Source organism: Magnolia sinica, unplaced genomic scaffold, assembly GCF_029962835.1.
Source record: "Magnolia sinica isolate HGM2019 unplaced genomic scaffold, MsV1 ctg21, whole genome shotgun sequence".
Taxonomy (NCBI): domain Eukaryota; kingdom Viridiplantae; phylum Streptophyta; class Magnoliopsida; order Magnoliales; family Magnoliaceae; genus Magnolia; species Magnolia sinica.
Window position 1 is genome coordinate 97,350 of NW_026682778.1, and position 68,062 is coordinate 165,411.

Here is a 68,062-nt window from a genome sequence, read left to right on the forward strand (position 1 = left end):
CTCAAGTTGAGTCGAGCTTGCTCCCAACCTGATCCAACCTTGAACCTGCACCTAACTCAACTCAGCAACCCGACCCAACTGACCCAACCCCCAAAATCAAATATTCAATTAACAATATGTATATATAATATTAGATAGAGCCATAGAGGGTACCTTGTTGTTGGTGCCGAGAGAGAGAGAGAGAGAGAGAGAGAGAGAGAGAGAGTAGGCTATACGGCTGAGACAAGTCAGGTAGACACTTAGTCAATCTCGGGCGAGGGGTTGAGACAAGTTTGGTAGACACTTAGTCAATCTCGGGTGAGTGGCTGAGTGGGGAGAGAGAGAGAGGAAATCGAGCATGACAGGTTAGATAAGGAAGGGAAATGGTAAGAAAGTGACAGACAGGTAGGGTAGGGTTTATATTTTAATTTTTTTAAAATTTTAAATATAAATATATATTCGAGTCAAGCCGAGCTCGAGCTTCGAGCCAAGACAGGTTCGAGTTGAGTCGAGTCAAGCTCTATTAAGTTCGAACTCCGCTAGTTTTCAAAACGAGCTGGGTCATATGAAACTTGGCTCGCTTCGAGTCGAGTCAAGTCGAGCTAGATTTAGCCAAGCCGAGCTAGCTTGGCTCGTGTACAACCCTAGTTCTTTTACATATATTATTAATTGAATTACAGATATTAATGATAAAAATTATAAACTTTACATAGTTCAGAACTTAGGATGGCCATGTCCCTCAAAACTCAAATACAAAGACAGATTCAGTCCGGTACAGTGGGGCCTACCTTCATCTATGTGTTAAATATTCATTATGTCCATCCGTTTTTACAGCTCATTCTAGGTAATGAGCCCAAAAATGATTTAGACCTACATCTTAGGTGAACCACACCACAACAAACAGTGTTCATTAAGTGCCTAATATTAAAAACTCCCATGGTGCACCAGAATCTTTATTTTCCATCCAACTTGTTGATCAGCTCACGCAGACTTGGATGAACCAAAAACGGATTGGCCACTGACCCTGCCACTAACCAATGGCTGGTGGTCAGTGCTCTATGGGCCCCACCATGATGTATTTGTTTCATCCATGTCGTCCACCCATTCTTCTAGATCATTTTATAGAATGAGCCCAAAAATGAGGTTGATCCAAATCTCAAGTGGACTGCACAGTTTTGATTGAATGCCCGCCATTGAAAACTTCTTTGGGACCACAAAAGCTTTGGATCAAACTGACAGACATTTTTTCTCTTCATCTAAGTTTTTATAACCTAATCAACATGTTAGATGTCAAATAACCATTACAGTGGGCCCTAGTATATTTTTAATGGTGGACATTTAATCACTACTGTTTTCCCATGGTGTGGTCCAAATGAAATTTAGATCTACCTAATTTTTGTAATAAAGCCCTAAAATTATCATTAAAAATGGATGGACGGCGAGGATAAAACACATACATCATGGTGAGGTCCACATAGCACCGACCACTAGCCACAGGCTGGTGGCAGCGTCACTGGCCAAGCCGCGTCCCCTTGAATAGCGCACTCTCGATTAATTCTTCTTCTTTTTCTTTTCTTTCATTTTATTAAATTTTTTTAATTTTTTTTTTAAAAAAAATTTGGGTTTTTTAATTTGTTGAATTGATGTGTAAGACGGACGCGGATTGCGTCCTACCCCGCCCATGAGATAATCCGTCCGGGCAGGGCTATGTGGGGCCCACCGTGATGTAAGTGTTTTAACCATGTAAGTGACGTTTTTGTGAAATCTAAATCATACATTTATATTAAATTATCTTCTACCATACATTTGCAAGGTCGCTGAAAGGCAGTCAACTCGATGATGGGATTGAAGAAGATGACGGTTGAGGAAGAGCTTTCGATGTTGTTTCTTCTTCTTCTTCTTATTCTTCCTCTCCCTCTCTCTCTAGGTTATTCATTTCTTATCCCAAACCATTTTAATGAGATGATCATTTGAGATTCTTTTTTCTTTTATCTTTTTTGTTGATTTTTTTTAATTTATTTATTTACATTAAATGATCTATGTTAACCTTAACCTACAATGATCCAGTTTCTTTGTGGATTTTTGTGATGGTTCTAAACTGGACCTGGCCCACATTGAGGTTCCGTTCAGGTCTAAAATGGTGAGAAATAGCTTTAGTGAGACGTAGCCTCTGCTGTACATCAAGTGGGCCAAGGGCCAAGCTGTTTAGATCTTGTGATCAAAATTTCACACTATTTTACTCTAATGGGCCATAGTTGGTAGCAGCCTCTCCTGAAAGTCATCAGGACCATTGATCTAGTTGGTTGCACGTGGATGGATGATAGCCAATGTTGGTGGCTAGCGTCGAAATACTATAGGCATGGCCCATCCATGGTGTAATTTATTGGTCTGGATTAAGTACCATAGACCCCATTTGTACAAACATAATAGGGCCAAGCCCAGTTCAAAAAGGGCCAGGCAGGCTGCCTGGAGGTTTATGTTCTTGAGCTTGTGCTATTTTAAAGTCCCACGTGGACGGTTGCAAAAGCCAACTTATTTCATGTTGTGAATACTTTCATTGGGCTCGGACTAGGCCTGGGCCCACTTATTTTATCTAAATCATGCATTGGATGGATTAATATAGGCCCAACCCAGCCCGAAGCATAAAGCAATGTCCATAGTTCAAATTATATATTGGGTGTGGGAAGGAAGGACCCACTACTGTTAACATGTAGCCAATCTACCCAGTCCATTCATTTGTAATCAAGTTAGGCTCCATCAACCTGTCGTGATCTAACCTGGCATGAACACACATGGGTTTAAGAATGGAATATGGAGCCAAAGGTATGCGTTGGAGTTCTAACTCATTTATCAAGCGACTACAATATAATCCTGGGCCATGATACATTCATATCAACCGTAAGTATTAGAAATCCAGATCTAATATTACACTGATTCGTGATATAGAAGCATGTTCAATAAAAATAAAACAATCACAATAAATAGAATAACCAATCAATAAAGCAATCACATATAGAACAAAAGATATTTAACATAGAAAAATCTTTTGGGAAAAAAAAATTTTAAAATAATGGCACAAAGTCATAGAAATCCGCTATAATCAAAATCTTAGAGTTTACGCCACTCACTTTCTTCGATTACAGATGCACCCAATCTCCCTTGCAATGCAACTTTAGGAAAACCTTAGCCCCTTGAGAAAATCTATTAACAAGCCCTTACAAGTGTTTAAGAACTCCCTCACCTCGCAAACCATTGCCCTTAAAAAGAAAACATCGTAATTTAATCAAGACCTAATTGCAATTCAGACTTAAATATCCCAACTTACACAACTCTACATAATTAAACAAGCTGATCGAACTGAACGGGGCCTTCAGTCGGACCGAGTCAAACCGACTCACACTCCATCGGTTGAACTGAAAATGTCCAAAACATCACAGTGTGCAAACTGTGATTCACCCGTTAATTTAGTTGGATCAAGGAGAAATTCAGTCAAATTGAATGTGGTCTCCTCTGCCTAATCAGATAGGCATAATCCAAGGCATCAGCACAGCAATCTTCATCATGACTTACATTTTGCCAATTCACCCTGAAGATATCACGTGCAACCTCCACCTTGACTGTAGACTGTTCCCTGCATTTTCCACCTGGAACATAACTCCATCTACACCATTATGCAAAGGTGCACAATCTCATCAATAACTAGAGAGATTGATCAAGCTCAAGAAATGCTTGAACTTCTCTGTGATACCAACTTTGTCAACATGTCTATGATATTCTCATATGTGTGAATATTTTGAAATATAATCTCTCTTAAATTCATGATCTCACATATCTTGTGGAACCTTATATCGATGTGTTTGGTTCTCGTGTTATACACCTGATTCATCACTGAATGCATAGTGTCTGACTATCGCAATGCAACTAAATCATCTCCTGCTTCAATTCGAGTTTTCTTGTTAGACCTTTTAACCACAATGCATCGTTTGACGCCTCCGTTACAGTTATGTATTTTTCCTTAATTGAAGATAATGCGATAATAGATTGTAACATAGACTCCAACATATCGGTCTGCCCGCTGATGTGAAAACATATCACATAGTGGACCTCCTGTTGTCTAGTTCACCTGTATAATCCAAATCTATGTAGCCTACAACTCTACTTAAAGCTCCATGTCCCTAAACATAATCCTAGTGTTGACTGTGCCCTTGAGATACTTGAAAATCTACTTAACAATATTCCAATACTCATTCACTGGATTCGTCATATATCTGTTGACCACACTAAACACTTGTGAGATATCCCACCTCATGGAAACCATTGCATACATAAGACTCACCACTACACTCGCATATATCACTCGTGACATGTTTGAAATCTCATCTTCTATACTTGGACACGACCTGGTTGACAAATTAAAGTAACTTGCAAAAAGCGTGCTAATTGGCTTAACATTTTCCAAGTGGAACCTCTCTTGCACATTTTACACATATCTCTTCTAAGATGGTCAAGATTGAAATTGATTGATGTGATTAAGTCAATCAAATTCATCATATGACGTCCAATATGCCTTCATCAGGACTTTGGACTATCAAGATCGAATTTGATCGATGAAATGGAATGGGCATGATCCATCATTTGACGTCTAAATGGTTCCAATTGGAACTTGGACAGTTAACATTAGGGTTGATTGATGTGATTGATGGATTCGATCCATCATATGGCATCCAATTTGCCTTTATTGGGACTTTGGACAATTAAGATCAGTTTTGATTGATGTGATTCAGTGAATCCGATCCATCATCCAACATCTAATTTGCCTCGATCGAGACTTTAGACGCTCAAGATCAAAGTTGATCGATGTGATTGGTAGATCCGATCCATCATACGGCGTGCAATTGCCTCGATCGAGACTTTGGACGGATAAGTTCATATTTAATCGATAAAATTGAATGGATGTGATTCATCATCCTACATCCAAAATGGTTTTGATTGGAACTTGGGTGTTTAACATTTAGGTTAATGGATGTGGTTGAACAGATTTCGATCCATTGTATGGCATCCAATTTGCTTCAATTGGGACATTGGACGATCGAGATTGGATTTGATCGATGAAATGGAATGAATCTGATCCATCGTCCGATGTCCAAATGGTTTCGATTGGAGCCTCGACGGTCAAGATCAGGGTTGGTCGACGTGATTGGTGGATCCAATCTGTCATACAGTGTCCAATTGCATCGATCGAGAGTTTGGACAGACAAGATCAGACTTGATCAATGTGATTGAGCAGATCTGATCCATCATAAGACGTCCAATAACCTCGATCAAGACTATAGATAGTCAAGATTGGATTTAATCAATGTGATGAAATGGACTTGATCCATTGTCCTGCATCCAAATAGTTTCAATTGGAACTTAGATGGTCAAGATCAGGGTTGACCTATGTGGATGAAAGGATCTGAACCGTCACATGACTTCTAATTTGGCTCGATCGAGACCTTAGATGGTTAAGATCGAAACTGATTAATGAAATGGTATAGACCTAATCTATCGTCCCACGTCCAAATGGTTTCGATTGGAACTTGGACGGTCAAGATCATGGATGATTGATGTGGATGAGCAGATCTGATCCGTCATACAACGTCCAATTACCTCAGTTGGGGCTTTGTACGGTCAAGATCACATTTGATTGATCAAATGGAATGGACCTGATCCATGTCTGACGTCCAAGTGTTTCTGATTAAAACTTTGACAGTCAAGATAAGGGTTGATCGATGTGGTTAAGTGAATCTGATCCACCATACAACATCAATTTGCCTCGATCGAGTCTTTGAACGATCAAGATTGAATTTGATCGATGTGATTGAACGGAACTGATCCGTCATACAACATACAATTACCTCGATCGGTACTTTGGATGGTCAGGAACAGATTAGATCGATGAAATGGAATGGACCTAATCCATTGTCTGGCTTCCAAATGGTTCCGATTGGAACTTAGATGGTGAAGATCAGGGTTGATCGATATGATTAAGCGGATCTACTCTGTCTACAACATCTAATTTGCCTCGATCGTGACTTTGGATGGTCAAGATCAGATTTGATCAATGAAATGGCATGGACCTCATCCATCGTATGATGTTCAAATAGTTTCAATTGGAACTTGGATGGTCAAGATCAGGGTTGATACATTTGCTTGAGCAGATTTGATCCATCACACGACATCTAATTTGCCTCGATCGAGACTTTAGACAGTCAATATCGAATTTGATTGATGAAATGGAATGGACCTGGTCCATCATTCGGCGTCTCAATGGTTCCGATTGGAACTTGGACGGTTAAGATCAAGGTTGATCAATGTGTTTGAGTGGATCCCATTTGTCACGCGATGTCAAATTTGCCTCAATCGAGACTTTGGACGGTCAACTTTGGATTGATCAATGAAATGGAATGGACTTGATACATCGTCCAGCATCCAAATGGTTCCGATTGGAACTCCAACGGTTAAGATCAGGGTTGATTGATGTGGTTGAGCGGATTCGATTCATCATACAATGTCTAATTTGCCTTGATCGGGACTTTGGACAATAAAGATCGAATTTGATCGATGAAATAGAATGGGTCTGATCCATCATTCGATGTCCAAATGGTTCCGATTGGAACTTGGATGGTTAAGATCAGGGTTGATTGATGTGGTTGAGCGAATGGACCATTCCATCACATGACATTTTATTTGCCTATCTCAGGACGTTGGATGAAGAAGATTAGATTCGATCAATGGAATGTAATGGATCTATCATCCGGCATCCGAATGGTTCCCATTGAAACTTGGGCAGGCAGGATCATGGTTGATTGATGTGATTAAGCAAATCTGATCCATCTTACGACATCCACTTTGTATCGATCAGGACTTTAGATTATCAAGATTGGATTTGATTAGTGAAATGGCATGGACCTAATCCATCGTCCGGCATCCAAATGGTTCCGATTGAAACTTGGATGGTATAGAACAGGGTTGATCGATGTGGTTGAGTGGATCGGATCCATCATATGGTGTCCAATTTGCCTCAATCGGGACTTTGGACGTTCAATATCAGATTTGATTGATGAAATGGAATAGACTTGATCCATCGTTCGACGTCCAAATGGTTCTTAGATGGTTAAGATCATGGTTGATCGATGTGGTTGAGTGGATCTGATTTGTCATATGGCATATGGCCAGCAATTTTAGGTGCGTGTTTACCCGTGCTTGAGTGTAACCATACGTAACCGTACGTATGTGTATAGATTGATTTTAACCTTTCATATCTAGTCTAGCTGGAATCTAAACATAGTCTAGCTTGAATCTAAATCACAGGGATTACTCTCGTCTATAGATTAAGCCATCAAATTTTCAATTCTCAAGTCAAATAAGCAAATACCATAATATTCTCACCCGTAAATCAACTATTCACCCATTCACCATTAGATGAAGATATTCTTCAAGGTAAGAAATTACTGTCTTCCTCTTTGCCTTTGTATCTGATGTGTTTAATATTTAAGGTGGCAATGGGTTAGGCCCAATCACCCTCATCCAGCCCATTTAATGAAGAGGCCAAGAATTTTGCTGCAAGCCCTACTAGCAACTCATTACCTTGTGGTCCAACCCCACTCCCTCAAAATTCATCAAACCCAAGCCTGACCTGACCCAACCCTTTCAATTGTAGTTGGTTTGGGTCCAACCAACCTGACTTGAGACCCAAGTGAAATGATCACATGGGTTTAAGAATGGAATTTGGGGCCAAAGGTAAACCAAATCCATCCATTTAGTGGAGATATGATTTGAATGAATCTACTAATTTTTTTATTAATTTGTTATGGGTTTTGGGTCAGGTGATGCAGGGATGATCAACATGATGAGGCTGATCACCGTCTTCCTCAAGGATAACCACTTCAAATCCACCAATCTCCTCTGGACTCCTCGGAGAGACTTCTTGAATCCGCGAGGTAAAAAAGAAAAGAAAATAGAAATAATATTCTAAAAAATTCATAAATGAATTGATGAATGAATAAACGAGTTTACACCTCTTTAAATAGGGATAGTAAATCATGGAAGAAGTTTAGGAATTAAACTACTACTAAAACTCCTAGAAATTACAACTTACTCTAAATAATAAACTTATTATTTATAGACAGTCTTGATTGCTATCATTGCGCATGGTTTTCGGCTAAAAATAGTAAGCATCCTTATTCATGGAACCATGATGTTCCCCTAAATATTTTAAGCACTTTGCATGTTGGGCAACTCCTAAAGCCAATGGATGAAGAGTTATATTCAAACTAAAACTTAATATAAATAGTAAAATCAAAATTAAAACAGGAACTCCACTGTCGATCTGATGACATTTCACAAATTTGGCGTGCGCAACCTGGCATGACCGGGTTGGGTGGGTAAAGTACCTCATCCTAACCCAAAATCATATATGGTACGTCCTATAACTCATTTCAGTTTGTGAGATACGTCCGTTTTAAGTTCTGACAATCCAGATCAATTCAGTCTCCGATCGGGCCTTTTCTGGTCCATCTTGGCCATGAAAGCAACCGGCTCTACATCATTAGGTAATTTGTTCTCGCACATTTACTAGCCTACATCCGCAATACATCCGCAACCCGCAGCCATAAGTAGCGAGAACTAAGAGCTTTTAAAAGCAAATTTACAGAGAGAAAAAATGTTTCAATTGGTGTGACCCATCAGGATGATATTTATTATGTGCGGCTCAATTAGAGGCCTGATGAATGGAATGGATATACATATACAAATACAACATGGTGAGCCCACAGAGATTGAGCGTAAAACCGGTGTTGTAAGGTGTATAGGCCCAAAATGCATGAAAAGCTGGCACATGAAGGTGATCATACACAGCACCGACCTGGTAATGTGGAAAAGCCCTGTGGACCCACCATGATGTATGTATTTTATCCACTCGGAGGATCTATTTTGCTAGCTCGTACTAGGGGGCATGAGGCCAAAAATAAGGTAGATCCAAATCTCAAGTCGACCAGACAGTAGGAAACAGTGGTGATTGAATACCCACCGTTAAAAAATTCATAAAGCCCATTGTTACATTTATTTGATATCCAATCGGTTGATTAGGTCATGAAACTTTTGTGGCCATTAAAAAGTTTATAATGGCAGACCTTCAATCACCACTATTTCCTATGATGTGGTCTACCCGATATTTGGATTCTACCTGAAAATTTTCAGATTCATAGCCTAATATGGATGAACGGAGCTGATAAAACACATTAAAATTGGGCTGTTCGCCACGGTAAGAAATCCGAGTCTGGCAATCACTCTACAATATAAACAAGTATACTACTAATAGTAGTACTGAAATGGGACTCGGATTTTGCAGTCAACCTTCCCATACTGATCGGTTCTCTGTGGGCCCCACCAAGATATATGTATTTCATCAACGCTATCCATCCATTTTCCTATTTCATTTTATGACATGATACTACAAAGGCGGCAGATCCAAAATTCAGGACCACATTACAGGAAATAGTGATGAATGAATGTAATCATTGTGTTTCCCATCACAAAAAGTTTTTGATTAAGCTGATATTTATGTTTCCTATCATCTGTGTAACCTAATAAAATGGTTGGATGGCAAATAATCATTACAACCGGTTATAGGATATTTTTAATGGTCGGCAACACCGTTTCCTGTGCTGTGGGCCTGTGGCCATCTAAGGTTTGGATCTCCCGCTGGTGCGATTGTTTGTTTCTTGAATATTTTCTCTCTCTTCCCTCTCTCTCCTCTTTTACTTCTAGCTCTCTATTCTCCTTTGCGTGTGGCTGATTGTATCATGGCAGGATAGACTCACCTTAACTGAGATGTGTTATGATTGAAGGTAAAAAATAAAAAATGAATCACTTAAAGATAGGCTTAAGGTGCATTACGATGTCGCTATTTTTAAGACGATATTTACACCCTATTGGTGATTAAACCAATTTGTAAGAAGGTTACAGCAAATCCGCTTCCAGGATACAATAAGCTGGAGAAATGTGGGTTTCGGCATGCAAAACCAAAAACCGCATCCCAAACACACTTTTATAGTGTACAACCCTGACTTCTGTGATGTTGCAAAACTGTTTGTAATTTACTTCCTGAAAACTATTTACAGTTTAGCGCCTGAAAATTATATCTTTCCAAAAACGAAAAGGGAGAAGAAAAAGAAGATGGAGAGGAGTTTGTTGGAATTGTGTATTTGGATTGACCCAAAGATGGGTTTATATAGAATTACAATAGGTGTTAAAGACCCTTTTTATGAAAAGACATCTTCTTTCATAGTGTTTTTTCAATAATAGTGGTGTCTTTTCAACAATGGCATCCTTCTATTCCAAATTAAAATGATGCTCCCTTTACCAAGAGACATCATCATTCACAAATGAATGGTCACCAATAATCACCAAAGCCACCATCCTTTTCCCAAAAATCTTTTATAATTTTTTTTGTTCTTTCTTATTTTGAAAAAAGCCAACAAGATGTGCCAGAGCTTATTTCAAACGACTCTCACCTTGCCGACTATTATAAGTTTCAGTGTTGTCTGCTCTTCATGGAGATCTCTCATCTTAGAGAGAAGCCACTACAAGTTTCCATGCTTAGTACTCTCCGACGAGGACAAAGGTCCCGAAGCTCATGCTTTCTTTATACTCTTCGACAACAAAATCATTAGGCTTGAGCTGCCGGAAATCCATGGAATGCGCTGCTGTGGATCATCTCATGGTTGGCTAATAACAGCATCCAACAATTCGGAGTCACTTCATCTATTGAATCCCTTCGCACGATTACAAATTCAGCTTCCACCATGACGCAGGGGAGGACGTGAGGTCGAGCACCGTCTTCCTCAAGAGGATAACTATTCCGAATCCACGGAACTTCTCTGGACTCCTCACAGAGACTTCTTGAATCCACAAGGAAAGAAAGCAGAAAATAGAAATAAATTCTAATAAATTCGAAATTGATTAATGAATCATTAAAAACGAGTTCACAACCCTTTAAATAAGGGTATCAAGCAATGGGAAAGAAATCATAATCAAACTACAACTCAAACTGCTAGAATCCGCGACTTACTATAAATAGTAAACTTACTATTTATAGACGGTCGTGATGTCTACTAGTGCGCAAGGTTTTCGGCCAAAAATAGTAAGTGTCCTATTTGGCTTCACCAAACCGTTCCCCTAATTATTCTAAGCTCTTTTCACGTTGGGCGCAACTCCTAAAGCCCGACGGATGAAGAGTTATAATCAAACTAAAACTTACTATTTATAGTAAAAACGGAATTAAAACAGGGAAACGACCATCGATCAAGGGGTTTTTCGCAATTCCGGGCTGCGCAACCCGGCATAGCGGGTTGGTTGGCTAAAGTAGCTCGTTCTACCCCAAAATCATATATTTTACGTCAGATAACTCATTCCGGATTGCGAGATACGCCCGATTTAAGGTCCGATGGTCCGGATCACTTCTGTCGTCGACCGGGCCTTTTCTGATCCATCTTGGCCATGAAACTGTCTGCGACCCGCTCTACATCACACCACCGTCAAAGTTTTCATTTCATCAGTTTACTGATGCTCCAGAAGAGCCAATAAAAACTCTTTTCATCCATAAAGCAATTATATCTTCGGATCCAGCTTCAACTCCAGACTTCATCATCATGGCTGTTTATTTAGAAACAAAGAAATTAGCTTTTTTTAAAGAAGGGAGATGAGAGTTGGAGACATGTAGACACTACTTCTTCTTCTGGTATTTATATCATGGATCTCACATACCATAAAGGTAAGTTTTATGCTCTAAGTCAGGATGGAGGAGTACTGCTTTGTCATCTGGAAGGGATGAATCCAAGAACAACAGAAATAGCTCCTCCTACCATATTAAATGATTGTTCGGACAAGAGCTATATCTTGTGGAGGAGACGAGTCTTTAGAGAATGATGATTCAAGCCAAGTATGGCTCAACATCCAATGGTTAGTGGACTTAGGAATCCTCCCTCTATAAGGCTTCCTGTGTTTGGAAATCTGTGGCAGCGGTGGCTCCTATCATATTTGCTGGTTTCAAATTCTCAGTGGGAGAGGGAATTGGAATGAGATTTTGGGATGATGTTTGGTGTGGTGACTATCCTCTACGTAGTACATCTCAAAATATCCCTATAGTTCAATGTTTCAACGTGGCGGTTGGAGTCACCCCAGTAGAAGAAGCCTAAATGAAGAAGAATTTCAGGAACCTGTTGCTCTGTTATCTCTCTTCTTCAGGGGATTCAAGTGTCTCAAGTTACTCATGACTCCCTCGTCTGGAAATTCTCCAACTCAGGAATCTTTTCTACTAGATCCTGCTACTCAATTCTCACTGGAGAAGAAAGCCACACCCCGAGGATCTGGCTCCATGGAGCTCCTTTGAAAGTAGCTGCTTTTGCGTGACCATTTGCTCATGCATTGCCCTTTCTCTTCCTTTGTCTGGTCTGGTATCCTCAGTTTGGCTTCCGTGTTTTGGGTGATGCCAAGTTCAATCGACTGTCTTTTCTGAGCCTGGGCCTTTAGAAGGATACTACTCCACAATATGTGCCCTGAAGCTGCCCAAGCCCTGGCAGACCAGCCTTGAGTCAGATTGCACACATTTTGGGAAGACTTAAGCTATCTTGAACTTATGAATCACTGGTGTGGAAATTTCTTTTGCTCATGAGCAATAAAATATTAGTAAATGATTAATCTATTCCTCACTGGAGCAGCATGTTAGACACCTATTCAACATCATCAATTCACAATTTTTGAGGTGATTTTTTGAAGTCCAGCTGTCCAAACAAAAGCATTCATGTTGAGGGGAGGCTTAGTCACACGGACCTTGGTCCACCAGCTCCCCTGTCTTTAGATACTAATGAATATCACAACCTAACTGAGAAATACCATCTGGCTCAAGTCCGGATGCACCGGTACGCTCGCTCAAACGGAATACAAACGCTTCCAACAGCGTCGTCAACGGAGAAGAGAGTTATCCTATTTCCTGGTCCAGGAGGTTTCTACAAAAAGAGAGAATCTAGATCACCTTTTCATTATTTCTTTAAAACCAATCACTGATCAACACACATCTGTAATTTGCAAGAAGCTAAAACCTTTCAAACCTCTCACACAACGGACTCTGCCTGATCCCATCGAACCGGTAGAACCGTGGAACCGGACCGGAACCGACTAAACGGTCCGGTTTGGTCTGGTTCTAGAGTGCACCGGTTCCGGTTCCAAAAATTAAAGAACCATTCAGTTCAGTTCGGTTCTGGTTTGGGGTATATAGAACCGAATCGAACAGTGATCCAAACCGTGGATCCGATCCGTGGAACCGAAATTGGAACTGAACCGTGGAAACAAACTTGGAACCGTGAGTTTACAATATATTTTAGTTGTATATTTGACTCATAATTTATGGTTTACAATGCACCCTTTGCTTGTTTTCATAAATGTATTTTTTCACACCATATACAATATATAAACCATTCATTAAGTGGATCATAACACGAATGGACATGGGCTAAATTATAAAATAGAATATGCAATTGGGCCAGATTATAAAAAGCCCAGAACTGTGGAACTGATCCAGAACCGAACCAGTTTTCACTGTCCGGTTCCGGTTCGGTTCTAGGGTGCTAACGGTCTGGTTCTAGTTCTGAAAATCCTGGAACCGTAAGGAACGGTTCGGTTCCGATTTCACCCCAGAACCGGACTGAACGGATCCGTGTGCACCCCTATCAGCTATAATATATATGATGCCTCAGGATGCGGGCCTCAATATCAAAGATCCCACTCTAAGATTTTACTGGGATGATCTCCTACCCATTGGGGGCCACAAGAATTAATCTCAGCAATGAACAACTCCCATCTCCATCTCTTCACAGTCATTTGCTTAAAGTTGAAATATCTATGGACTGGATGACACAAGGACCCAGCCCACCAGCATCAACTGGCTTGCGCATACCTAGTCCCATGCAACTAGATAAACCCATGGTTCCCTTCTTCATCATTCCAAAAAAAAGTTTTTCAGGAAAGACTATTCTTGCCACTATCTTCACCGGTCATCTGGTAATAGATCACAAAACGATTAACAGACTTTCAGAAGAGATTTTATAAGTGTGATCCCTGAATGAGAGAAATTTATCTTTTCACTGAGCTAGTCTTCTGATGAAATTCTCAAGAAGTTTGTTCCAGCAACCTGATGGTGGTCTTTTAACTAAAATTGGCATTTCCAAGAAAGGGGATCATGTTGCCCCAAGCTGGATACATAAAGGCTTCTGCCCATGGATGCATCACTGACGAAAGCATGAAGGGCAATTTGGAGGAGAACAAGTGAGTAGGACTCATAAAAGCGTAAAATCTTCCTTTGTTTTTCAAAATCAAAATTCTGATAACTTGTATGTTTTTTGTTTGTTTTTTTTAGTCATGTTGAAGGCATTTTCCTAGAATTGTGTCCTTGCACATTATCTTGTTTGCCTTACCACATCATTCTTAGACTGTTGGTGTTTTATATATATTTTATATATATATTTTTAAAAGGAGTAAGATATTTGAATTTGTTACTAAACATGGTATATCTTTAGGCTACCGAGCTGCATCTAGAGCTCCAGATGTTGAGGTGTGGAGCCAGCACACCAAATTGCATCCGTTGAAAAATGGAGGCCTTTCACTGCGCTGCTTGACCGGTCGAGTAAATTGCTCGACTGGTTGAGTAGGCCGCTCGACTGGTCGAGCGGTGCTCGACTCAAAGTCCAACGAGCTAATGTTTTGGAATTTTGCATTCGAGTGGGCCACTCGACCAGATGAGGCCCTTGCTCGACTAGTCAAGGCTACGTAGATCTTAGTCCAGATTTGGTGCGAATTGCGTAAATATGAGGTAGTTTTCGCCAAGGTGCGGAAGGGAGTTGCCTAAACTATAAATAAGGGTCTTAGGGTTATTCTAGGGGTATGAAAAAGGGCTTTCTAAAGTTAGGCTAAGGGTTATCTCTATGCATTGGAGCATCGAGAAGGTTAGTATATTGTTTGTAATTTCATTTTCTTCATAGTGGAAGTTTGCACCCGTGGTTTTTTACCCTTGTTGGGATTTTTTCATGTATATTCTATCTTGTTGTTTGTTGGTATGCTTAGATTCTACTTCTAGATTATTTTTCTTCTTGTTTATCGTTTGTAGGTGAGACCAGAGATTGAATCTCCGTTCACTAGCGTTGTTGACGTGTTGTGCAACAACTGGTATCAAAACTTGGTTTAGTTCAAGTGGGAGCGATGACAGAAGAAGGGAAGACTAGAATTGAAAAGTTTGATGGTTCAAGCTTTGCCTTCTTGAAGATGCAGATGGAGGATTATTGTATCGGAAGGACCTCTATATTCCTCTAGGAGGAAAATAGAAGAAACCAGAGAAGATGACAGATGATGAATGGTCTTTATTGGATCGGAAGGCTTTAGGAATGATCCGACTCTCTTCGTCTAAGAGTATCGCCTTCAATATATCCAAGGTGAAGACCATAAAAGAATTAATGCAAGCCCTAGTTACGATGTACGAGAAACCTTCAGCGTCCAACAAGGTTCATCTTATGAAACGGCTATTTAACATGAAGATGTTAGATGGTGCGAGGGTGACTGAACATCTAAACGAGTTCAATACAGTTACGAGCCAATTAGAATCCGTTAGCATCACTTTTGAGGACGAGGTCGGGGCATTATTGATTTTGTCCAGTTTGCCAGACAGTTGGGATGGTTTGGTGATTGTTGTGAGCAATTCTTTAGGGTTAACAAAGCTGAAGTTCGATAATGTGGCCGGTCTAATTCTCAGTGAATAATCTAGAAGAAAGACATAAAGAGTTTTAGGGGATTCGGGGAATGCTCTAAACGTTAAAGGAAGAGAAAAATCGCTAAACAAAGGAGACAATAAACATGGACGTTGTAAGTTGAGGAAGAAGTCCAAGGGACCAAAAGATAAAGACGGGTGTTGGCATTGCTGGAAGAAGGGGCACATGAAACATGATTACAGGGCGCTTAAGAAACAAAAAGGAAGCTCTCAAGGAGGGAATGATTTAGTAAATCTATCTAAGGAGAGTGATACAGAGGTGTTGATTTTGTCTCTTGATGCGAGGAATGAGTTTTGGGTCATAGACTCGAGTGGTTCGTCTTATGCCACTCCATGTAAGGAAGTTCTACGTTATTATGTGTCAGGTGACTTCGGGAGAGTCTACGTAGGTGACGATGAGTCGTACAGTATTGTTAGAAAGGAAGACGTTCATATAAGTCAGAAAGACAGAACAATTTTAAAATTGAAGGATGTCAGACATGTACCGAGTTTGAAATGGAACTTGATCTCAGTAGGACAGTTGGCCGATACCGGATATGTGACGACATTCACTAGTGATTCGTAGAAGTGATATCTCGAGGCAAGAAAGAAGATATTTTATACATGACTTCAGGATCGTATAGTTCACTCGCAGTCACATTAACTGGAGTGAATGGGCAGTTATGACATCAAAGGTTGGGATATATGAGTAAGAAATGGATGAAAGTGTTATTGTAAAAAGGGAAGCTACCAGGGTTAAAGTCTATTGACTTGGAATTTTGCGAGGACTGCATGTATGACAAGCAGAAGAGAGTTATAAGCTTTAAGAAAACAAAACGCGCTCCAAAGACGCATCTGTTGGAACATTTACACACTGATGTGTGGAGACCGGCACAGGTATCATCTCTTGGTGGTTCATGTTATTTTGTTTCTTTTATTGATGATGTTAGTAGAAAACTGTGGGTCTATTTCTTAAAGCACGAATGTGATGTATTTGATGTATTTAAGAAGTGAAAAATAATGATAGAAAATGAGATAGGTAAAACAGTAAAATGTCTCAGATCATATAATGGGGGAGAGTACTGTGATAAGAGGATTGAAGAGTATTGTGCAACAAATGGAATCAAACATAAGAAAACGATTCCAGGGACACTGCAGCAGAACGATGTGACTGAACCCATTAACAGGACCATTCTTGGGCGTGCCAGGAGCATGAGGCTATATCAGGATTGCCTAAGACGTTCTGGGCAGATGCTGTGAATACTGCCGCATATCTCTCAATAGAAGTCCCTCGGCACCATTGGATGGTGGGCTACCAGAAGAAATGTGGACTGGGAAAGAAGTAAACCTTGCACATCTCAAAGTGTTCGGTTGCACTTCATATGTTCACATTGATGTAAAACAGAGAAACAAATTGGATGTGAAGTCCAGAAGGTGCACGTTTATAAGCTATAGACAACATGATTTTAACTACCATTTTTTGGATACAGAAAATAAGAAAATTATCAGAAGCGAAGACGTAATCTTCAATGAAAAGGTGATGCATAAGGACAATGTGCAGCAAAATAAGGCCGATAAAAAAGAATTCGTAGAGTTGGAAGAATTATCGGACACGGGTGTTACTGTGACACAGGATAATCATGCACAGGAGCATTATGAGGCAGAGCCACAGACATCGGTTGTGAGGAGGTCTACTCGGGAGAGGAGACCCACAGTCCGATACTCACCCTCCTTACATTATCTACTGCTAACAGATAATGGTGAACCAAAGTGTTTTGAAGAGGCATTACAGTCAGATACATGGGTTAAATAGGAGCAGGTCATGGATGATGAGATGGACTCTCTTGACTCTAATCATACATGGGAGCTAGTCACTCTACATAAGGGTAAGAAAGCTCTTCATAACAAATGAGTTTACAGATTGAAGGAGGAGCACGATAGTTCGAAACGATACAAGGCTAGATTAGTTGTAAAAGGGTTTCAACAAAAGGCAAGTATCGATTTTACTGAAATATTTTCACCGGTAGTGAAAATGTCTATGATTCGCATGGTTTTGAGTATAGTGGCTATAAAGGACTTACATATAGAGCAACTAGATGTTAAGATAACCTTTCTTCATGGGGACCTTGAAGAAGAGATATATATGCATCAGCCGACAAGATACGTGGCACCAGGAAAGGAGAACAAGGTGTGTAGACTGAAGAAGAGTCTACATGGCCTGAAGCAGGCACCGAGACAGTAGTATAAGAAGTTCGACAGTTTCATATCGGAAAACGGTTATAGGAGATGTCATGTAGATCACTGTTGCTATTTGAAGAAGTTTGATACGTCATACATTATCCTTCTTCTGTACATTGATAATATGCTTGTGGCCGGATCAAGCATGAAGGACCTCTCAGATCTTACAAGACAACTGTCTAGAGGATTTGTCATGAAGGATTTAGGAGCTACAAAATAAATCCTAGGCATGAGGATAAAATGTGACGTGGAAAACAAGAAACTAGTTTTGTCACAGGTAGAGTACATAGCCAAAGTACTTGATCTATTCAGTATGGGAGATGTTAAGTCGGTTAACACTCTATTAGCCAACCACTTCAAGCTTTTTAAGGAGCAAGGTGCAAAGACGCAGGAGGAATGAGACTACATGGGTAAAGTCCCATACGCGTCAGCTATTGGGAGTCTCATATATGCTATGGTGAACATAAGGCTAGACATTACTCCAGCAGTGGGAGTTGTTCATGAACAACCCTGGGAAGGAATATTGGGAAGCTATGAAGTGGATCCTTAGATACCTGGTAGGTGCTGTGAATATATGGTTGTGTTATGGAGAATCGAAAATCAAGCTACAAGGCTACGTAGATTCAGATTTGGCAGGAGATATCGACAGCAGAAGAAGCACTACAGGTTATGTCTTTACTCTGGGTAGTGCTGCAGTCAGTTGGGTCTCTCAGTTACAGAAGATAGTATCTATCAGTACAACGGAAGCAGAATATGTTGCAGCTACAGAAGCATGTAAGGAGATTGTATGAATGCAATGTTTCATGAAAGAGTTGGGTAAGAAGCAAACAAATTGCAAGTTGAACAGTGACAGTTACAGTGCAATCCACTTGGCTAAGAATTCAGCCTTTCATTTAAGGACCAAGCATATTGACATCAAATATCACTTCATACGTTTATTACTGGAAGATGGATCGATTGCTCTGGAGAAGATTCATACAAGTGAGAATCGTGCGGATATACTGACCAATGCGGTCACACGGGAGAAGTTGAAGCTCTGTTCAACTTTGATTGGTCTGTAGGCTTGAAGATGGGGTGGTGGTGCACTCTGGATGTAGAAGACGAAGGTTTATGGTGATGTGTCTCCAGGTGGGAGATTGTTGAGATGTGGAGCCACATATGGACAGGACCGCTCGACCGGTCGAGTGGCCCGCTCGACCGGTTAAGGGCTGGCTCGACTCAAAGTCTAACGAGCTATGATTTTCTAGGTCCGTGGTGCTCGACCGGTCGAGGCTCATGCTCGACCAGTCGATGTTATGCAGATTCGTTTTGCGAATTTAATACGGACTGCGGAAATTTGAGGTGGTTTTGCAAGGGTGCGAAAGGGAAGTTGCCTAAACTATAAATAGGAGTCCATAGGGCTATTTTAGGGTTATGAGAGTTATTCAAAAGTGTGGGCAAAGAGTTTTCTCTATACATCTAAAGGGAAAAAGTTAGTATATTGCTTGTAATTTCGTTTTCTTTATAGTGAAAGTTTTTGCACCGTGGTTTTTTACCCTTGTTGGGGTTTTTCTACGTATATCTTGTCTTGTAGTTTGTTTGGAATGCTTTGATTCTACTTCTAGATTATATTTATTCCTGTTTATCATTTGTAGGTGAGACCGGAGATTGGATCTCGGTTCACTAGCGTTGTTGGCGTGCTGCGCTGTAACGCCCTGGAAATCGGGGGTCATGCATACGCTCGACTCCCGAGTTCCCAGGGTCACTTATAACCGGTTTTCATTAATATGCGATTAATCCAGTCTAAATGCGTATTTTGGAATTTCCTGAAACATTAAGCACAACCACACAAGTCTACTGAAATGGAAGAAAATCAACTATACATATATATACATGTCCAAAAGAATACAAACGGGCGCACAAGGTGATGCCCGGTAAAATCACAAAAAAAAATGGCACGACCAACAAGAATAAAACTGAGTCGCTGCTCGGTGATCCAACAACCCATCTACTGATCCGACGGGGTCTCGCTCATCAACTGGAAGTAAGAGAACTCATCCCCCTCCTCGAGACTCGCATCACCAGGCTCCACGTAATTTGCATCACCTGCATCTATGGGCGAGTCTGGTTGGTGTTTTAAAATACCATCCCAGAGTGGGAGTGAGTGATCAACTCAGTGGGTGCTATTAGACTTAAGTTGTAACAAGCATCAGTTATAATAAAACTTTAATGAAAAACAATCATTCACAAATATCTAACTAATCTTATTAATGCACATACATGGTGGATGATATGATGTATGCCCTCACCACAACTCTCCCTCGAGCGACTCCGTCTAACGATCGCGTATGTCAACACTCCCTCAGAGCGACCTCGACTGCCGAGTCGCCAACCTAGCTAATGCGTGCAATGATGATATTAACCGAGTTCTTAGTTAAATCATTCATCCAGCAGATTTGGGAATCTGATACACCTCACATATCAAATGTCCTGAAATAGTCGCGAGGCCAAGGCCCCCCAATGTGTGAGGCTAAGACCCCGCGATCCTTGATCCCGTCAGGTTCCTCGTCCCTGACTTCAAGCACACGGGGAGTGCTGAAAGAAAGGGATCGCTCGCGGTCACTACGGGGAGGCGCGTCACCCCAGCGTAGGCCGACAGCTCGGACACAGTGTCCCATTCTACCATGCCCGGCTCACGAGACTGTGGATCAATATTCTATCCGGTATCGATGAGCTACAACGGTGGTAGGGTGTTCCAGATTCCATACATAAGTGAGCAAACATGGTTAACAACTAGGGTTGGACAGTAAATAGGCTAAACCGCATGAGTCAGGCGAGCACGTGACGGACGACATCGAGCACAGGAGGCCCATGTAGTCGAACTACTGCCGCCCACGCGCACCCGCCCAAATCCATGGGTTTAGACTTGGGTAGCCCTACCAATGGGGCTACCGTCTCTCCTCAAGTTTCCTAACTAATCCAAGGATTTGAGAATGACTCTTAACATGCCAACCATTAAGGATATCATCTAGCATACAGTATCATGTTCACATACATCTCAACATATGATTCTAGCACTCCTAGCAAGCAAACTACAACAACATGTATAAGGTGCATGTGAGTGGTGTGGATTTGGGAGGAAGTCAAGCACTTCCTACACCTCAAGGGATCAATTACACAAGAACAATGAATCATACACACTAGGAAGCAACACATATGAGAGAAAAGAAAATCAAGCAAACATGAACATGTAATCATCCATACACTGATCATGAGAGGCAAGATTTAACATCAAGGAGAACTAAACATGTCATTCCATACAATCCAATAACATACCATTCATACGTTCCTCTAGATTCTTCCATACAACATACCAAGTAAACAAAATCATTAAACTCCAACTATAATTGGTGCTAGACCACCTAAGGATAATAGTCCGCACCTTAAGGGGAGATTTTCATTCTTTGAGATCTTAGGGTTTGGGGATTTGGGTAAAACCACTATTTTCTAAATCAAAATCAAGAAAGACAACATTAATGCCTAGAAATCTACACTAAGTTGCTCTATTGAAGGAAAATATACCATTCTTACCTCCGCTTCTTGGCATGGGTGGGTTTGGTGGAGGTTTTCTTGGAGAATGGTAGAGAGTTGCAAGGTTGAGCTTCCTTGGGCCCCACTTCCTACCACATACTCCTTTCCTTTCTTCTTCCTCTCTCTTTCTCCTCCTTTCTCCTCTTTCTCTTCTCCCTTTTCTCTCTTCTCTCCTTCCTTCTCTAGGGCAATTTCGTATGGGGAGAAGGGTGCCCCAAATGAGGCCGTTTTATAATGCCAGATTTGGTGGAAATGGCCCCAAGTGTTGGGTTTTTACTATACTAATCCTATGGGAGATTTTTTCTAGCCTCTAGGGCCCACTATGGTTTGTACAAGTCGATATACACTGCAGAATAGTTAGCCTTAATGATGATCTACGTATGGATACGATCGGCCCGCCATTTGGATGCGCCGATCAACAGATATGATTAGAAATCTGTTCAGCGGTCACCGATGGTTGATTGGGGTCGCGGCTATACGGATATGATTAGGAAAATATCCTTAATCCATGTGTGAAGTTTGGTCACAAACAGACGGTCCGAAATCCTCAACTTTGCATAAGAGTGGACGACTCAATTCACTTAAGTTCCAACTCATTTCTTTAGGGTATTTGCGCTTCTCATGCACTTATCCTTTAGTTCAAGTTGAGTGGTTCTGAACAGTACCCAGGTCCGATTCCCGCGATGGACGTCAAGCCTAATGAAACGGGCATTATTCTATAGTTTTAGAACTAGTGGCCCACCAACGAGCGGTCTAGATCTAGTTTAGAAAATCGGAGCATTTCTAGTGGCCCTCTGTCCATGAAACTTATAGGATAGGTGCTCCGTGACCCGTTGAAGGGCCATGCAAAATTTGGGGTCGATCGGATATGGGGTTTGGTCGCACGGGTCTGATTTGCGATCAACGGTCACCATTCCACGATCGGGTCCCAGAGTTTGTAGACGGGCGTAGAAAAATACATTAGACCCTCATCATAAATTATGAAAAAATCTTACGGTTGAAATGTCTTACATTTCAGTTTTATTTACACGTGCCAGATTCCAATTTTGGTATTGGTGGGGTGCATCTGGCAAGTGTCAGATTCCACTTCTGAGTGTCCACTGGGTCCGTGGTCCGCGTTGATTCCTGAGCCCAATGAGATCTATGCTCCCCTAAATTTTTATAATTTTCTGACCTTCCCTTGTCGCGGTATAGCCTACACGGACTGCTGCCAAGTGTAAATGGCCATTTGGTTTGACGGCCCGCACTTGGTCCAATCACAGCCCGACTGGTCTATTCTAATGGGCTAATCCTAACTTAATTTAGTTGTGACACCAAACCATGAGTAGTTTAAACGAACGGTCCTGCGGCAAATCCTACGTGGACGCCTCAGTACACCGTTCTGGTTGGACGGGACGTGACGTGATTAATCGGACTTGTATTGTTCTTCACTGGTACACCCTTGTATAAAATAACATTGAGTGTTAGTGGTCATTAAGTGATATTATAAGTTAATTAATAAAAAAAAAATTCAAGAATTTTTAGAAATCTAAAACAGTGAAAATCCGGAATGTTACAATCTACCCCCCTTAAAAATAATTTCATCTCCGAAATTGCCTAAGGGTAATAAATAAAGATATTATCATTTCGATTGCCTAAGTTTTTATTGATTACAGGTTTATATGCGTGGTAGGGTGCATACTAACTATATTAGCCTTGCTTATTATATTCTACCCCCCTTAAAAGTTTTCACCTTTGAGGTTTGAAAACAAATGTTAAAATCATTATTATCGTACTAAGTGGTTTGTTGATAAAGTTTACCTAATAGTGGTATATTCTAGTATTTCTGATTGGGCTAATACGGAAAACAGTTGTGGTAGGCTTTGATCCGATACGTCGATTGTCCCTGACCAGGGTAGACAACTCGTTGTATCCCTTTCTAATCCTGATGGATCCTGGTCTTCTACTCGGTCAAAGCAGTGAGTCCATTGGTAGTTGCCCAGGATTGAGAATTGGGTCAAGCCGCGAATGCTTCGCAGGTGTATACTTCCGTAATTCTGTAGTCCGATCAATCTAAATGTTTAGAGAACGACCATTATTGAAAAGTTTAAATATCTTATTTATAAGGTTGTCCTTTGGGTCTTGGTCCGAGAGAGTTCTCATTTTAATTCTTGTCTAACTTAGTGATTTAAATCTCCCACGATGTTTATGGTCAAATGATTATCCTAAAAAGGTTTCTAGTAGTATAAAATCTTACATGTATATCACCATTTCGATCTCATGTCTATTGGGTTAGGAGCAGACTGCACTTTAGTTTCATAAATTTCAAGAATGAATGAATAGTTGAAAGTTTTAAAGTTTTCTGGTGGTTTGAAGTGCTAATAACGTTAATAAGGATGTAGTAAGGCAATTATATATACAAGTATTCACAAGGCAACAAAAAATTTCAAGGCAATCCATATATTCATATTGGATTCAAAGTGCCATTAGTATGGCCAGTTACATCCTACAGTATAGATTTCAGCATAGATATTCCAAACGTAAGGGAAATACAACCTAGTCAAGCAAAAGTTCTAATTATCCTTCAATACATGGAAATAGTCCTAACTGACTCAAAACAAACTACTAATTATTCGTGTGTTAAGCTTTTATTCTTTTGGGTCGGATGAGGGTGGGGGTGCTTCTTCCCCATGAGGGAAAGAATCACCGAAATGGAGAAGAAGGAGACAACGGTTGCTAGGAATGCCACTTCCCTCGGCAAGGAAATGGATTGTTGATGAGAATATTTTTGAAAAAATGAAATAGGTTTAGTGTTGGATTTGTGAAGGGGATTTGAGATAAGTTTTTGAAGATGGGTTTGAAGTAGATTTATAATGGGAGAGTTCTCTCTAGGGTTTAGAAGGGATGGTGACCCTAGAAAGGCCGCGGGAATGAAAAGAGGAAGAATATCATCTCCTCAATGTGGTATGAATCTTGATTATATAAGAAAACTTACACTAGTTTAGTGAAGTCTGCATCGAATATGAACTTAGAAAGAATTAAACAATCAAACTCAACCCTATTCAATAGTCAAAGTTCAACAGTACTAGAAACTATTTGAAGTAGAAAAATATACTAAAAATAATCTAATTTTAATCATACAAGATGATTTCTATCATAGTTGGAAGTAATCTTTAAAAAGAAACAAAATACTAAAACTCAAATATGGAAAAAAAAAATACACTTAGTTCATTGGCAACCCACAGGGCATCAATCTTCATCTGTTAACTGATGTTATGGATATACTAGAAACTTCAAGGAGGTTATTCCATGAAATTAAGCATTTCGGCACATTTTGTAGGTTAAGAAGTTCCTACGTATATAGAAAATTCTAGAGTGGTAAAAGAATGTATTGTAGAGACTACGTAGGATTATTTAGATGGTTTCTAAAGTTTTCTTAGTAGCAGGATGACATCGTAAGCCTTATCTTAACTATCTATGTAAGGTAGCTAAAAGGATCTTATGTCCACATAAAGAAGACGGGTCCTCATTTGTAACTAACCAAATAAACCTCATTCTTTAGTTCTAGTATAACAAATTCGCTTACCTTGAAGGCTCTCTTATATTACTCCTCTCCAAAATAGTGTGGCTGCACTATGGTGGTAGGCTGACTCATCTGCAACAAGGGTGTGTGCGAATGCTTCATAGTCTGCACTTAGGGAAGTACTCGAGATATGACACACTAGGATCCAGGAGCTGGCCATGGCGGAGCCTCACATTAACTACCCTTGCATCTTGACATGGTCCCATCTAGTACTAAACCCAACACAACTATTACATGCACACCTCAAATGGTAAAGTCGAACAAGCAAATTACGCGATAGAGTCAAACGAGCTATATCATGTATATACAAATATATATTTTAAATCTCACTTTCCTTACAATAGGCTTTAATCAACGAAGTATAATTAACCCCATTCGGCAAAATACCCTTCTCACCCATTAACAGCAAAATGTCCGATGCAACTTCTGTATTACCCAACTCACACCATCCATCAATCAATGAATTACAAGTAACCACATTTTGGCTCAAACCCCTTATCTTCTACACCTGCAACAAATTCAGCTAGCTTATGCATCATCCCATTCTTAAAGCAAACATTCACCAACGTTGTAAAAGTGAAAAGATTAGGCATGATCCCAACTCAAATTATCTGATCATACACATGAATCGCTACACGGGCTTCACGGCTCCTAACCAAATTATTGAAGAGACTGTTACAGGATCTCAAAATAGGCCTCATCCACACCTCCCCATATTATGGAACATATAGAGTGCATTCTTTGACATGCCATTTTCCACATATACCTTAAAAATATTTTTTTTAGTGGTGGGAGTTCAGTCCTCACTGTGTGGTTCACTTCAGCCGTCTATTTGTTTGGCTCATACCCTAAAATAATTTGGAAAATCTAAATGAACGACATGGATACAATCCATATATGACATTGGCCCTACGAACCTCTTGGATTTGAGAGAGGTGAGTGGGATAGGGAGGAAATGGGTTGGGATTTGGAAGCTGTTTGGTTAGTAGAATTGAATGGTGTTGAATTGTATTAGATGGGATTAACATCATTATTTCACAATGATTGCATGTCTAGAAATACCATGGTATTGCAGCCATCTAATCCCATGTTTGGGATAAAAAAAAATTGCCACGGGAACCACCGGATTAAGCTACATCATGTTTGGTGGACCATGAAATTTGTAATCAGCAAACCAATTTCACAACGGATGTCGTTCATTTGTACACGTATATAATCAGAATGTCACATGTAAGTGGTGCATATGGATGGATGGCATGGTTTAACGCATGCCTCAATGTAGGGCCTACATGTGTAGTAGATTTCAAAATCCATGGAATTCATGCATGGGATCAAATGCAATTTCATGGAATTAAATGCAATTCCATCCCACCTAATCTTACCCTTTCCATCCTCTTCAATGTTGGATGTAATTACATAGACCAAATGCAATTTCATCCCACCTAATCCTATCAAATACCATGTGCTAAACACCCCTTAAGGGCCTGTTTGGTCAATGGAATTAGAGCCCCCTGGTTTTAGAACCCCCAGGATTCTCCCAATGTGTTTGGACAGTGGTATTAAGTAGTATCAAATGGGATTGCATTACTAATCCCACTTTAAAATTGGAAATGAAATGTTTAGAAGGAATTTGAGATGAGATTAAAATTAACTTTCTAGGCTGTGGAAAATGAGCCTTGTGTTAGAAAGTGTGAGATGGGATTACCAATCCCATGGATGATGGATTTTTACTTCATCTAGTTCAATTCAAGTGCTATTTGAAAGTAAATCCTTGCCACTTTAGCTACTAAATTATTATTATTTTTTATAATTTTTATAGTGATTCATTAATAATTTAAATTTTATTCTACAAAATTTTATTTTATTTCAAGCTTCATAAAAATCATGAAAATTCTAGAAGTATCAATCATCCAATACCAATGATTTTCTATTTGTTTCTAAAATACCTCTATTTCTGGTAATGTCTTTCATATTTACAGTAACTAAACTAGTTTCTAAATTTTTATAGTAAGTTACCAATAAGTTTACTCTCATATTACAAAATTTCACCACATTTGGAGTTATATAAAAATTATTAAGACCTTAGAATTGACATTTGTCTGAAACTAACAATTTGTTTTGTATGATTGCAAAAATGTCTCTATTTATTGTAAGGTTTCTTATACTTTCGGTAACTAAATTACTTTAAAAATTTTTATAATATTTTATCATTAAGTTTAAAGACATCTCACAAAATTTCAGCTCATTTGGAGTTGTAAATAAATTATTAAAATTCCAGGAGCAACAGCTGTCCGAAATTAATAATTTTTGGACAGTTGGTACAATATGTTAATTTTAGCTATACTATAATTTTTTTTTTCTTATTTTCATATAAAACTAGACTTATTAAGCTTCAATATAGCTTTTGAATCACTTAAATCGGAGTTGTAACGAAGGAGATATGAATTTTTAAAGTTGACCTAAAATTACAGAAAATTCCAGCGGGGCAACTCGGGCTGGGTGGGGTCATGCGGGCTGGGCGGGGTCACGCCGGGCCAGGCAGGGTCACGCGGGCTGGGTGGGGTCACGCTGGCCTGCTGGAGAGTTGGGCGGGGTCACGGCGGGCTCCTGAACCGTCGATCTTTCGACGCGCTTATCTCACAAACTGGAATGAGTTATTCGACGTGCCATATATGAATTTGGGGTAGGAGAAGCCGATCTACGCAATGAGCCCAGTGGTTTCATAGGATTCTTCCTAGTTAGTAGTCAAAATCTGATTTTTCTACAGTTTTTCCCATTTTCGATAAATTTTCATTCACACTTAAGCCTTCATCCCAGAGCAGGTCGGAATTATCAAATTTGGCCCGGTATTCACTCATTTGGTCTAGAACGATGTTTCCGACCGTCAAATCTTTCGATTTCTGACTCGTTCCTACCAATGTACCCGGAAAATTCAAGAATAGGGTGATGTCAGGTGAATATTTAAAGAGATATGTTGGAAAGAGAGATTTTGACTTATGCCTGTCTGGCTAAGGGCATTTAGTTGTACTAAATGAGGTTGCAATGCTACTCCCAACTCAAGATTTGGGAATGGCATGTGGGGAATGGGTGTGAGACGAAATTTAAAACTTATTTCATAGGCTTTGTAGAATGAGTCTTGTGTTGGAAGGTGTGATATGGGATTTTCAAGTGTAATTTGAAAGGAAATTCCGCGATTTACCTTTAATTGCATGCATCCCAAACCTGGTATTAGAAAACATGGGATACAGATAATCTAGAGACAATACCTTATTCATGTATATATTGCTACTCTTACCATTCCATTCACCTTAATCCCACCTAATGCAGTTGGCCAAACGGGCCCTTAAGGATTATGTGGCCTAGACTACCTAAATTCCCTACTTAGTCGGATCGGGTCTCGCCGTTAAGTTCCTGACTTCTTGCCCAGGAATGGGCTGAAACGTGTCGTAAGGCTCCCAGGTCGAATTCTAATATTGTTATCTTCTCTCTCCTCGGCCTAAGCCATTCGTAAGGCTCTTGGACATATTTCCTAGCGTTACTACTTACTCTCGCTACCCAACCCTAACACTCTGCGAGTCTTACCTTCCGTCTAGGAGCGACAGTTCAGGGACTAAGGTGGTTCCTAGCATTTTTGTGTTTTCTATTGTGTTTCCTCTCAAGTCAACGGACGCGTTGGTGAGTTCATGACACATGGCCCAATTGATTCCAAACTATTACTCTGATACCATCTTGTAACGCCCTGAAAATCGGGGGTCATGCATACGCTTGACTCCCGAGTTTCCAGGGTCACTTATAACCGATTTTCATTAATATGCGATGAATCCAGTCTAAATGCACATTCTGAAATTTCCTGGAACATGAAGCACAACCACACAAGTCTACTGAAAATGGAAGAAAATCAACTATACCTATATATACATGTCCAAAAGAATACAAACGGGCGCACAAGGTGACGCCAAGTAAAATCACAAAAAAATGGCACGACCAACAAGAATAAAGCTGAGTCGCTGCTCGGCGATCCAACGACCCATCTATTGATCCGACGTGGTCTCGCTCATCAACTGGAAGTAAGGGAACTCATCCTCCTCCTCGAGACTCGCATCACCAGGCTCCACGTAATCTGCATCACCTGCATCTACGGGCGAGTCTGGTTGGTGTTTTAAAACACCATCCCAGAGTGGGAGTGAGTGATCAACTCAGTGGGTGCTATTAGACTTAAGTTGTAACAAGCATCAGTTATAATAAAACTTTAATGAAAAACAATCATTCACAAATACCTAACTAATCTTATTAATGCATATGCATGGTAGATGATATGATGTATGCCCTCACCACAACTCTCCTTCGAGCGACTCCGTCTAACGATCGCATGTGTCAACACTTCCTCAAAGCGACCTCGACTGCCAAGTCGCCAACCTAGGTAATACGTGCAATGATGATGTTAACCGGGTTCTTAGTTAAGTCCATTCATCCAGCAAATTTGGGAATCTGATATACCCTACGTATCAAATACCCTGAACTAGTTGCGAGGACAAGGCCCCCCAATGTGTGAGGCCAAGACCCCGCGATCCTTGATCCCGTCGGGTTCCCCGTCCCCGACTTCAAGCACACGGGGAGTGCTGAAAGAAAGGGATCGCTCGCGGTCACTACGGGGAGGCGCGTCACCCCAGCGTAGGCCGACAGCTCGGACATAGTGTCCCATTCTACCATGCCCGGCTCACGAGACTGTGGATCAATATTTCATCCGGTATCGATGAGCTACAACGGTGGTAGGGTGTTCCAGATTCCATACATAAGTGAGCAAACATGGTTAACAACCAGGGTTGGACAGTAAATAGGCTAAACCGCATGAGTCAGGCGAGCACGTGACGGACGACATCGAGCACAAGAGGCCCATGTAGTCGAACTACTGCCGCTCACGCGCACCCGCCCAAATCCATGGGTTTAGACTTGGGTAGCCCTACCAATGGGGCTACCATCTCTTCTCAAGTTTCCTAACTAATCCAAGGATTTGAGAATGACTCTTAACATGCCAACCATTAAGGATATCATCTAGCATACAGTATCATGTTCACATACATCTCAACATATGATTCTAGCACTCCTAGCAATCAAACTACAACAATATGTATAAGGTGCATGTGAGTGGTGTGGATTTGGGAGGAAGTTAAGCACTTCCTACACCTCAAGGGATCAATTACACAAGAACAATGAATCATACACACTAGGAAACAACACATATGAGAGCAAGGGAAATCAAATAAACATGAACATGTAATCATCCATACACTGACCATGAGAGGCAAGATTTAACATCAAGGAGAACTAAACATGTCATTCCATACAATCCAACAACATACCATTCCTAAGTTCCTCTAGATTCTTCCATACAACATACCAAGTAAACAAAATTATTAAACTCTAACTATAATTGGTGCTAAACCACTTAAGGATAATAGTCCACACCTTAAGGGGAGATTTCCATTCTTTGAGATCTTAGGGTTTGAGGATTTGGGTAAAACCACCATTTCTTAAATCAAAATCAAGAAAGACAACATTAATGCCTAGAAATCTACAATAAGTTGCTCTATTGAAGAAAAATATACCATTCTTACCTCCGCTTCTTGGCATGGGTGGGTTTGGTGGAGGTTTCCTTGGAGAATGGGTAGAGAGTTGCAAGGTTGACCTTCCTTGGGCCCCACCTCGTACCACATACTCCTTTCCTTTCTTCTTCCTCTCTCTTTCTCCTCCTTTCTCCTTTTTCTCTTCTCCCTTTTCTCTCTTCTCTCCTTCCTTCTCTAGGGCAATTTCGTATGGGGAGATGGGTGTCCCAAATGAGGCCCTTTTATAATGCTAGATTTGGTGGAAATGGCCCCAAGTGTTAGGTTTTTACTATACTAATCCTATGAGAGAGTTTTTTTAACCTCTAGGGCCCACTATGGGGTGTACAAGTCGATATACACCGCAGAATAGTTAGCCTTAATGATGATCTAGTATGGATACGATCGGCCCACCATTTGGATGCGCCGATCGACAGATATGATTAGAAATCTGTTCAACGGTCACCGATGGTCGATCGGGGCTGCGGCTATATGGATATGAGCAGAAAAATATCCTTAATTCACATGTGAAGTTTGGTCACAAACAGACGGTCCGAAATCCTCAACTTTGCATAAGAGTGGATGACTCAATTCACTTAAGTTCCAGCTCCTTTCTTTAGGGTATTTGTGCTTCTCATGCACTTATCCTTTAGTTCAAGTTGAGTGGTTCTGGACAGTACCCAGGTTCGATTCCCGCGATGGATGTCAAGTCCAGTGAGATGGGCATTATTCTATAGTTTTAGAACTAGTGGCCCACCAACGAGCGGTCTAGATCTCATTTAAAAAATCGGGGCATTTCTAGTGGCCCTTTGGCCATGAAACTTATAGGATAGGTGCTCCATGACCCGTTGAAGGGCCATGCAAAATTTGGGGTCGATCGGATATGGGGTTTGGTCCCACGGATCCGATTTGCGATCAACGGTCACCGTTCCACGATCGGGTCTCAGAGTTTGTGGACGGGTGTAGAAAAATACATTAAACCCTCATCATAAATTATGAAAAAATTCGACGGTTGAAATGTCTTACATTTCAGTTTTATTTACACGTGCCAGATTCCAATTTTGACATTGGTGGGGCGCATCTGGCAAGTGTCAGATTCCACTTCTGGGTGTCCACTGGGTCCGTGGTCCGCGTTGGTCCCTGAGCCTAGTGAGATCTATGCTCCCCTAAATTTTTATAATTTTCTGACCTTCTCATGTCGCGGTATAGCCCGCTCGGGCTGCTGCCAAGTGTAAATGGTCATTTGGCTTGACGGCCCGCACTTGGCCCAATCACAACCCGACTGGTCTATTCTAATGGGCTAATCCTAACTTAATTTAGTTGTGACACAAAACCACGAGTAGTTTAAACGAATGGTCCTGCGACAAATCCTACGTGGATGCCTCAGTACACTGTTCTGGTTAGACAGGACGTTACGTGATTAATCGGACTTGTGCGGTTCTTCACTGGTACACCCTTGTATAAACTAACATTGAGTGTTAATGGTCATTAAGTGATATTATAAGTTAATTAATAAAAAAAATTTTAAGAATTTTTAAAAATCTAAAACAGTGAAAATCCGGAACGTTACATGCGCAATACCAATCACGCTAGGAGGATTTCAAATCCAGGGGGTTCTGAATGTAGGGGTTCCAAATCCACACTCCCAAACCATCCCTAATGTTAGGCATTCAATCAACATTGTTTTCTATGATGCATGTCTTGGAATTTAGGTCTACTTCATTTTTAGGCTTCTAAAATGGATGCATGGTGGGGATGAAACACACATTAAGTGGGCCCAATTAGTATAGACTGTTAGTAGATCTGGATCCGTCAAATAAGCATTACAGTTGCCTACTAAGTTTTTTTAAATGATGGACATTGAATAACTACTTTATTTCCTATGGTGGGGTCAACATATGATTTAAATCTAACTCATCTTTAGGATCAAGACATATGGAAAAATGGATATATATCCAAACGGTGTGGACGTACATCATGGTGGGGCCAGAGACCATCGACCGCTAGCCACCTGGCTAGTGGCAACGTCACGAGCCAAGCCGCGTCCGTTCAATCCCCTACTGTGTCCTCCACCTGAGATCTGCCTGATTTTGGGCTCACGACCTAATATGACCTGGAAAAATGGATGAACGGCGTGGATAAAATCCAGACATCACCGTGGCCCCAGAGAGCCCCTGCCGAGACCGGAAGCGGATTAGCTGGTGTACCATGAAATCGGTTTGCGTACTGTCAGTACGCTTTTATCGTACTGAGTAAACTCAGTTGGGCCTACTACGAATGAACGTTGGTTATCTACGCCATCTATCCGTTTTTCAGTTATTTTAGTGGTTGAGTCCAAAATACAAGTATGCCCAAAGCTTAAGGGTACCACACTAAAAGGAAACAGTGGGAATAATTACTTCCACCGTTGAAACCTTGCTATGGTCCACAGTGATGTTTATTTGTCATCCAACCTGTTCATAAGATAAACAAGACATGGACATAGGGAAAACACGGATATCAGCGGAAAACAAGAATATCAGCTGGATCCAGAACATCAAAATTTTCAAGGGTAGAATTTTAATTCACACTGTTTCCCATGGTGAGGTCCACTTGAGATTTGGATATATTCAATTTTTGGGTTCAAGCCCTCAAATTATCTTTTAGAATGGACGGACGGAGTAGATAAAATATTTAAATCACGGAGGACCCCACAGAGTTTAACTCGCAATCGGCTTCCGTGTACCACACACCAGCTATATAGTTGCTGTGGGTGCGTGTCCACACTCCTACGACCACGGCTAAAATGGGATCAAAATTACGTAGCCCACGATGATCTATTTATTATATCCACACCATTAATCCATTTGGCGAGATCATTTTACAGTATTACCTAAAAAATGAATCATATCCAAAGCTCAAATGGACCACATCACATATAGCAGCTGGGATAATGTTTTTCACCGTCAAAACATTCTTAGTGCCCACCCTAACGTTTAATTTCCATCCAATCTGTTTATAAAGTCAAAAAGACCTGTGTTAAGAGGAAAAATAAATATCATATTGATCCAAAACTTCTATAAACCCCAAAAGGTTTTCAATGGTAGACATACAATGTCCCACTGCTTTTTTCAGTGTGGTGCGCTTGGTCTTTATATATTTATTATTTTTCGGTTCAAGCCTTACGAACGAGCTCGCCAAATGGATGGACGGTTTGGATATAACGTATACTTAATAATGGGACCCACAGAAGTTGCTGACGTCAATGCAGCAGCTCTATGTGTGGTACCGGAGCTAATCCGCTTCCGCCGAGACTCCTCTCCGCTCTCCACGAACCTAGAGCAGGCGCACCCGAGAGCGAAAAGAGAGAACCGAGAGAGAGAGAGAGAGAGAGAGAGAGAGAGAGTTTGAAGGAAGAGATGACGGTGAGGATAGAAGAGGTGCAGTCGACGACGAAGAAGCAGAGAATAGCTACTCATACCCACATCAAAGGCCTTGGTCTCGAGGTTCTCTCTCTCTCTCTCTCTCTCTTTCTCTCGCCTTTTGGTTTTCTGGGTCTCTGTAAAACACCTCTCTATTATCTGAGAAATCGGTTTTTTGGGTTTTTGGGCTTTTGGGGTTTAGGGTTTTAGGGCCTGTTTGGATGCCTGTAACATTTCTAAAATGTAACAAAGTTACAGGTGAGATTATTACAGTGGTGTTTGCGGGAGGAAAGTTACAGGTAACTTTCTCTCAACCTGTGACATTCTTACAGTAGAAAGATGCAAAAATGATACAGGCACTTGAGTCGTTTTTCAAGTTACCTGTATCTTTGATCCGCGTAACGGTTGGAAATTTTGAAATCAAAATTTCTGGAAAGAATCGCAACTTCCCTCTCGACTGTCTCTATCTCCCTCTCTCAGCCTCCGTATCCCTCTCTTAGTCTCCTTCTCCCTCCCCCATTGAGCTTTAGCAATGTTGGAAAACCCCTCTCTTTCTTTCTTTCTTTCTTCTTCTTCTTCTTCTTCCCTTTTTTTTTTTTTTTTTTTTTTTTTTGCGTAAGACACAGTTTTTGGCTAGGAGGCGTGGGTAATGGCCGATGGTTTGTGGGGTCCACCATCTTGTATTTATTTTATCTATGCCGTCCATCCATTCTTTTGAATCGTTTTAGGGCTTGATTCCAAAAAATGATGCATATCTAAATCTCAAGTGAACCACACCACAGAAAACAGTAATGATTGAAAGTCCACCATTAAAAAACTCCTAGGGTCTACTGTAATGTTTGTTTCACATCCAACCTGTTGATTAGGTCAGAAAGACCTGGATGAAGGAAACAAAACAAATATCAGTTTGAACCAAATCATTGGTGGCCCACACCACATGAAACAGTGGTGACATAATGGAGAGAATTTATATCCATGCCATTCCATTGTTCATTTTGTACAGGTGGGGCTTGTTGGTCAGTGCAACTTGTCCCCGAGTAGGTCCCAAATCTGTTTTAACATATATGGTTTTTTAAACACTCCCAATTTCCATTTGCATTGGGATTCCGCAAGTCCTCGGGTGTTTTGAAATTGAGTGTGCACTGCATGGTTAACATATCCATTTGAAACTATCCCAACTTCCATTTGCATTTGGATTCTCACATGTCCTCAGGGTGATGGGAAATTGAGTCTACACTGCTGTGTTTTCATATTTGGCTTCAAAGAGTCCCAAGTTCCATTTGCATCTAGATTCTTGCATGTTGTCAGATGGTGGGAAATTGAGGGTACACTGAAGTGTAAAGATATCTGGTTTTAAACAGTCATTTGATATTGATCCATTTTAATAATGTCCCACTTGGAAAATTTAAATGCTAATGCAGAATTTGGTAGAAGCAGCTTCCTATGCTTGTGATTTCTTTTTAAGTGATCCTTGCTAACAAGAGTCACTCTTGTGGGAAATTTTTGCTTAGATACGTTACCTCGAGTTTCTTTCCCACATTACAAACACTTCAAAAACATGAGCCCACTTGTTAATTAGTTTAGCCTAAGAATCGACCAAACTATTCATTTACATGGGTTTAATAAAATGGAATAATTTTATCCAATCTTTTTCATGTGTCAATCTGATTTTTCAACGATTTCCTGTTTCAAGCTCTACTTAGTGTGAATATACAACTTATTACCTATAAAAAAGTTACAAGTTATCCAAATACAAAAATGAAGTTACCTGTAAGTAAGTTACAACTTACATCCAAACAGTATTACCTGTAACTTTCTTTCACCTGTAAGTTACACGTAACTTTCTTACAACTTAAAAAAATTACAGGCATCCATGTAACTATTCGTTTTTTTTTTTTTTCCCACTATTGGGTCTAGGATTTTTAAGGCTTTTGTTTGATTGGTTTTGGGTTATGAGATTGTAATAGTATTTGTATATTTTTACAGGCAAATGGGAGAGCGATTCCCATGGCTGCTGGATTTGTGGGCCAGGTTGGGGCCAGAGAAGCTGCTGGCCTTGTCGTTGATATGATACGACAGAAGAAGATGGCGGGCCGGGCACTTCTACTCGCGGGGCCTCCCGGGACCGGGAAGACTGCATTGGCTCTCGGTATATCTCAGGAGCTCGGAAGCAAGGTACTTATCGTCTTCATTTGTATTTTCTATTGCCATTGCCCCTGCCAATCTTTTGTTTCATCTTGCAAGCAGAGTTGTTTTGTTGAATTTCTTGTTTGGATGCCTGTAGTTAGGTAAAATGTAAGTGACTTACAAGAAGTCACTTACAGGTGGTGTTTGGGGGAGGAAATTCACCTATAAGTCACTTACAGGCAAATCTTCTGGGAAACTGCAGGGGGCTGGGGATGAGAAGTCACTTCCCCGTAAATGACTTACAGGCCCAATGTTCGGATTTTTGAAAAGAGAGAAAGGGGGAGAAATGCACCAATAGCCTACCTACAATTAGCTCCAATCTCTCTCTCTCTCTCTCTCTCTCTCTCTCTCTCTCTCTCTCTCTGCAATCGTCTCTCTTTCTCTCTGTCTCTGCAATCAACTCTCTCCCTCTCTCTCTACAATTGCCGTGCGCCTCTCTCCGGTTGCTAGGGTTACAAGCTTCTTTTTTTTTTTTTCTTGCTTTTGAATCGGGCCCAATTCGTTGAGGCCGTGACAATGGGACCCGCCTCATGTATTGATATATCCACACTGTCCATCAGTTCTGCAATCTCGTTTTAGGGCTTGGGCAAAAAAATGAGGCAAATCCAAATCTCAAGTGGGTCACATCACATGAAACAATGGTGATTGAATGCCACCATTAAAGACTACATAGGGCCCATCATTATGTTTATTTGCCATCCAACCTGTTGATAAGGTCACACATACGTAGATAAGGGAAAACATAAATATAAAGCTTGATCCAACTCTTTTGCAGCCCACAAGAAATTCTATTGGTGGGCATTCAATTACCATAGTTTCTTGTGGTGTGGCTCATCTAAGATTTGGATTTCTTTTTTTGGGGCCATGCCTCATAATGAATTGATGAAACATGCATCAACGCAGGTCCCATGGTCCAGTCCATCATGGTGGACCATTGCTCTTATATTATTAATTTTTTTATTTAACTATTGCCCATTAAGATGGACCAATTTTATTTTATTAAACCATCTCATGTGTGGTCCCAGAAGTTATACAATGAACAATGATCAGGCTCTATTAAGGCTTTCTAGATTGGCATTGAGTGATAAAGCTGAGTTGCTTCCAACAATTTGAATCATATACAATCCAACTCTATAAATGAGTTATTATCAACATCTGCTTCTGGAGTTCTGGCTAATCTAATGTCTTCAATGGCCTCGAAAGAATCCATAGTCTCTTTGTTGGATGTTTCTTTAGTATGTTGCACTATTTTCTTATAGTCATTCTTCTTGTTGTAAATCTGGCAAAGAACCCAATCATCTAGCTACAACAAAAAGATTTCTTAATGAGTCCAATTAAAAATTTCCCATAGTTTCCTACCAATTCTTATATTAAGTTATTGCTCTACATTACAAGTATTTTGAATTTGTGGGCCCACTTTTATGGTTAACTTGATAATTGTTTTAGCTTAAGAATTGGCTTAAATATTTATCTAGATGGGCCTAACGTAATTGTATATTTGGTGCCAAGATTTTTTTTTTTTAATGTAATCATAACATTTTGGAATGATTCCCTACGCTAAACTTGGTTCGATGTGAATATACAGCTTCTTACCTGTAAGTAACTTACAGGTTACCCAAACACAAAAACCAACTTACCTGTAAGTGACTTACAACTTACATCCAAACACTTGTAAGTGACTTTCACATGTAAGTGACTTACCTGTAAGTCACAACTTAAAGAACTTATAGGCATCCAAACAGGCTTAGAATTTGGTGTTGGTTTTGTCTATTATTATGTTATCGTCTTTTGACAGAGCAGAATGGAAGGTTGAAGTTCGTCGAAAGAGGAAATATGCACATAACATTTGGTTCGAACAGGGGTACTTAACCTCATTCCATGCAGTGGGGCCCACTTACAATTGTCTGGTGGGCCCACCGTGGATAGGTGGCAATTCACAAAATAATGATGCAGGAAAATTGAAGTCTGAAGAAGGATAGTTAAAGGTTGAACACAACCAATTGTCCATAGACCGTTGGAAGGAGTCCATCACCTGGATGGGAGATATCTACTCCATCACCCATCCACAATGTGGTCACCAGATGAATCATGAATGATTTTAGCTGCTGCAAGGCGGGCCCCATATTTGCAGAATGCTGGCACCAAAAGGGGAAAAATGCCACTGGTATTGGCTAAGCATTGTGAAGCGTTCTCTCCCATGAAAGGATCTATAAAGGCCTGTATTTTACAAGTTTGCAGATCAGGCTATACAAGTTTTTTGAGCTCTTCAAGTTTATAATCTGCTTTGCAAACTTGTTTCATCTCAAGTAGGATTTGTAGTTTTTTCTTGTGTAGAAAGGCACAATAAAAAGGCTCAGTTGTCTGCCTGGGATGTGTTATTTATCCAATCCTCATATGAAAGATGGGCTTATTCCGTTTGGTCTCCTATTCGAATTGGTTATGAACTGTATCTTTTTAACAAAGACATGTACAATATTTGCTCGATTTTCATGTCACTGAATGAATGCAGGTTCCCTTCTGCCCGATGGTGGGTTCAGAAGTATACTCGTCAGAAGTAAAGAAAACAGAAGTCCTTATGGAAAATTTTCGAAGGGCTATTGGCCTACGTATCAAGGAAAATAAGGAAGTTTATGAAGGAGAGGCAAGTGTTTCCTGCTTAATTGTTTAGATGAGGGTATTTGGATTGACATTTGATGCATCCAATTATTGTATTAGGGTTTTCGTTTTCTCTCTATCTGGATTGACATTTGACAATTGATATCTAGTGTCTATGGATACACTCTTATTTTAGGTAACTGAACTCTCGCCAGAAGAAACTGAGAGTACGACAGGTGGCTATGGGAAAAGTATTAGTCATGTAATTATTGGACTTAAGACAATCAAGGGAACTAAGCAGCTGAAGTTGGATCCAACCATCTACGATGCTTTAATTAAGGAAAAGGTAATGCATTTTGGTTTGTTTATTTTCTCAAGTATAACAGTGTGAATGAGCATGTAACGAGAGGGTCATTTTCAATGCATTCATGTTTGAACATGGAATATTTGGAAATCTTCTTGATTTGTAAGATGCTACTGTATCTTCGTATATATGTTTAGGATGGTGAGAGGTTGGGGTATGGGGAGATCAAAGACAATATTATGTAAGTTTACCTTTGTTCTTGATTTCCTTCCTGAAAGAACTTACTTATTTTGTACTGCCACTTTAGAGAGCTTCCAACTACATTACTAAGATTTTCTTGGGGAACATTAACGACATACATTAGTGTTATTCTCATTAAATTCCATAAATTTAGTCAACTATTTCCATTACCAAGGGATTTTTTAAGAGATAAAACTATCAATTAGAATATAAAAAAGGGAAAGAACTTCCATACAAATAGTGTCACAGCGAACGCCATGTCTCTTGATACAAATATCTACTGGCAAGGAATACAAACGATCCCATCTTTCCTTCCATTCAATTGTTCTTGCATTTGTAGGTAACCATTTTCCCCCTCTATACTGATAATTCAATATGTTGCCTACAAACTCCAAATAAATATTATATAGTTGTTTATTGCATAGTTACCGGGTTCACGGTTTGACCATTTAGAGTATGAGTTAGCAGCATAGTGACAAATCTGGTTCTCAGGAATTTCTTGGCTAGAAATTTCTCAGAGATTTTCAAAATTTGAGGATTTTCTCGGGATATTATCAGGAAAAGACAACCTTCATAGGAGATTGTGAGTCCTGCCTAATGTTTGCCTTATGTTTATGGAGAATGCGGAGATGATTGATCATTTTTTTTTTTTTTTATTGGCTACCCTTTTGTGAGTAAGGTTTGGAAGCATTTTTTGTGTCTCCTTCATGCTTATTGGGTAATGTCGAAGACAATGGATTACCTTCCGTGGGCTTCACATGGGGGAGTAGTAGGAAAATCTAGGAAGGCCAGATGAAGGTTGATTATCTCGGCCTTACTTCGGGTTGTTTCAGGAATAAGAGAGCGTCTATGAGAAGGTTATTAGAAGAATTAAAGGTCTTGTTTCGGGATGGGCAGTCTCTGTACAAGCAGTCACAACCATTGCCACAACTCAATAAAATTGTTGTTATCTCTAAAAAAAGAAAATATTGCTGAAAATAAAATATTTGTTTTAAATTAATGAATAAATTTAAAATTTAAATATATTTACACAACAAATTACTTAAGCTTTTTTACTATTTTCTAAGTTAATATTATGATATTTATCACGATATTTTAAAATAAATCTGCTAGGATTTTGAAAATCTTGCGATGATATTGTGATAATATTGTTTAGTGTATTTTTGCAATATTATCTTGATTTTTTCAAAATCTTGGTGATATTTGTCACACTGTTTGCAGTTTGATACCTTCTGAAGGACCCTAATTTGTGGGTAGACTTCATTTAGAGGCCTGTTTGGATGTACCCTTGAAAGGGGCGGTTGAGGCCTAAACCCTGTATTGAGCCAAATTGCAGTTGGTGTGATGCATTTGGATGCACTTTGCGGACTCCCATTTGATCCCACACTTGAGAAAATAGGCTCTAGAAAGCCCGCTCACTGATTCGGCAAGTTGATTGAAGAAGTAGGCTTGAAAATCCATTTTGTGGAAACCCCCTTTTGTGGAAGTGTGTCCAAATGGGCCTTTAGTTTGTTTTGAGATTCCCAATTTGCAAATTGAGTTGGCCTAGTTCAATGATCTAATTTGATGCATTTAGATACATGCCATGAAACTTTAGCTAGTTTTCTTGAAAATTAAAATAATATTTTCATGGTTTGTGGATCCCATGTAGATTGGGCATGCTTCTAAATTGGATTGATTGGACAAGCAACACCTTTTTTATTTTCTTTTTGATTCATATTAAGATAATTATTGGAAGCACCAAATGGGCAAAACTTACAAGTCCGCAATGGATAAGAGTCCCAATACAAAGTGAAGAACTTAAGGATCCCTTCACTAGCTAGTGAGTTCTACAAATAATCTCTCTAGGAGTTCAGTGATGCCGATAATCGATCTCCATATGGCGGGATTACATTCTTAAACCATTATAAATTAATGTAAGACGGGGAGACATTCTTTAATCATTATAAATGAATGCAGGATGTTGAGAGGTTGGACAACTACCAAAAGACTAAACTATCTCATTTGAAGAATCTACTTGCACCATTTATGATTTGCCTATCCAATTTTCAGATATTTCAGTCCCAATTTTGGTTGCTGGACCCAGTCAGCTTGGGAAAGAAGAAAATATAGATACATGCACATCTCAACACACATTGAAACTGGACACTTGTTATTGACTTCGGACTTTTTATTTTTCATTTTAACTATCTATTTGATGCCATTAATTAGATGGTTGGAATGATGCTTTCAGAGTGCAAGTTTGGGTTATGATATGTCTGACTACAGTGGGACACGTGCTTTGGATCGTTAGCTCAGACTCAAAGTACATGTATGCCATGCGCATGGTTGCCATGTGCATGTTGTGGACTGTCATACTCCCCAAGAGCATCAATTATTTTTCTCATTACCTTAAATGGCTACTGTCCTAGAAAATAATGATAGTTTACCACCATTTTTTCTATTGCAATGCTTCATCCACTGTACACACTGCATACATGTATGGTAATCTGGAGCTCTCAAATTGTGTGCCTCACCGTGGATTGAGTATTGCTCAAAATTTATGGTTATTTATTTATTTATTTTTAAATTTAAGGTAACATGGGACTGGAACCCGTGACTTCAATGTTGAAACGCACTCTGTCTACCACTGAGCCATTGCTCGAAATTTATGTTAGTTGAACAAATTAATGATTTGAACTGGTTTGTTGACCGCTAACCATTTTATATCTTTCATTGCAATTGGTAGCACCCTTGGATGGTTAGGAATGCTCAATCAGTGTGATGTCTGGTTATGCTACATCCACAATGATCCCATGATTTGCATTTTATAGGTTAGGCCCACCTGCACTGCATCACATGTGTATGGTGAATGAGACAACATCTTAAAAACTAATATATAACTATAATATTTCCCTGATTTGAGAGAAGAAAACATTTTCAAGTCAAGGCTAGATAAACTATTCCTGTCTTTAGTTGGATTTTGCTTGAACACTTTGAGCATTTGAAAACGGGTTTTAATCAGTTGAAGGACGAATAGTTGTTTATCAACCGAGAGAAGGGTGAGACAACATTCTTGGGGAACTGATTTATTTTGGATTTGTCATTTGTCATCATATTTTAAGTTGTGGTGCTTCATCCACTAGATGTGTGATTCATGTATGGAAATCATGATTGTCCAAATCTTGGGCCACATTGTGGATAGCATTGAGCCCAAAATTTACTTTGATCAATGATGCTAACGATTTGATTTCTCTCATTGCCTTTTGACAATGAACCATTTTATCTTTAATTGTCTAATTATCCAATTAGTTTGTTGGGGGGTCATTTGATCAATGCTACTTCAGGGGTTGTTTGATGTGTGGAAAACTCTTCTTACCATGTGTGCAGAGGTTTCTATTGTTTTGATGTAGCTATCACTTAACTGTTTGGATTGGCGGAAACCAAAATGTCGGTATGGAAACCCCAATATCACACAAGAGGAAAGGGAAATGTGTGGAAAAGAATCTATGCTAATTTGTTTATTTTAGTTCATGTAATTTCCATAGAAATGTTAAAAGGACAATGGTAAAAAAGTGAATGTTGTCTCCCGTAACTATGAAAATCTAGATTTGACAAGTTATTCCGAGGAAATGAAAATCACCATTTTTTGAGAAAATCATGGAAATGGAAATCTATTTCCAGTCCATAGATAAATTTTCTTCCACAAACATGGGAAAACATCACATCTTTTTCCATGGTTTTCAAACTGATTTCACCAATCAAAAGAGCCCCACTGAAGGCTTCCCATGGACATGGCTTTCTAGAAAAAAATTGCGTATTCTTGTGCCCACGTGGTAGGCTGGAATGCAGCTATCCACGGACAAGTCTATCTACCAAAATGGCTCTCTACTCCACTTTCCTAATTCAACCACCATGCTCTGGTTGATGCAACCTGTTGGTACATGGCCCCGTTTGAGAATAGAGCATCTTTACATTTTAGACCCAGTTAGTGCATGGTTTAGATTTTGCACGTGTTTGCTGTGGTGGCATGTGTGCCACAACAGTCCTCTTTAATATTTCTTCGGCCATATACTGATGCAGGACAACTAACCACTTGCTATGCCCCTGCATTAATCACCTCCGGTGAGGAGTCTCGAACATGAGTTCTCCCGCTCTGATACCACTTTGATGCAGGACAACTAACCACTTGCGCTAAAAGCTCGAACTGATAAAGCGTGACGAATCAATCTCTTTATCTCATAGCCCCTATCTCAGGCTAGCCAAAGTTTTGATATCTTTACCTATAAATTGAGTCTTTCTCTCATTCCAAAGAACACGAATATACAAGATAATTCTGAAGCAAGTGAGAGAGAAGCTCTAAGTCCTTGGCAAGCTATTTGTTGGTATTTATACATTTTAATTTTAATAGCTTATTGGATTCTCTCACATCCCATGGGTTAGGTCTTCGGCCGAATGGCCCCACATCACATGGGTTCAGCCTCACACGAGCCACCCGCCTTTCACGGGCCGCCTACCCTGAGTGTGCCCTTGCATCCCACAGGCTGCCCCACTCGAGCCTTGTGTGAAAATGCCTATGCATTATATACTCTTTAGAGAAAGTACTTCTAGTAGGTGTCATCCAAACACAATCTCAACATCCATGGACCCCAATTCCATTAATCTAGACACAAAATCTCAACATCCATCGAAGCACTAGGATTTAAACATTGACATGGACTTTCCCTTGCAAGCTTCTATCCATGCGTCAGAACAACCATTAGGTCATCCACAATGGGCCCTATATTTCAGATGGTTTAGATTGTTTTTTTTTTTTTTTTGAAAGGTGCTTTAGATTGACATTTATGTATGCACTTGCGCAAAGCAGCTGAAAAACCACAAAATGAAAAATGGTGGTGAATTAACACTTTAGCCTTAGGCATGGCCACGTGGGTAATGATTTTGTGTTTTTGCTCCCTTCCTGTGATTCTAGGAAGCAGGTAGGGTTGGTAATGATCGATTGCAAATCTAAGAATCACTATCATCTGCTAGCAACGACTTCTTCAACACCAGCATCATGATCATTGACACCGTCATTATTGTTGCTGTTGTTGTCATCATTGTCACCATCATCTTTTTCTTTTTAAGGATCAAGTTGATTCAATTTGCGAACTGAATCAAATATGCAGCCAACCTGTAATTTTATGGCAATTCAAACAGTGAATTTTCTGGTCGAAATGGTTCACTGTTCGATAAATGCCGAATTTATCTGGTCTAATGGTTTCAGTTCAAGAAAGGATTGAGGAACTAGGTAATTATGGTTTATTATAGCATTTTGTAGGATGATGTAAATATTATGATCCAAATTTTAACATTCTTACTCTTTGTTTTCTGAGTTCTCTTTTATCAGCCCACTGCAGAAATGTATTGCTTTGGTATCAAATGGTCTGGCTGGAATCCTCTGATAATTTCGCTCTACATATCTTTCAAAAAAAATCACTCTACAAATAATTTTGTTTTATTTTTTACTGCTGGTGCATGCATATTTTTCCTGCTACTTTTCGTTGTTAATTGTTGACCTCTGCATGTTGGTTTTGGTTAATGCCATCTGCAGGTTGCTGTTGGTGATGTTATATACATTGAGGCAAATAGTGGTGCAGTCAAAAGAGTAGGTAGAAGTGATGCTTTTGCCACGGAATTCGATCTTGAGGCAGAAGAGTATGTTCCACTTCCCAAAGGAGAGGTTCACAAGAAGAAGGAGATTGTGCAGGTAGCCTTTGATATATGCTAGAGTGGAAATCCTAACACATGGATAAGTGCATGCTTTACTTCTTTGCTCATATACACAAAACACAACTTGGTTCCCATAAATTGGAAGATATAAATCTTCATAAATCATAAGATGTGATGCAGCTGTGGTTGGGTTTCTATGTCATGTTAGTCATGTGGAACCATCACATGCTCACATAAGATGTGTTTCAAAATACTGCTACTACAGGACCGGCTACACTGACAAGCTACAGTAAGACACCACAATCCTGCTACACTAATGTGCCACAATACTTCTATATTTGGTCTATTTAGAGCTCTTTTATATAGGATTGACAATCGTGAATCTGTGATTAGAATTACCGTTGGGGGCATTACATACTCCTTATAGCCTATAGGATGTGTTTGGACTGGTTTTATTTTATCTTATTTTTTTGAATGGTAAACTTAAAATGCACTCAAAGAGAAAAGCAAAACATCATCAGGGAGTCAATTCTGGGTGAACCTCTCGTCACTGCAACTTTGCAAGGTAATTGGCAGTTTTGTTAGCCTCCCTTGAGCATTTAAAAGGCAACATTCCTATATAACAAAAGAGTCCTTATTTTGGCTATACCAAAAGCTTATTTCCATGGAGCATCTACACTAGAGAAGCCTACCTGATGGCATTTTGAGCATCGCCATCAATAACAAGAACCCCAGCATATGAGCATTCCAAATGCAAAGCCCTTTCCTTTGGGTCACCATCTTTGCCTCATTTGATCCCACCTCAATTCTAGGCGTGTAAGTGACCAATATAATTTTGCCCCAACCATTTCTTTGGACAGCTCCAGAATTTGAAGGACTTGGGTTCCCAGTCAAAATTGAGCTTGAAAAACCAGGAGGGAGGTGGCTTCCACGGTGTTTTAAATATCGATGATATCGGCTGATATATCCCACGATATATCTTGTATCCCACCCGTGCGATACAAAACACACAAGTAGTGGGATATATCCCACATGTTTGATCCGGTGAGCAATTTTTTATTTTATTTTTCTGTAAATCATGTTAAATTAGTGTCAAATTGCTACAAATCCATGATTTGTCATGTTTTGCATGACATGAAAAATCATGAATTGGGAACTTCGATTTCAAGATTTGGAGGAGAAGGACCGAGTTGCGGAAAAAAATAAAATAAAATCAAACATGTATGTAACCTAATCTAGTGACTCTTTTTTTGCTTTTGAATATATTGCTTGTGTTTCCACACATCTTCGTACATTTATAAATTATATGAATAGGCTTTGAATATACTTGTAGCATTTTAGTTAGACAACACATAGATTAGGATCCCATACAAAGAAACCTATTATGTGCACTTGTTTTTTGCAACGTTTTGATTTCTAAGTGTGTATTGATGTCTTTTTTAACAAGCACTAAAATTTTGTTGAAAAATTTGACCAATTTCCAATATTTCCCCATGTTTCCAATAACAATGATACATTACGCGATACCACCGATATATCCCATGCGATAACTGATACGTATATGTATCCCAAGGGTGAGATATGTGACATGATACCGATATTTCGAACATTGAAGATAACTGCTATTTAGTCAAGAAGGAGATCATTTTTAGATCTCCCTTGCATCTCTGGTCTAGTTAGGCTCGACTCTATCACAAACGTGACTACTATTTCTTTCTTTCTTTCTTTCTTCCTTCTCCTTCTTCTTCTTTCTTTTTAAATGCTTTCTGACAATGCAACCTTGCTACCAAATATTCTGCAATTTTGTTCTTTCCATATTCCCCATAGAATTGCACATGGGACCATTTTCAATGGGATCTTACCATTTCGGACAGACAAGCTGCATTGCCAAACTTAATATAAGATCTCCCACCATTGATGATCCACGAGATCCAAAAGGGTTGAAAAAAAGACTCATTGTGTTGGACTGGTTTTTTTTTTTTTTTTTTTCCACAAAATTTTGCTGAATTGTGAAGGTTTTTACCAATTTTTCAACTTCTATTGTGAGTTTGGCAATCATATTGTTTATTTCCTTTCTTTGCTCTCCATTTCGGTTTTTGGATTTTATTTTGCTTGGGATCTTCAGTGACGTAGTTGACTGGTTTCTACAGTCAGCCTCAAGTTTCCACCAAGATGCAATCACCTCTTCATGTTCTACTCAAAATTTTCAATTTGATTTCAATTTCAACACGACACCTATTATTCTTAGGCTTTTCAGTAAATGGTCGATGTTCTTACTAGGTTTTTAACATTACTAGTCCAAGCATTTAACTTTGACAATAGTAGTACTTCGCTTTCTGATCAACTGTAATTTTCAATAATAAGGGAACCACTATCTTTAAAAATCCATGATTATGCCTTAAAATCTCAACACATTATGAAGAATTTGGAGTCATCTAAAAGAAATAATATCCAAGGAGCTCCCATGAGAGCTAACCTGTTTTGTTGGGAAGTGTGCTGCAGCAGTATATTGACTGTTGACAGTCTCCAAAGAAGAGGAATGCAGTTGGCAAACAGATGGGTGATGTGTGAACAAGCAGAAGAGAACTGTTCTCATTTGCTAGTCCATTGCAACTTTGCTTGGCAAATATGGGAAGCAGTATTTAACAACTTTGGGTCAATTGGGTTTGCCCAGCTTTTATGGGGGGATCTATGTTCGGGGTGGAAATGATTGAGGTTGAGACCTGTGGCAAGATTGCAATGAATGCTTGCTTTGGAATCTTCATTGTGGATGATTTGAAAGCAGAGAAATCACCGGATATTTAATGGGAAGGAAAACTCGGCAGGGGTAGTGTTTAGCAAAATATTCCTGCTGATTGTGGAATGGAACATTTTGGAGAAGTGGTTAAGAGGTTTTCAAAGGAAATTTCATTCAGGCTGGGATTCAATCCTGCTTTCAGGAGAAAGGTTTTCACCTCTCTAGTGGAGCCTTTGGAAGGTTCCGGTTGGGCTCGAGGCAGGTCACATGGGATGTGATAAAATTTCAGGGTGCTTTGCCACATCTCTGTTCAATCCTTGAAACTAAGGGTTGTACTTTTTTTTTTTTGGAAGGTTAAGGGCTCTCCTTCTTCCTGTGAATGGCACAAGCTATGCTCTCCATTTTGGCTTTGAGCAAGCGTAAAAGCAGCAACAATGTCGCGGCTGATGATGGTTATTGAGCAGAGCAGGCAAGCCCAGCTCACCAACATCAATAAGCTCAAGAGCGCTGCCCCTCTCTCGAATAAGAAGCTGGAACAGCAAGTGCAGAAAGCACCTGAAGTTGTTCCAAATGGAATTCAGGTTCATGTTGGGAACCTTCCAAAGAAAAAGAACATCCATGGGGATCTGCAGTTGGCATTTAAAGGGTTTCCTGGCATTGTTAATATAAGTCAACGGTTTCTGGAAACAAAAAGACGAGGGACCCTGTTTGCAAGGGCTTTGCCTTCCTTTACTTCAAATTTGAAGAGACTGCAATAGGTTTGTGCAGACATATTTCTAGCAAAGTATACAGTTGGGTAAGATTAAAAAGATAACTTGAGAGATTGCAAATCCACGGTACTATTACAAACAAATAGCGATCTGCATTTCTCCGTCTACCTAGCCGAGGTTTCTGAAATGGAGGAAGAGACAGATGCAGATAGCCTTTCTTGGGATTTACAGGAAGGAGCCTTCTATGAAGGAGGATCTGAAATTTCGATCGATGGCAGCACTGAAGATTCTGCTGAGTTTGTTTACAGCATGGAGGATGAGCATACATTCTCAGATTGGGAAGAGATCAAAGTGGGTATCAAACATGTCAATGTATCCGAGCCAAATAATGAAGAAAGTGAGAGACCAAAGAAAGAAGTGGTCTCTAAGGGGGTGTTTGGATCATAAGTTACTTAAGATAAGCTACTTATGCCTTAAGTAGCTTTTCTTGGTTTCTACTTATTAAGCTGAAGTGAGTAAGTAGCTTTAAGTAAAAAAGTTATATTTGATCTTAAACCAAACTTACTTATCCCAAATAAGTTACTTATCTACTGATGTAAGTAGAAAAGTAACTTATTTGGCGGTATCCAAATGGGCCCTAAGCAGTGGAGTAAGAATCGAGTGGTATGGAAGCAGCAAATGGTCAAAGAAAAATCTGACAAGGCCTTAAGATTAGAAGCCCCTGGATCCGCCAGGAGATTGAAGATAATGGGCGTGTTCTCAAAATATGGAGTAAAAGCTGACACGGGTTCATCGTCGTAGATTTGAGCTGATAGGCAACCCCCTTTTGATCTTCCTCCCTGTATTCAGTCCCTAAGCTCCGTCCATTTGGTCTATAATGTACTGATTCATGGCTTCACAGCAATTTGAGCTTGATAGTTTTAAACAAAAAAATTTATAGTTTTTTTTTTTTTTTTTGCTCTCTTTTCTTTTTTCTTGTGTGCACGCTTTTTTTTTTTTTTTTTTTATAAATATACATCATTCCAAGATATATATATATATATATATATATATATATATATATATATATATATATATATATATATATATATATATATTAAGGTGGGCTGTGTGAGATGCCCGGTAGGTTGCATCTGCCATTATCAAACATAAGGTGCAAGGCAACCATTCAGAAGAAGGAAAAAAAGGGTCCAACCCTAGAGCATTAGCTTTTGTTGGGAGGCAGGCCTTGATAAAACTCTTCCAGCAGACCATCTCCATAGTCCATACAGAAAGCTCGTTCTTCCTATTACTAATGCGGAGTCTGTGGACCATCTACTCATCCATTCAGTGTCAGTATTCTTTATTGTTGGGGATTGTTTGGAGTGGAGTTGGTCATGCCTGCTACCACAGTGTCTCCCATAGCAGCTGTTGGAAACTCGGGGGTTTGGGTTTCTATCTTTTAGAGGCTGCATGATCTGGCACCTTGTTCTTGGGATATTCTATGGTCCATATGCAAGGAGCAATGTAATTGTGCCTTTAAGAACAAAAGGGAGTCAGCGTAAAGAGTTGTGGAAAGAAAGCCAGGGAAGAGTTGCCTCATTGGTAGTTTGTCAGGAGTTGGGGGGGATTTAAAAAAGCCAATTTTCTAAGAGGATGGGTCAAGTGTTGAAGATGTGAGAAGAGATCTACTTTGGTGAACAGATGGAGTCTTCCATCAATTGGACTGCTTAATTAAAAACTCTGATGGCTATTCCCTGGGAAACTGGTCTGGCAGGAGTGGGTGGTCTAACATTGGACAGCTATGGAGGGGTGAGAAAGGATGTCTCAGGCCTGGCTGGGGTTTGCAACTCCTCTGAGGTGGATACATGAACTCTTCGGAGTTTGGACAGCGGTCAAAGAGCCATTACGTGTGCACTCAGGGCCTTTAGTGCTTGAGGGTGATCTGTTGAATGTCATTCAGTTGTAAGCTCATCATTTGAGTACTCTTGGATAGTAGCTGAGTGGGTGGATGAGATGAGAAACTTATCTGTGGGTCGTCAAGTTCCCTTTTTTCAACCTGGCATGTGTTCTAGCTAAAAAGGGTGTTCTTAGGATAGAGGTGTCCTTTGGGGATACTCTCCTGCTGGTCTCAATCTTGCATGTGCACATGACATTTAGCTGCGAATCGGTTGTCCTCTGTAGACGATCTCACTAAAAAATCAGGCTTTGTCCGCTTATCAGGTGGGCAATGCGTGTGTGGGAACAATGAACAGTCTAAAAAATTGTGAATGGTCCACATTTAACATAGAGATGTGGCTTACCTGATGAGTAAACTGTCATGTTTTTGGGTCACATCATCTACATGGTGTTAGGACCCACCTGATGCATGTCCCTGTGCCAGATTTGCATGTGTGGCCTTGTACAAAGTTGTTCATGACCTGTTTACTAAAAGTCGTAATAAAAATAACAAGAATAATTTGTGTGGTATGTAATGGCAATATTAGTGCAATGGTAAATTTTATTTGAAACATTGGATGTGTGCATAGGTAAATTCGTAGATGAGTTAGTGTTGGGCCATTAGATCATCAAGGATAAGATTGGTCTAATGGTAGAAGAATGTAGTGCGTTGAAGTCACGTTCAAAATCCTATGCTAGAGTCAGCATTGCTAGCCATGTAGGATTTTAGGGTGCATTTGGTAACACTAGCAGAAGCTACTTAGTAGCTTCTCTTTTAAAATAAAAGCTGTTCTAAAGTGTAAAGGTGTTTGGGAACATTTTCTTATGAGAACCTTTCTCTAATGAATTTGAAGTAGTTTTTTTTTTTTATTTGGAAAGATGAGAAATTTTGTTACAAAAAAAGAAGAAGAGCAGAAACAAACAACAACCAGAAAAGCATAAAAACAAGAAAAAAGGACAAAAATACAACCACAGCCCCAAGGCTGAGAAAAGAAACCCAGTGACCCAAGGAAGAAATAACTACACTGACACAACCACAAGAAAAGTAGGTTAGAAGTGCTTCCCAAGAAAAGTAAGGGGGGACATATCTCTCTCTCTCTCTCTCTCTCTCTCTCTCTCTCTCTCTCTCTCTCTCTCTCAGAGTCAAACAATTGTTGGGCCGACATGATAGATAGTCTAGGTCCATGTGGGCCACACCTTCGATCTGTAATCATATGTGTGGACATTAGATGGTTGTTCCTGAATGGTCCTATTCGAACGATACAAAATGAATGGTTAGCTTAGATAAATATCAAAGATGAATGGTTTTAATCTTTCAAAAAAAGAAAAGAAAAGAAGATGAACGGTTTAATTAGGCCAAAATTGAAGATCAACACCTTGATTAGACTGATGTTGAAGATGTATGGTTTGGTTGTGTTGAAATTGTAGTAAATGGTTTATTGAAAATCAACAACCCAATTGGACTGATGTCGAAGGCGAATGGCCAACTCCAGACGATACCAAAGATGAATGGTCGGATTGGGCGGATATAAAAGATGAATATTTAGCCAATAATTGAAGATCAATGGTCCGGTTGGGTGGATATTAAAGATGAACAACCCAATTATGTTGAATTTGGAGATAAATGGTCCAACTAGTCCAATTTTGAAATTAATGGGCTGATTGGACTGATATCTGAGTTTAATGGTCCAATTTCAATGATAATAGAAATGAATGGCCTGTTTGGACTGATATCAAAGATGAAAGACCTAATTAGTCTAATATTGAATATCAATGGTTCGATTGGACCGATATTAAAAATGGACAGTCAGATTGAGCTGATATTGAAAGAGAATGGTCCGATTAGACTGATGTCTAAGCCAAAATGATCTGATTCAAATGATATTGAAGATGAACAATTTGAATAGTCTAAAATTGAATATCAACAGTCCAATTGGACCAATAGTGAAGATTTTTTTTTTGAAAGATGATTCAATTTATTAAAGCCCAAGGCTGAAAAAAGAAAAACAACCAAAAATTCAAAGAAACAAAAACAAAAGAGACAAATGAAAAATAGAACAAACCCATGAAACTACATACTTAGGTAGCCCACTCCCTGATATACATGACAACCCTATGAAGAACCCCGACCATATAGCCACTAAGCAACGATTATTCTTTCGATCCAAATAGACTAGAGAACAGCGAGCAAGGCAATCCTCCATCCGCAAATACCAAGGGAACCCCCTCCTCCAACGTGCCAAGAATGGAATAGGCTCTCAACCGAACTTGGCATCACCCATGAAACATTCGGGGATCAAAGAATGCTGGACCACACCATTCTGGAGGAGCAATGGATAAATAAATGGTCCCCAGACTCCTTAGTACTTAGACACAGGAGAAGCATTTGGCTACGTCGTGGATCTCTTACAAAGATTGTCAATAGTTAGAACCCAATTTCTCTTGGCCAACCAGGCAAGGGCAATGATCTTCGGAGGAGCACTGTAAGACCACACATTGGCAATGTGACTATTGAAGCCCCCAGTCTTAGACCGGGACAATAAAGAATAAAAGGATCGCACCAAGAAGATACTGGATTTGTTGAAGCGCCAAACGAGAGTCTTCCACACCTGGAGAGTGAGATCCCTGCAAGCAAGAAAGAAGAGAAGCTAGATCATCGATTTTAAAATCATATAAATCCTGGTGGCAAGGAGGAACCCACTCCCCTTGAATTTTGGCTCGAAAACAACCGGCCATAGAGATATTTTCCCCAAGGCAGAGGCTAGCCAGAGCAGAGGAGGATGATAGAAGTGAAGAGCAATGTTGTCGAATCGCATATGTGATCATGTGCGATTGCATGTGTGCGTGTGTGTGTGTGTGTGTGTGTGTGTGTGTGTGTGTTAGGGAAAAATTCAAAAATATAAGAAAATGAGGAGAACTTTTCCAAGTTAATAGATAACTAATTTTACATATTTAAAATACATTTGAAAGAGATAAAATCAATTAAACATCAAGTCATTCACATTTAACAATATAGTTAACAAGAAGTAACAACAAAATCAACAAGCTATTTATTTATTATGGTAGAAAATCAACAAGCTATCTTCCTTGAAACTTAAAAGTGCTTGAATCTTGATCTTCCAACTTCCAAGAGAGAGAGAGAGAGAGAGAGAGAGAGAGAGAGATTAAGATCACTTGGAAGTAGGAAATACAAGAGAGAGGGAGATTAAGACCACTTGTAATTAAGAAATGTAAGAGAAAAATAGAGTAAGAGAGTTTTGGAGTGAGAATATTGCAAATGGAGGAGATTTGGAAGCCTTTTTATAGATAAAATGTTATTATTATTATTATTTTTTGCAAAAAAATAAAAATAAAAATAAGAATTCAATTTTCCATGACCAATATGCGATCGCATATTTTCACATATGCAACATATGCGATCGCATGTGCCAGATCGCATATGCCATGATCGCATATGCGATCGGCATATGGATATGCGCACATGCGATCGCATATGCGCCTATGCGATTGCACATGACAACAATGGTGAAGAGTCTCTGCACCAAACATCCTCCTAAAATCTGACCCTGGACCCCTCCCTACTGCAAAGCTCAAACCAGCAGACATTAACAGAGTAACTCGAGTGATAATCTTCCAAATGAAGGAGGTTGATACAAAGATGAATCTTTGATCCACTAGCCCATGGGGGAAGAACCATACTTTGTAGCAATGACTTTCCTTCACAAACTGGACTCCTCCACTCCAGAATGCCAAACCCACTTGTCTAGCGGGGCCGAGTTAACCACATCGAGACGCCTTATGCCAGCACCCCCTTTGGCAATAGGACAACAAACCTCTTTTCAATTGAGCAAATGGAATTTCTTGGTCGAGGCACCTCCTTGCCGCGGTCTGACTTGGGACAACGAAACATGGACATAAAGTAAAAGGGGGGGCTAGAGAGGGAGGCTTTGGTCAAGGTAAACCTGCCCCCCAAGAGGGAGCAACTTGCTTTTCCAAGGAGAAAGCTTCTTCTCCATTCTCTAACCACCCAATCCCATAGGTGCTACGCAGGATTCCCAAAGCATAGAGGAAGGCCCATGTAAGAAAGAATGGAGCCAACCCAGCAACCAAAGATATCAGCTAACCAGGACACCTCTTCCTGAGAGACATCACTACCCATGAATTCACTCTTAGCCAAATTAATTAAGGCAAAAACAACTTTAAACCACTTGATAGCAATAGTGAAGATGAATAGTCTGATTGAGATGAAATTAGATATGAATGGTCCGATTGGGTCAATGTTGAACATGATTGGCCTAATTTGACTGATGTAAATCCAGATGATATGATTGGAATGATAGTATCATCCTAAAGATGAGTAGTCCAATTGGACTAAAATCAAAGATGAACGGTCTGGTTAGTCCGAAATTGAAGATCAACGATTTGACTGGACCTATATTGAAGATGAACGACCCCTCTGAGTGGAGATTAAAGATCATCAGTATGCTTGGATCAATATCAAAGAAGAACATTCTAAATGGGCCAAAATTACTGGTGAATTATCGGATTTTTCTAATATTGAAGATCAACAGTCTGTTTGGGTGGATATTGAAGATCAACAATTGGATTAGATCAATATTAAAGATGAATAGCCTGCTTGCGTTGAAATTGGTGATCAATGATCCGATTGGGCCAATATCGATGGTCAACAGTCTGATATTGAAGATGAACGACTGATTAGATCCAATCGATCTGTTCATCTACAATATCAGACTGTTGATCATCAATATCAACCAAATCGGGCCATTAATATCTAACATTGAGCCAATCATCTTCAATATTGACCTAATTGAACCGTTGATCATCAATTTTGGCCAATTCAAACTGTTCATCTTTGATATCAACCTAATCTGACCGTCCATATTAATGTTACTCGAATCAGAATATTCAAACTAGACATTGGTCCAATCGGGCAGTTTGTTTTCAATATTGGACCAATTAGACCATTTATCTTCAATTTCAACGCAATCGGATAGTTCATCTTTAAAATTGATCCAATCGAAGTGTTGATTTTCATTTTTAGACTAATTGGACCATCTGTGTTCGATATTGGTCCGATCAGACCATTCATCCTTAATATTATTTGAATTAGACCATTCATCTTTGATAATCAATCCAATTGGGCCGTTGATTTTCAATATCGGCTCAATTGGACCATTCATCTCCAATTTGAACACAACTAGACCATTCATCTTCAATATCAGTCCAATGGGCTAATTTGGACTAATTTGACTGTTTGTCTTTGATATGTGTCCAATTTGACCATTCATCTTTAGTATTGTATGAGTTAGATCATTCGGCTTTAACATTGGTCCAATTAGGCCGTTGATTTTCAATATCGGCCTAGTTGGACCAATCAATGACTAAGACTAGACGAACCCTCCCGTGGGTTTACCTATGGTTCATGGAATAAAGGTAGTGCCTACATGGACTTGGACTCCATCATGTGGGCCCATCAATTGTCCTACGAACAAATAGCAAAAGAAGCCAACCTTATAAGCTAAAAGCAGGTCTTGAGTAGAATTAGAAGCTACTTTTTAAAAGTTAGCAAAATAGTGTTTTACCCATGGCTATATTTACTTGGAAGCTGATAGGATAGGACTTCAGAATAAAACTCCTTTGCTGAAGTTGCAACGAAATGCCCCCTTAGTTGTCTTTTAGTTTAAGAGCTTGAAATATATTGCTAGGAGATCCATTGAAAAAAAATGTATTGTTAGGAGATGGTAATTAGCCATTTGCTAAATATTGTCCCATGGCACTTTTCTTCATACAGGCAGTCCTTTTTGAAACATGGCATTTAATGGTGGCCTGTGGTCATTATATCAGCATATGTTTTGTGGGCCTCATAATTTTTCTACTATTGGACCCAAAAGACTTGAAGTCACTGTTTGGCTCAGATTTTTGTATTCATGCTGGCGAAACCAAATGCAGAGTATTCTTTTCATGATAGACTGGCAGTTTTTCTTTTCTGGATCTTTGAATGGGCTTATGGTAGACCATATCGTGATGAATATCTTCACTTCTCTCTTTGCACAAGTACCGTTAAGTTTTATGCTGCCCCCCCTCCCTCTTTTGAGATGTTCTGATTGTTTATTTTTTCGTTTCCTTGCTAGGATGTTACACTCCATGATTTGGATGCTGCAAATGCTCGCCCACAAGGAGGGCAAGATATATTATCGCTCATGGGCCAGATGATGAAACCCAGGAAGACTGAAATTACTGAAAAGCTACGACAAGAAATTAACAAGGTTCTGCCACTCTTCTTTGCATGGAATATGGCCTTTAATGTAAATTCATTATTTTAAGCTGCGTTTTCTTGCACAAAATATCATGAAATTTCATGAAATTTTGCAACAAACGAGGCTGCTTAATCATGAAATATCATGGAATCTCATGATGTTTGGAGCACCCAAATGCAGCCTTAGATACCATTCATCGTATTTAGGCAATTAGTAGCGAGTCCAGTGGAAATATGTATAGTGGGATGGTGGAAATGTGTGACCTTCTGAAAAAACCACATGGTTAACAGGTTGTTAACAGATATATCGATGAAGGGGTAGCAGAGCTTGTCCCTGGAGTCCTATTCATTGATGAGGTGCCCTTTCCTTTCAAGCCTCTTTCATTTCCTACATGGGTTAGTTTTCACAGTTCCTCTGGTTTGACATATCCTATTTGCAGGTTCACATGCTCGATATGGAATGCTTTTCATACCTTAACCGCGCCCTAGAAAGCTCACTATCACCAATAGTAATTTTTGCTACGAACAGAGGAATATGCAATGTCAGGTAATGAGAAACTCTAGGCTTTCATGAAATGTGAAAAGGTCTCAAAGTTGATTCCATGAAAAGTCATTTGTTTTCCATGCTCAGTTTGGCTGAGTGGATGAGTAAGTCGTCAATCACATGAAAAGTGCCCAAGTCCATCAAGTGGGTCTATTTTGAATAATCAAGGGTTTGGGACTAGGGACTCAGTGCTTGTTCAAACTTCAAAGCAAGTCAATTTGTTAGCATTTTTGGTCCACTAGCTAGTTCATTCTTGAACACTGCTTTCACATATATCAGCTGCTTTTACATGTAACACTGCTTCTTGGAAGATCCTACTTTTTGTTCTCTTATCTGAATTGTGTCCTTCCTAGAAATCTTTACATGCCTTTTTTTAGCATTAATCTGCAATATCTTCCTGCAAGCTTATGCTATTTTTTTCTTCAATGCATATGATGTAGGGGAACTGATATGAGCAGTCCACATGGCATACCTGTTGACCTGTTAGACCGTCTTGTGATTATACGGACAGAAACTTACGGTCCAGCTGACATGATACAGGTTCATGCTCAATTACTTCTCTGTTTCTGTAAAAATTCAATTATGGTGATTTCATTGTACTATGAATTCTTTTCTTTTATCATTTCTGTGGGTTGTGGCCAGATATTGGCAATCCGCGCCCAGGTTGAGGAACTGGTCATTGATGAAGAGAGTCTTGCTTACCTAGGAGAGATGGGGCAACAGGCATCTTTAAGGTCCTCTTTTTATTAAGATTTATTTATTTATATATTTTTATTCCTTATGCCGCATCTGTCCTATCAGTTTTCCTATGCTAAGTGCATGTACTCTTTCATGTCTCAACAATCTGTTTCTTTGTGCATGGTTATTATTAATGGCATATTTTCTAGAACTGGCTGCTTGATCCAGGACATGAAAATTTAAATATGATATACGAAATTCCAGGCTTCAGATCATACTAGTTCAAACACAATCACACAAAATTCCACATCCCACATAACGTCAAGAACTCAACAAGGGAAATCTATGCGGGTCCAGGCCTACATATGCTAGAGCTGAAACAATTAATATTATAGGCCAAACAATGCTCAAAGGAGAGTAAATTCATTCACACATGCATAGAAATATTTCTCTAATCCAAGGGAGTCACATGTTCAATTTGGGAAACCCTTGGGTTAAAGAAAATGGATAGAAATTGAGGATTTAGGACAATCTAGGGTTAGGGTTAGGGAAATCAGGTGAGAGAGGAGTGAAAGAGAGGAGAGAGAGAACTTGTAACTAGCCCACGCGCGTGGTCAGCAGGTTGGGCCTGACGCACGTGCGTTGATGGCTGGCCGCACATGTGTGGGGCCCACAAACCCAAAAATTGCCCTCTTGGGTCTGGTCGGCCAGGGCTAAGCTTTAAAACTTCCAAGTTTCAAGTCGATCCGATGTACAGTCTAGGCGTGGTGATCCACCGAAGTTTCAGCCCCTCCTGCAGGGCCAGATTATGGAATTCTACTGAAGAAAGGAAAATTGCTGCAATAAAGGACAGATTTGTAGCGCAGATGATTATGCGAGATGAGAAGGGTAGATGGTAGCAGATAAGAGCAAATCGGGATAGATGTGGCTTTGCACCACGGTAGTTAGCCCTTCGAAGAAGGGAGGGCTTCGCACCCAACTAGGTTTTCATAACTCAGAAAGGAGTAGGAAAACGCTGCAATTTTTATTAATCTTCATTGAGAAAAAAAGCCTACAAGGGGTGCTTATTTATAAGAAAATCCTATACTCCTAAAACTCGTGCAATGTGCACAACCTATTATTTAGCGATGAAGTAAACACAAATAATAACTAATCAAAGTAATATAAACTGTCCATGATATTCTAAATAACATTAATAAGCAAAACCTAAAATATGAGACTAATCAGACTAGTGGGCCACGATCATGAGAACCCATGATGGGCTTTATTTGACTATTGGGCCCACTCTAAAGAACCAAAACTCAGTCTTCTAATTAGGGGGCCCTCCCTGGACGTCGTCATCAATCCAGATCGACGGTGGGGCCCTCCTCCTCCTTGCATACGTGCGTAGGGGGGGCGGCATGCGTGTGCATGTGCGCGTGATGTCCCCATCACTGCTGTACTCAATCTTTATCTTCATGATACACGGGTGTTCAATTACTCAACATGCACATGAATGTTAGACACATACAATGTGTTCTCACACCTAGATGCACTCACATCTGCTACCACATATCCATCCATGTTGCAGCCTTTTGCCCTTAATATACACATTCTCCCCCTCATATACACATTTGCCTCCCTTTATATGCACACAAATGTCCATCATGCATGTGAACTACCTACACATTTGTTTAGTTTTTTTTTTTTTTTTTTGACACTCCCATTCTTTTGCATGTATCATGCATGCATTGTACCCACGCAAATACATCCATCCATGCGCCATCATTTCTGTTCATATGCTTGTTGATATGCATGAAATGCACCTCACAGGCTCAGACCTACATGCTGTGCCCTCTCAAACACATGAGGTGTATTTCATTTCCAGTGAACTAGAGTTTCACGACTGGTAGTATGTAAAGCTTTCTTCTGTTTCCTCAGGCATGCAGTTCAGCTGTTAGCACCTGCCAGCATTGTGGCTAAAATGAACGGTAGAGATAACATCTGCAAGGTATGAATTTCATCACTCGATCTCAATGGTGTTTGTTGGCTCCTAGAATTTCTCTCATACCATCTGATCCTTCTCTTGTTTCTATTCTTAAAGGCGGATCTTGAGGAAGTGAGCAGTCTCTACCTGGATGCAAAATCTTCTGCTCGGCTTCTTCAAGAGCAGCAGGAAAGATACATCTCTTGATTGAACCTTCTGCCCTTAAACACACGTCCTTTGCAACGCCCTTTGAAAACTACAAAGCAGAAAACATATCCGCTATTCATCAGTTCTCTGGTACTGTGTGGACGTGCTTTCCTGTAGACATGCTGTTTATTTTGCAGAGGTGATAACAAAGTCGGGTTGTTGTAGTTTGGTCTGTTCTGCTGTTGTTCATTCTAGCCGTTTTTATTCTGTGGCTATTTATTTTGTTTCAATTGGCTTCACAGAAGGGTTTTACAGAGCCACAATAGAAGTATTTATGGATTTTTTTGGGATTTTCTGAGATTGAGAGGCCTGCCCCTCTCTGTTAGTGGGTAGGAGAACTGAAGGAATGCGAAAGAAGGCTGCCTCCTCTCTAAATCTGGACTTGAGATTTAATTCAACTTGTTTTTCTAGAGGTTGATCTTGCCTCAATTATAGGGCTGTCAACAAGGCCAGGCCTGGTGTTGGCTTCTGAAAATTTTGGCAGCTGGTAGGTTGGTCGATATGAACGTCTCTCTAGAGTAGGAACTATCAATGGACTGCCTGTGGTTGAGAACTCACCGGGCTGATCCGAAGTTCACTGCCTGTCATTTTTTCGTCGTTGAATGCCAAGCAAAGGCAATTACCAGTCTTTAGCTTTCCTAAGGCTGCAAATTTTCATGTCTAGGATCATCAAGTGTGTGTGGTTTTCAACACCAGGCCATTCAAAATTGTGTTCTATATATTTCTAAATTTAGTGCCATCTTTTGATCTATTTTTAAAGCAGTCATTCTTTTGATTTATGTGTCTATATAAAAACCTAAATCGAATCTAACTTATCCGCTGCAACGGAACTGACACGGTGTTGACTTGACCCAACTTGGTTCGAGTTAGTCCAGGCTTGACGCAGAGATGACGTGATGAGGTCGACCACCGTCTTCCTCAAGAGGATAACTGTTCCGAATCCAACTTCTCTGGACTCCTCGCAGAGGCTTCTCGAATCGACGAGAAAGAAAGCAAGCAAATAGAAAATAAATTTTACAAAATTCGAAATTGATTAATGAATAAAATAAATGAGTTCACAACCCGTTAAATAGGCATACCAAGCAATGGGAGTGAAATCAAAAGCAAATTATAACTAAAACTCCTAAAATTCACAGCTTACCATAAATAGGAAACTTAATATTTATAGATGGTCATGATGTCCACTAGTGCGCAAGGTTTTTCGCCAAAAATAGTTTCTTATTTGGCTTCACCAAGCCGTTATCTTAATTATTCTAAGCTCTTTTCACGTTGGGCACTACTCCCCAACTCCTAAAGCCTAATGGATGAAGAGTTATAATCAAACTAAAATTTATTATATTATAGTAAAAATGAAATTAAAATTTATTATTTATAGTAAAAACGGAATTAAAATAGGGAAACGACTGTCGATCCAGGGGTATTTTGCTAATCCGGGTTTCGCAAATTCAGGTTAGGTGGCTAAAGTAGCTCGTTCTACCCCGAAATCGTATATTTTACGCCCGACAACTCATTTTGGATTGTGAGATATGCTCGATCTAAGGTCTGACGGTCTGGATCACTTCTGTTATCGACGGCGCCATTTTTGATCCATCTTGGCTGTCCGCAACCTGCTCTACATCAAGGCCGAACTCGAATTGGGTTAGGCATGCTGGACTCGCTACCAGGTTGAGTCGAGTTTGGGTCAGGTTTATTTCAAAACTGGATCGGATTGGGTTAGCCCTAACTTAGTCCGACTCGACTTGATGCCCGACTCTACCTGCGTAAGTTCTTGTCAAAACTTTTGTGGGCCATGGTAAAAGAAAATAGTTTCATCCCTTGATTTGCCTCTCTCTTTGATACGGCTCACCAGAGTTTTGGATCATGTTAAAAGTTGGGCTATAGGGGTTTCATGGGGTGCCACATCACATGGGTCGTTCGAATTCTGGGCCCATGGCACCTATGCAAAGGTGTGCAAGTGCACAAGCATGCATGTAAGCATGACTCACTCTCTCTCTATACATATATAGTGAAATGAAATGCTCACCTGCACACCAATTTTTCACGGGAACTTATGATAACTTTTTGAAAACTCATCTCACGTTATATGAGCACAAAATTTGAACCGTTCACATGATGAGGCACCCGTGAAACCCCCCATGCCAAACTTCCATCCAGATCCAAAACTCTGGTTGGCCATGGCAAAAGGAAATAGTTTCCTCTCTTGATATCTCCTCTCTCTACGCTAGTTGTAGGTAGCTAGTAGTTTCTTCATTGAAAGAGAAATTAGAATTAATAAATGTTACTTAAGGAAGTAGAGAAATGATTAGCTTGCGGGCCCCATTGTGGCATTAATGTGAAATCCACTCAACCATCAGGTGATTTACCCCATGATAGTCCTAGGGCCTGAAAATCAGCTCCATCCGTGATTCGCGCGAATCACACAATTGAAAATAGTGTACATAAAAAGCTCACCCTCCAAATTGTTTCCTTTGGTGGGGCTCACTTGAATTACTTACTATTTATAGTAAAAATGAAATTAAAATGGAAATTCGATTGTCAATCTAGTGGTATTTGGCAAATTCGGCGTGTGCAACCCGGTGTAGCTAGGTAGAGTGGCTAAAGTAGCTCGTCCTACCCTAAAATCATATACGGTGCATCTGATAGCTTACTCCGGTTTGCGAGATACGTGGCTGTGGATGAAAGGAAAATATAAATATCATCTTGATCCAAAACTTTAGTGTCTTACGAAAAGTTTTTATCGGTGTCGTTCACCTTAAATTTGTATCTTCTTCGTTTTTTGGAACATACAGTAAGATAAAGTTGAAAAAAATAGATGGTGATTGACAATTACTGTGGGCCACAAAAGTTTTGGATCAAGATGATATTTATGATATTTATATGGTCCTTTCATCCAGTCTCTTTTACCTTAACATTGCCAACGGGATGGATGACAAATAAACATTCTGGTGGCCCTCTAAAAGTTTTTAATGGTGGGTATTCAGTCACCACCGTTTCCAGAGCTGTGTCCTCCTAAATTTTGGATCAGCTTCACTTTTGGAGCAAAGCCCTAAAATTATCTTTCAAAACGTATAGACGGCGTAGATGTAAGGCACATAAATCACGGAATGCTCCACGGTCAGGGATCGCGATACACCGAAGCCGTTTTCAATTACAGCTCTCCTCTCCCCCTTTGAAGCGGATTGCGCGGTGTGCCACCTCGGTGTTACGTTGATGTCACTAAGTTTCGTGGACCCCACCAATAATGTATGTGTTATATCCAAAATGTAAATACATTTTATAATAATATTTGAGGTCCTAACAGAGGCAATTTCAAATATCTGGTGGACCACACCACTGGAGACAATGCTTTCCACCGTTGAAAACTTCTTGGGCTCCACAGAAGTTTTGGATCAAACAGATATTAGGTTTTTCTCTTAATCCAGGTATTTATCCAAATGAACATTATGGTGATCCAGGTATTTATCCAAAAAAACATTATGGTGGGCTTGGAAGGTTTCAACGGTGAGTATCACTGTCCCCAGTTCTTTCTAGGGTGTGGCCGACCTGAGCCTTGGATCTATCTCAGTTTTTGTTTTGTATCCTAAAATGATCTCCGAAAATGGATGGACAGATTGGATATAAAACGTACATCACTAGGGGGCCCACAGAACTTGGAAATGTCAACAAACCACCGAGGTCACACACCACGCAATCCGTTTCTCTTACGTAGAGGAGGATGCGGATTTCCTGCGAAAGGCTAGGTGGGGCCACTGTGATGTTTGTGAGAAATCCACCTCTTACATCCGTTTGGTGAGATCATTTTAGGGAATTAATACAAATTCATGAATGAAAGTGTGTGGCTATCTACAGTGAATGAATGGACCCCTCCTACCACTGAAAGTAATCGGAATTGATGGTTCAAAATCTATGAAAATTACACCGTATTTCTCTTGGACCACACTTCAGAAAACTGAGAGTAGTGCAAATGCTAAAACACTAAATACAATTACTTGTGCACTATTACCGAATGAATTCAAAATAATTATATCATGTGATTCTGCAAAACATGCTTGGGATATATTGGAAATGACACATGAGGGTACTTCAATTGTCAAGAAATCTAAGATACAAATCCTTACAACTAAATTTGAGGAAATACGTATGAAAGAAAATGAAATGTTCATGGACTTCTATACCAGATTAAATGACATTATAAACTCTATGTGGGGTTTAGGCAATAAAATTTCTGAAAGCAAGATATGTGTTAAAATACTACACTCACTTCATGAACGGTTCAATTCTAAAGTAACCACAATTTAGGAACTTCATGATACGGACAATATGAGGGTTGATGAATTAGTTGACTCATTACAGACTTATGAGTTAACCTTTAAAGCTCCAAAAGGTAAATCTATTGCTTTAAAAACTTTTTAAAATGGTTTTCATGAAAATGATTTAAACTCTGATTGAGAAAACTCTGAGGATGATATGACTCTTTTGATAAAGAGATTTTATAAAATTTTTAAAAGTAAAAAGAGGGTTGATTTTCAAAAAGCATTTGATAAAAAGAAACATAAACCAAAAACTAGAACATCATTAAAAGACAGTCAATGTTACAACTGCGATGAGTATGAGCATTTAGCTAACAAATGTCCTAATAAGGGCAAGTCAAAAAAAGAAGTATGATGGCTACTTGGGATGAGTCTTCTAATTCTGAAGTCTCTTCTGAATCAAAAGATTCTGAAATTGAGTCAACGTGTGATGTTAAGTCCCTTATAACTCTAGCTAAATTCATTTTTTCAGATAATGATGACTCGACTAATGAAGAAAATCTAAATAGTGAATATGAAAATGAAGATGATCTTCAAGATGCTTACAATTCCCTATACAAGGAAAGTTGTAAAATTGCTGTGAAATTGAAACTTCAAAAAGAGAAATTTTTTTAACTCAAAGAAATTTATGAATCTCTTGTTTTAGAAAAGTCTCATATTTCAGATTGTTTTGAAAAGACAAAATGTAATTTAGATTTTAAAACTTTCCAGTTTGAAAATCTTAAATCTGAAAACGAACAATTAAAACATGAAGTCTGCTCTCTCTTGAGTTTAAAGGAAACCTGAAAATATGCCCAAGTTAATCCTAAATTAGAAAAACTCTTATCTGAATCGAGAAAATGTGGCGATCGATCCGGTCTAGGCTATGACAAGAGTGTTCCTCATAAACCGAAGAATACTTCTCCCACGTTTGTAAAATGAGAGATCTTAAACTCAAAAGGAAAAGATCAAATGTTTTCTAAAAACTTTAAATCTTTTCAAAAATCTAAAAGATATATCAACTATATCGCAATCTCAGGCAAAAATCAGAAGCATTTTCTGAAGAACTCTCCCGCAATAACCTCCCTCTTCTTCTTCCGCCAATTCTTGCCCCCACTGCAGTCAGTAGATAAAATCTGAAAAAGGATGCGAAGAACATATAACCAGTTCTCACCGTGAGAAGAAATTCAAATGCAAATCCCTCGCTCGCTCCCTCTCCCTCTCTCTCTCCCTCTCCCTCTCTCCCTCTCTCTTTTCCATGAAGAAATCAAAAACTCTCCCTCTCCCTCTCCCTCTCTCCCTCTCTCCCTCTCTCTTTTCCAAGAAGAAATCAAGAACTCTCCCTCTCAGAAAAAAGATAGGAGATTCATACTTCTTCTCCTTCGATATTCATCTACTATCTCCCATTACCCCTAAGAAATGCCCGTACTGTGATTCTCAAATCAGTGATCTAAAGGCCGGCAATGCTCATATGAAAAGCAGGCATCCAAGATGAAGTATCCCTGTCAAGCGTGCTTCGAATCATTCGGAAATAAATATGATAAGGAGTGTCACCATGATGAAATTCACAAGAAGCCATCACGATGATGAAAAACGCGGATGATGAAAGAGGTAGATTACTTCTTCTTTTTTTGAGTTGATCGGTAAGGGATCTGTGGGGCCCACCATGCACCATTAAAACTTCTTGGGAAATTATCACTGTGCTAATCACTGTGATTATCACGGTGTGGATAAAACACTCACATCACGATGGGCCCCAGAGATCCCTGCCTGACGGATTACCGTCCAGGCGGGGTAGGACGCAATCCGCGTCCGGTCTGCATGGAAGCGGATTGGGTACACACATGAACTTCTCTTGAAAAATTGGTAATCGGATTCCGTCCTGAGTCTGTGGGACCCACCGTGATGTATACATCGTATCCACGCCATCCATTTGTTTTGTCAGAGCATTTTAGGGCGTGGTCCCAAAATTCAGTTTGGATGAAAATTAAACATCATCCATGGTGGGCCCAACATAGTTTAGTCGTACTGGAAGCGGTTGGGTGCTGTGGGGCCCACTATGACGTATGAAGTTTTATCCACACCATCCATCCATTTTTCCACCTCGTTTTAGGGTATGACACGAAAAACAAAGTAGATCTGAAGCTCAAGTGGACCATACCACAGGAAAAAATGGTGATTGAACACCCACCATTATAAACTTCCTGGGCCAGAATGTTTTGATCAAGCTGATATTTGTGTTTCCGCTTTTGCTTTCTTTTCTTCTGGCTACTGATATGTTTCAGTTCGTCAGGTGGATTCAGCAGCAGTTTACTCGGATGTGCCTAGGTATCTACATGACCTAGGAAAATTTCAATGCTAGGTATGATTATCCCCATTATTTCCTGGTGTGGTCCACTTGTGCTTCATATCTACTTCATTTTCTGTATACCAAGGCCCAAAATGAGCTCGAAAAACAGATGGACGGTATGGATTAAAAAAATATAAATCATATCCAACCGTCCATCCAACTTGTTGGACTGGTGGGGAGGCCCTGACTGTGGGGCCCAACTCAATCTATGCATTGTATATGTATGCCATCCATCCACCCATTCATAACACAGACCTCAATGGAGGCTAAAACACAAATATCAACTTAATACTTATGTGCCCTAGTTTATTGATCTTGCAATCACATCAATCACCTCTAACCAATGCCAATAGTTGCTAAATTCATAATTGGTTTGTAGGTTATGAGTTATACATTGTATTTTTGGTTTCCTCCAATATTTCAATGCTATTTGAGTAAATTTACACTATTCAATCACAAACAAATAAATAATTATGTTAAACAATGATAATCAAGACAGAAGTAATATATATATATATATATATATATACACCTTTGGAAACTGTAACATATCTATGCATCTCATCCTTTTCTTGATGTAGTGGAATTCCATCACATATATCATACTTTTATAAGCCAAAATCACATTAAAACAGGAGAAGTCACGCTAAAGATATGAGTTTTGCATATCACAAACCTTTTATTCCCATCCGAAACCGAAACAGGTATGTCATGAAAATCAGTAGGAGAATCTCATATTGATCATTTATTTCTTGCCTTTGCCCCACCTACAGGAATTCACTACAGTGGGAAGCTACGCCGGGCCCACCAAGATGTCCGTGCGAGATCCAACCCATCCAACCATTTCTCCAGCTCATGTTAGGGTATTAATCGCAGGTCCACAAAGCGTTTATTAGGCTAATATTTTTGTTTTTAGTTCATCCCAGTTAGGCTGACCTTATGAACGGTTTGGATGGCATATAAACAATCCAGGAAAGTTTCAATGGCCGGCATTTCCATCCCCACTATTTCCTACAGTGTGGTTCACTTAAGTTTTGATTCTGCCTCATTTTTTTGAACAGCTTGGAGGGCCCCACATAGGTTTTGATTGCAGTAACTGCCTTAGGGTATGTATCACCACCATGCAGGAAAATCATTTGACGGTGTGGATTAAATTCGCAGTAGACAGCCCACCACCATCTTGAA

General features: G+C 39.7%; 1 protein-coding gene across 1 annotated transcript; it reads left to right on the forward strand.

Annotated features, from left to right (window-relative positions):
* Positions 1-34,041: 34,041 nt before the first annotated feature.
* LOC131236090 (ruvB-like protein 1) lies at positions 34,042-60,650 on the forward strand. The gene is made up of 12 exons (XM_058233206.1): positions 34,042-34,269; positions 36,172-36,360; positions 38,882-39,013; positions 39,164-39,313; positions 45,084-45,239; positions 56,719-56,853; positions 57,135-57,200; positions 57,284-57,390; positions 57,828-57,927; positions 58,030-58,121; positions 59,986-60,055; positions 60,149-60,650. The coding sequence occupies exons 1-12, from the start codon at positions 34,042-34,044 to the stop codon at positions 60,236-60,238; spliced, it is 1,515 nt and encodes a 504-aa protein (XP_058089189.1). The 3' UTR covers positions 60,239-60,650.
* The last annotated feature ends 7,412 nt before the right edge of the window (positions 60,651-68,062 follow it).

What these genes read in the sequence shown, in the direction of transcription:
- LOC131236090 (XM_058233206.1), top strand. Translation starts at nt 34,042, where the DNA reads ATGTGTGGTACCGGAGCTAATCCGCTTCCGCCGAGACTCCTCTCCGCT. An exon ending in ATGCTTTAATTAAGGAAAAG is followed by an intron (nt 39,314 to 45,083) that starts GTAATGCATTTT and finishes TGCCATCTGCAG; the next exon opens with GTTGCTGTTGGTGATGTTAT. An exon ending in GTAGAGATAACATCTGCAAG is followed by an intron (nt 60,056 to 60,148) that starts GTATGAATTTCA and finishes CTATTCTTAAAG; the next exon opens with GCGGATCTTGAGGAAGTGAG.